Genomic DNA, 69,531 nt, shown 5'->3' on the forward strand with positions numbered 1-69,531 from the left:
GTAATATTACTAAGGACCGCGGGGCAAAGTTTTATAATTTTTAGAGCTTATTTGGGCAGTTTTTGCAAAAATGGTCAATAATAAGGACTAAATTGAAATTTTGCGTATTGTGATGGATGACTGATTTGATGGGCCCAGGAGGGGCTGTGTGATATGATTGAACTGTTGATATATGGATTGTGAATATAGAAGTGCGTTTTTAGCCCTTTTGCAGGTTGGGTAAGTCCTAGGTATAGGGGAGACTCTGCCGGATTTTCGGCACGACTTAGAACGTAATTGGTCTTTTTCTTTGTTTGTATTGAGTCAGATTGTATTAAATAAATGTAATATGATTGTCAGGTGAGCCGGGACAGCCTTCTTCCTCTGCCCAGCCGCCACAGTGATTGCCGTCAAGTCTGTGAGTAAAATATTAATTTTAATTGTAATTTCGATATTATTATATGTTCAGCATGCCCATGCATCACTTATATGCATATAATTATGTAGTTAAACTCTAGGCACGATTTATGTTGCATTGATAATCATAAAGTGCCATGAATGTTGTTACGGTAATTTGAGCAGCAGCGTGCGTTGGCATGCGTGTGATGTGGTGTGGACTATGGATAGGACGGGTAGTCACGCTTGAGTTCTTCGGGACCCGATCCTTCGAGGGGTAGTCACGCTTGAGTTCTTCGCTGACCCTCGATTTGGTTATTAAGTGGAAGTCCGAAATGAGTTCTTCACGGCACCAGTTGGATTTAAGAGAGTCAGATAGGGATTAGCTCCATATATTATGATTGATGTTACAGGGTGCGTGAGTGCTCCAAATTTACATTTTTGATGTTATGATGTGAAAATGTTGTGTATGTTGCATTTCACTCTACAGGTTGCATTAGTTTCAGATAGTTATAGAGATTATAGTTAAGATTGATATTTTACTCTCGAGTCGAACGTTCACTCTGCTCAAAAATTTTTACAGGCCACAGGAGGATATTTTATTCTGGGTTAACCTGCTTTTCTACTTCTCAGTTTGTTTATCAATATTTGTGTAATTTTATTTACTCCTAGAATTTCCGCATGTGTTAGAAGTTTTTATTGATTATGGTCTGTAATCTTATTATCATGTTGGACACAGAACGTATAATGATATGCATGTTTGATGGATTGGATGAGGAGCCGAGCTCCCATTTATTATTATGAGGATATGAGTATGTGGAGGGTGAGCCGAGCTCCCAATTGAGTATTTATTGTGTTTACAGTCGGGTGAGTCGAAAACTCCCGTTGGAAAGTCCATTTTATGGCGGACTCTGTCCGCTTGTTTTCTGATACCGGGCCCAAATGGGCCTTAGAGTTGGGTTAATGAACAGCTAGGCTTACTACGGGCCTCGGGGCTTTAGGTGGCCTGTGTCCTAGTGCCGGTCCGCCCATAGGTTGGGTCGTGACAAATGTGGTATCGAGCTTAGGCTCCGATTCATAGGGAAAAATTATCTAAGTGTTGGGAAGAGTCTACTAGGAGTCACATGCGAGTATAGGATTCTGCTTGCCTTTTCTGTAATTCTTTGTTTCTAGATTCTACGTTATACCTCGGGAAATATAAGATTACCTCGCTTAGTGTCTTGATTTTCGTGGAGTACACGAAATGTGAAATAGAGTTAGTAGACATGTGAGATCTATCATGAGGATACGTACTCCAAGAAATGTTATATTTTGTCAAGATGGGTTTAAATGGTGTGCCCATTTCGTAAGACACGAGTACATAAAAGTGAGTCTTAAAAGTACAGTTGACCTAGATAAGGATGAGGATACCACTACCGGGTCATCGTAGATGACCCAAATGTAATAAGTTTGTGATAATAGAAGATTCGGAGAGATAAGAAATTAGGAGACCTAGTCTGTCAGGACGTATAGTAGTAACTATACACAGATCTCGATGTCTGCTCTGTAAGCTGCAGATTACAGTACCGAAATGAGATTCTTGTGTAGAGATTCGAGAATCCCCGTGGTGCTCAATAATGAGGGTGTTTGAGATGGCTTCGCTTTGGTACAGCTTATGCCGTAACGCAGTTCTATAATTGCAGAGGAGTTTGGAAGTCCTGGTTAAGAGTCTAGAGTTAGAATATTGAAAGGTCACAGTAGGGTGATAACAAGAGTCATGACTGATTACCCAAAGATGAGCTAGAGTTACATCAAGAGTTGCCATCAGACCAGAGGTTTCGGACTAGTTGCAAAGTAAAGGTGACACTTATAGAGTGAGAATAGTATACCTTGTGTGTATCAGTATGGAATAAAGTACAACTCTACTACCTAGAGAAGGTCGAAACTATGAATTGATGATTTATAGAGCTATGATATGATAAAAGAGTCATTAACTTGACATGGTTCTGGCAAGGTGGTAGATGTAGTACCTTTGTTGCAGCAAGTTAGGATATAGTCCTATCTTTTCAGAATGGATCGAAGGTTATTACTGATAATGATGACTTATGGAATAGTGTCCCAGATGGGACTGTAGAGTGTGGTAGAGAGTAGTTGGCTCGGGTATCCTGGAGAGGATACAAGTTCCATTATAGGAATCATATATAATCAGATCACGATGGATGTAAATCCTTTGAATTGGATGACGGGTTTGGGTGCCCGAAATCTTAAGTTTTGGAATTGAGTAAACATGGAAAATAATAATAAAAATAATAATAAATAAAATTACTGCAGAATCAGTTCTCGAGGTAGTAAGGGTATTATGTAAGCTAAAGGATAAGAATAGAGATCATACAATAAAAGTATAACTGTAATTTGCTGAGTTCCTTTCTAATTTCAAATTATTCAAAACAATAGTATAATCTAATTATAATAGTGTTAAGAGTAATAAATTAGCGAAGATAAATCACAGAAGGCCAATGGATAAAGAAAGTGCAGAATGAAAGTTTGGGCAATTGATTGCATATGCAATATAATCTAAATGCTAGTGGAAGTACTAGCTAGAGTGGTCAAAGGACCAAATCTGAGTAGCACAGACATATGATAACGCGATAGAGACTCTGAAAGATATAGTTAGCAAGTACAGCTATTATGTTAGGAAGAAGAATGGAACCAGGGATAGAATAGTCAAGTTCTATTTTGGGTAAGACAAAGGAAATAAATGAAAGGACAACCTAAAGAGCGCATAATAAAAGGAACAAAGTTAAGATATAGGATAGGCTAAGTGTTATTCTTGGCAAGGAGAATGACAAGGATGGAAAACCCAAAATGGGACCACATTAGTGAGAGAAGTGATGGAGGTATGGAATACAATAATAATGAGTAAATGTTAGAAGGTGTGCGATGGTATTGCGGACTACCTAAATAGGTAGAGAAAGAGAAGTTAGTAAGCAGTAAGTTGAATAAAAGTCAGTTTAAGGGATCAAATAGGTATGATGAGAGGAAAAGAATGATAGATAATGATACATATGCTTAGTTTAGACTTTTGAGATAGTGAAAAGGTAGTTAGAGGTTCGTTATGAATGTCAGGCAAACATTGTTAGTGTGATCAACAGAATCACTTTGTAGTGAAGCAATAACGAGGACAACAAAGAGGGGTAGAACAAAAAAAAAAATGACAAGTTTGGGTGGTTATAAATCACTAGAAAGTTCAAGGATCAAATTAATGACCATAGATAAGGGTGGAATTAGTGTTGGAAGAATTTATTAGTGAAAGAAATCTTTCAGGAATCAACAAAAGTTAAGGGCACAATAAAAACGATGATAGATATGAATCATAGGTCGAGTATAAGTAAAGTTAATAAATTATAAAATATTATGTCAAGAAGGAAAATGGTACGGTAAAGGGTTCATGCAGATGATACCTTATAGGTAGAGCATAATTGTGCTAGGAGATGATGAAATTTGGAGAGAAAGACTAAGAAACTTAGATGAAACGTTATAATATGACAATCAGGTGTAGTTGAATATAAGAGGATATTTTCTTTCTTTTCAAGTTTAGCTTGTGCTTTTGGTTCTAGAAGGTTATATAAGGAACAGAAACTGAGTCAAGGAGACCTAGTTATTGAGAGTTTAGTAGGCATAAATTCATACATAATTTCCTGATATGAGAATGACAGTAAGTGCATACCTAGTATTAAGTATGAAAGGACGAACAGAGTAATGATAGGAGTTAAATTGAGTTAGCTACTAAGGCTTGCAACTGTTTTAAACTATGAGCTGGAGGAAGTACTGTTTATGGTTGAGATTCAATAGATGAAATTGTTGCTGATGGGTAATTTGAGGTTGAAGTTTAGAAAGCTATGGGCAGTATATATGATTATAGTAAGGAGAATGAACACGTGAAGTATCTTGTTTGGAATTAAGGCATGACACATATTTCCTACAGCCGTGTTAGTTCAGATGGAACTTATAGTTTATGGGGCTCATATTCATCCAGGATAAGCAATTTCCTACTAAGGCTGATAGGGAATGATAATGTTCTGATAGTTAAGTTGGAAAAAAGGGGATACAAGAAAAAAAAAATTTTTCTATGGGTAATTATAAGTGTTACATAAGGTGAAGAATGTGCTGGTAGGAGTAAATCATAGGGTTAGAATTCTTGAAGTAATGAAACTAGTATTCAAGATAAGACTAAGAAATAAAAAGAAAGTTAAAGTTGATGATGGGATAGACATCTTTGAAGGAAAAGGTGTAAGGATGAGATAGGACTAAAATTAAGGAATAAGTACAGCAGGTTGAAATGATACCAACAATACCAAAAATAGGAAAAGGGAAGTGGATAAGATGCAAAGGACAGGAAGAGAGCTCGATAGAGTCAGTTATAATGATGAGGATAAGGAGTGTCTAACCACTGCCCCTGTGTTAACACTACCTATGAGCGGTGAAGGATACACCGTGTACTGTGACGCCTCCAGAGTTGGCCTAGGGTGTGTTTTGATGCGGAATGGAAAAGTAGTGGCTTATGCTTCAAGGCAGCTGAAGAGGCATGAGCAGAACTATCCCACCCATGATTTGGAAATGGCTACGTAGTCTTCGCACTAAAAACTGGAGACACTACCTGTATGGTGAAGTGTGCGAGATATACACCGACCATAAGAGTTTGAAGTACATCTTCCAACAGAGGGATTTAAACTTGAGACAGAGGAGATGGATGGAGCTTCTGGAAGACTATGATTGTCCCATCCAGTACCACCCTGGGAAGGCCAATGTAGTAGCAGATGCTTTAAGCAGAAAATCTTCTGGCAGTTTGGCGCACATTTCAGCAGAGAAGAGACCGTTGATTCAGTAAGTACATGAGTTGATGGATCAAGGTTTAATCCTAGATCTTTCAGATGAGGGGGTATTGTTGGCTCACTTTTCAGTGAGGCCAGACTTGAGGGACAGAGTTAGAGTTTCCCAGCACAGAGACCAACAATTGATGAAGATTATAGAAAGAGTACAAAGAAGGTGAAGGTGGTGAGTTGGATTTGCCAATGATGGCGCCCTAGTGCAAGGTTCTAGGATATGTGTGCCCGATGTGGACAACCTCAGGAATGAAATCATGCGAGAGGCACACTACACACTGTACAGTGTCTACCCAGGTTCCACCAAGATGTACCATGATGTGAAAGATAGCTATTGGTGGAATGGCATGAAGAGAGACATAGCAGACTTTGTGTCCAAGTGCTTGACTTGTCAGAAGGTGAAGTTTGAACACTAGAGACCGTCAGGGAAGCTGCAAGAGCTCCCTATCTCAAAATGGAAGTGGGAAATGATCACTATGGATTTTGTGACTGGGTTGCCTCGTACCACGCGAGGATATGATTCGATATGGGTAATTGTAGACCGCCTAACCAAATCAGCTCACTTCTTACCTCAGAAGACTACATACTCGTGGCACAAGATGCCCGCTCTACATTCGAGAAATAGTCGATTGCATGGAGTTCCGCCCATAATATCCGACAGAGGGCCCCGATTCACTTCTCGTTTTGGAGAAAGTTGCAGGAGGCACTTGGCACACAGCTTGAACTTTAGTACGGCTTTCCACCCTCGGATAGACGGACAAATTGAAGGACAATCCAAACATCGAAGACATGCTTCGCATGAGTGTTTTGGATTTTGGAGGTCAATGGGATGATCACTAGCTTTGGTGGAGTTTGCCTACAACAACAGCTTATCACTCCAAAGATAGGAATGGCACCCTATGAGGCACTATATGGAAGAAAGTGTAGGTCTCTCTGTGTTGGACAGAAATGGGGAAGCGAAGGTGCATGATGTAAACCTAGTGCAAGACACTTGAGAGATAGTTCCTTTAATCGTGGAACGATCAAAATGACTTTCAAGAGGCGTAAGAGTTATGCAGACCCCAGACGGAGGGATGTGGAGTTTGCAGTGGGCGACTATGTATTCCTGAAGGTTTCTCCAATGAAGGGAGTCATGAGATTTGGAAAGAATGGCAAGTTGGCACCTCGGTATATTGGACCTTTTGAGGTTACTGATAGAGTTGGAGCAGTTGCCTACCGGTTGGAGCTACCACCCAACCTCTCTCACGTTCATCCCGTGTTTCACATCTCCATGCTAAGAAAATACATTCCAGATCCTTCTCATGTACTATAACCAGATGTAATAGAGCTAAAAGAGAACTTGACATTTGAGGAGCAACCTGTAGCCATAGTGGACTACCAAGTGAGACAACTAAGATCAAAACAGATCCCTATGGTGAAGGTTTTGTGGAGGAGTCAGTCAGTGGAAGAGTGCACCTGGGAGTTAGAACGGGACATGCGTAGCAAGTACCCTTATCTGTTCAATGTATAATCATGTGCTTTATTATGCCTTGTGTAAAATTCGAGGACGAATTTTCTGTAAGGGGGGAAGAATGTAACACCCCTGATTTTTTATATATTATTATTGGGCTTCGTGTAGGTATCCTCAATTCGCGGAAATTCGACAGTTGTCCGGATGCGTGAATTTCCCGGCATGCAGGACAGCTACGGAAAGTCTCCGAATTGGGCCGAGGTTTTGGCTAGCCCCCCATTGTCAGACGTCCCGAGCGCGTCTCCGAAGTCGGAATCGGCAAAGGTAAACCCGAACCTAGTTTTTACGTAATTTTCTAGTGCTTAAATAGGATTAAAAATCCATAAAATATTCGTGGTAGCTTAGAAAATTACGATTCTTTTTGCAATAGCTTAGTAATATTACTAAGGACCGCGGGGCAAAGTTTTATAATTTTTAGAGCTTATTTGGGCAGTTTTTGCAAAAATGGTCAATAATAAGGACTAAATTGAAATTTTGCGTATTGTGATGGATGACTGATTTGATGGGCCCAGGAGGGGCTGTGTGATATGATTGAACTGTTGATATATGGATTGTGAATATAGAAGTGCGTTTTTAGCCCTTTTGCAGGTTGGGTAAGTCCTAGGTATAGGGGAGACTCTGCCGGATTTTCGGCACGACTTAGAACGTAATTGGTCTTTTTCTTTGTTTGTATTGAGTCAGATTGTATTAAATAAATGTAATATGATTGTCAGGTGAGCCGGGACAGCCTTCTTCCTCTGCCCAGCCGCCACAGTGATTGCCGTCAAGTCTGTGAGTAAAATATTAATTTTAATTGTAATTTCGATATTATTATATGTTCAGCATGCCCATGCATCACTTATATGCATATAATTATGTAGTTAAACTCTAGGCACGATTTATGTTGCATTGATAACTGTTAAAGTGCCATGAATGTTGTTACGGTAATTTGGAGCAGTGTGCGTGCGTTGGCGTGCGTGTGATGTGGTGTGGACTATGGATAGGACGGGTAGTCACGGCTTGAGTTCTTCGCTGGGACCCGATCCTTCGAGGGGTAGTCACGGCTTGAGTTCTTCGCTGGGACCCTCGATTTGGTTATTAAGTGGAAGTCCGAGCTGAGTTCTTCGCTGGCACCAGGTTGGATTTAAGAGAGCTGTATAGGGGATCAGCTCCCATATATTATGATTGATGTTACAGGGTGCGTGAGTGCTCCAAATTTACCTTTTTGATGTTATGATGTGAAAATGTTGTGTATGTTGCATTTCACTCTACAGGTTGCATTAGTTTCAGATAGTTATAGAGATTATAGTTAAGATTGATATTTTACTCTCTGAGTCGAACGTTCACTCCTGTTCAAAAATTTTTACAGGCCACAGGAGGATATTTTATTCTGGGTTAACCTGCTTTTCTACTTCGCAGGTTGTTTATCAATATTTGTGTAATTTTATTTACTCCTAGAATTTCCGCATGTGTTAGAAGTATTTATTGATTATGGTCTGTAATATTATTATTATGTTGGACCTGTAAACGTATAATGATATGCATGTTTGATGGATTGGATGAGGGAGCTGAGCTCCCATTTATTATTATGAGGATATGAGTATGTGGAGGGTGAGCTGAGCTCCCCAATTGAGTATTTATTGTGTTTACAGGTCGGGTGAGTCGAAAACTCCCCGTTGGAAAGTCCATTTTATGGCCGGACTCTTTCCGCTTGTTTTCTTGATCCGGGCCCAAATGGGCCTTAGAGTTGGGTTAATGAACAGTTAGGCTTACTACGCCTCTGGGGCTTTAGGGTGGCCTGTGTCCTAGTCTTGGTCCGCCCATAGGTTGGGTCGTGACAACAGGTACCAATTCAAAACAGAAAACCAATTTGTACAAATCAATCAAAATCAATAAAAAATTTCAGATAGAAAATAATAACTGATAGTGCAATTCCAATAGTGTATTTCAATAGTTTCAGAGAGTCAATAAAATCAAATCAATCTCAAATCAATTCAATAAAATCAAATCAATCTCAAATCAATTCAATAAAATCAAATCAATCTCAAATCAATTCAATAAAATTAAATCAATCTCAAATCAATTCAGTAACACATCGATAAATTTTATAGTCAAATATCAATCAATATAAATACATTAAAGGCCTGTTCCCGGAATCCTAATGGGTCTAATGCAGAGATAGTTGGCAAAATCAATTATTTAATCAAAATCGAAATAAAATTTAATAATAAAATAAAACTATAGAAAATCACATATAAAATCATTGTTAAAATATTGATTTAAAATTTCATTTAATAACAAACTTAATGCTAAGAAATTTTAAAAGGGACAAAAACGGTGCCATGTACTATAATTACCACTCACCTGGAACCTCCAAAATAATAGCTAGATAAAAGAGAGATAATTTCAACTGACAGAATGAATATTTGAATCTCCTACATATTCAAAATATAAAAGAAAAATATTAAATAATAATAAAATAAAATAATTTTAATATATATATATATATATATATATATATTTTGCGGATTGGATTTGTGGTGGAGGACGGGATGAGGTGCATGTGGATGTACAGTGGATTTGTGGTGGAAGACGGGATGAGGTGCATGTGGATGTACAGTTTTATATATATATATATATATATATATATATATATATATATATATATAATCGTGAACGGGACAAGGTGAACGGGACGTGATGAGAGGCTATATATATATATATAATAATAATAATAATAATAATCAATTATTATCCAACAGCAATTATGATCAATCCAATTCAATACTAATGATCAAAGAAATAAATTTCTAGGGTAGTTGTAACAAATCAATGAAAGAAAATAAAATTAAATTCACCCATTATTGAATAAAGAATAAGAATTTTTACCTTAAAAACAGAATCGAACGTGATGCATAGAGAAGTAAAAATTTTAGAGATTCTCTGTTGAGAGTATTTGATAGAAAAAGGAGGTGACAAACAGGTTTTGAGAGTAAAGTTTAGCAGAAGAGATGATTAGGGTATATATATATTTCAAGAATTCTATTAGGTGTAGAATGGAATTAGAGTTATTATTGAACTGGGTTGTTCAGATTGCAGATATATATTTAATTTCAAAAATAATATATATATATATCTGAAAATAAATAAGCAGACCATCTAATAAAATATATATATATTTTTTATAAATATATTAAATTATTATTAATTAATTAAAATAAAATAATAATAAATAATAAATATATATGGGTTTTCACAGATGTAAACACTCATGGGTGGCCAAGGCAACAATTTCCAATCTAACATTCCGTGTCAAAATAAGTATCTTTGCAGGGAAAGCTCTTTGATGAGGGAAAATGGAGGGAAATAGCAGTTTGCCTTCGTGAGTTTTTCTGGGTATAGCGACAAATGACTAGTATTGTTTAAAAATATCTTCTCCTAAAAATTTTTATATATTTTATTTATATTAATATTTTTTAAATATTAATTTAAAATAATATTTTACAATTATCCTATAAAATATAGTGTTCACCGAGGGACCAGCTGAAGAAGATACAAAATGCAGAAAAGCCGCAAAAGAACGCAACAGTTCCAACTTAAATCAGGCGAATCTGAAACAAAATCAGCCAAAATCAGCATTTCCACAAAACAAGAGCCATACCCAACTCACCTTCGACCCACTCCCGAAGAATGCCTAGCTATCCGAGACTCTCTTTTGGCTTGTCACGGCTTTCCTCAAGAGTTCGCCAAGTATCGAGAGCAGAGACGGAATTTATCCTCCTCTGGAATCGACAGTGATGCCCACAATGGCGTGAAATCAGAGCCTGGGGAGGAAAGCGTTTTGGATGGTTTGGTAAAAACCCTGCTTTCCCAGAATACTACCGAGGTTAATTCTCAAAGGGCTTTTGCTAATCTGAAATCTGCTTTTCCTACATGGGAAGATGTAAGTTTTCTTTTTTTTTTTTTTTTGGGTTTTGGAAGTGTTGTTGGTTTTCAATAAGTTGTTGTTCCTGGATTTGAACTGTGATTGCGGAGTACAATGCCATAGAACTCGAATTTTGATGGTTTTCATTTTCGCCTGAATCATAAGTTATATTTGATTATGTTCTGGGCCTTCTGGCCTAACAAGAAAATAAAAAGGTGAACAATTTACATGCCTCTTATTGTTTTTGGACCTTCACTTTCATGGGTGGTGTTCTTAATGGCATGCGAGGGTCTCTTGATGGGCGTTTAAATCTATGGATATTTTGGTTATTTTTCGGTGATATTGAACTTTTTTTTTGTGAACTCGTAGGGATGATGGTTTGTCCTTTTCATTGTTTTAAGGTACTTGCTGCTGAATCGAAATGCATAGAGAATGCCATAAGATGTGGAGGTTTAGCTCCAACAAAAGCTTCTTGCATTAAGAACATATTGAGTTCCTTGCTTGAGAAAAATGGCAAACTATGCTTGGAGTACCTTCGAGATTTGTCAGTTGAAGAAATTAAAGCTGAGCTGTCTCATTTCAAGGGAATTGGGCCCAAAACGGTAACTTCTTTATCCAGGATTAGCTCATGCTAGCTGGTAGATAAAATTGCTGATCTTTTGATGATTAGAAAAGATAGTGTTGCTTAATATTGTGCTATTTTGATAGGGTGTATGAAGTTGTTCTCTTTAGCCGAACTTACTTTTCTTTATTTAGCAAGTTCACTTCTGTTACTGTCTTTTTGTGATGGTTTCATTGGGTCAGCAAGGCATATGCATTATGCATGTCCTATGAAAATTATCTGCAAGAAAAAAAATTAACCTCTGTATCAAGTCACACTTACTTTTGTGCAGTTGGAATGATTTAAACTGATCATATAATTTTGCACAAATGCGAACTGTCATATTACAGCAAACACTGCTCCAAAATGGCTGGACTATTAGTGCTTACTGAATGGTTACCCTTGTTAATTTTCTTATAAAGTGATCCAATACCACTTCTTATTTTCTTTGGTTCTGCTTCCAATCTTAGATTTGGACAGTGAGGACCACAGTGTACATGGAGAAATGAGTATGTATGGTTTCTGCATGGCTTTCTGTAAATCTCATGACAAATAAAATAAGATATTTCTGAAAATTCATTATTGTCCTAGAATAATTTTTGTTTTGTATAACAAATATATAGAGAGATACTTTGGAGTTGCTTTGAGATATTGTTGTCTTAGAATTTATTTTATCCAGCTAAGTATCTCCCTGGTTGCTTACCATTTACTAATAATAGGAGATGTTTCAACACTCTGAGATGAATACTTGATGAACTATAGCACTTCATTTCTTTTTTATATGAAGGTTGTCTTGCTTTCTTTATGAGTGCCCAAAGCGCATAAAAGAAAAAATTTCTGTTGTAGATAATTGCAAAGCTGCAAGTTGTTTACAAACTTGCAATGCTCAATTTGGCTAATGTCACTCCACAGAATCTCCTTTCCAAAACCATATTTTCTCATGGAATGTAAACTTAAACAATTTATATTGCCTTCTTTTTAAAGCATGCTTTTCAATTTTCATTGGGTTGTGGGTTTTCCTAATAGAACTTTATCAGTTTTCAGAAATATTTCATCTGTACCTTGGGAATCAATTTCTTCTTGGTTTTCTGTCTGAAACACACACACAATCTGTTTTTAATTTCATACACTTGTACATGTATGTTTAGATGGTTGGTGAGAAGTCACTTATAAGCTAATAATGCACACCTACATTTCTATCAGTCTATTTATGTATATACATCTGTAATTACTATATTGGTAGATTGTGTCCAGATGAAAAATATTATGCTAAATTCTATTTATGTTCAGAATTTGTGGATTTATATAAAAAGAATATTATGATAGTTTGGCACTCATGCTGATGAGAGCCACAAATTGAAAGTTTATGAGAGACATAAGAAGGTCAAGCAAGCTTAGGAAAGGGCTGCGCAAACTGCCACAAATTGGGAAGTCGGTTAGATTGCTACAGTAGTCAGAAATTTTTCTTATGCAATAACTTAGTCTAAATAAAACAATATTATGTATTCCTAGTCTAAATAGGAATGTAAAATAATTGTAATCTAAGTAGGAATATAGTTAGCAATTCCTTTTTCTTTTTCTAATTAGGAAGAATAAGACATTCCTTGTACTATTTAAGAAGTGGACCTATGAATAGAATAATGAAAATTATTTTTTATCAATACGCTTGAGTCCTTACAACTCAGAGATCTAGTGTTCTCTCTAACTAGCCTAACTTATTTCATTATAGGTTGAAAAAATAACAAAGTGAAAAAGCGAAAGCTCTCAATCCATTATTCAATCCACAAGTCCGGACTCATAACTTGATCTCAAACTCGGGACACATCACATGCTTTTATGTTAATTATTGAAAGATAATCTTTAGATTGTGTATTGCTGTCCAATTTGCATAGGAAATTAATGATTTTGAAAAATAATTTACAGGTGTCTTGTGTTTTGCTGTTCCAACTTCAACTAGACGATTTCCCTGTGGACACACATGTGAGTATTACGTTGTTCATATATGTGCAAAGTTTTCATGCCATGATAAATTTCAGATAAGTTCATACCTATTCACATGGAATAAAACATATGCCATAGGTGTTTGAAATTGCAAAGGCCATTGGCTGGGTACCTGGAGTGGCAGACAGGAATAAGGCATACCTTCATCTCAACCAACGGATTCCCAATGAGCTTAAATTTGATCTGAATTGTCTTCTATTCACACATGGTAAGCTTTGCCGTAAATGCACCAAGAAAGGAGGCAACCAGCAAAGAAAGGAATCCCGTGATAACTCCTGTCCGCTACTAAACTATAGCATAAACTTTAGCGTTAAGACAACTGGGGAAATAAATTAATGATATTCTATTTATCAGCCTTAAGTGGCCCTGGTCTTAGTTCAGTTTTTGGCTCAAAAGTTTCTGTTAACTGGTCATCCGTAAGATTTGGATCAGCGGACCAAATTGGGGGTTTGCTTGCAAAAAAGAGATCAGATTGAGGACTACTTAAACGTACAATTTTAGGTGGAGGTGGAGGTGATTTATAGGAACAATGCAGAATCCTGCCGTTTATTTTCATAGGTTATATACTTATATGTACATTTGATTCGTGCGGTTCAATATTTATGTTTATATTTTTTTTCCCGAAAGAAAGAAAGCAATCTGGGGTGAATTTTTAAGAGAGGAAAAAAAAAATAGGGGGAGCAATCAGTAATTAAAAGCATTTATTGGTAGAAGTAGTTATGGGATAACAACATAATCCCATAGATTCAACTTTCATCGTTTCCCAAAGGCTTTAAAGTGTGTTGTGCAACTATCAAGCACAATAACTTTTGTTAATACATAAAATAATGGTAGTTGAAGACTTGAAATAGCTGTAATTATATGCATATGGGTAATAAAATATGGTTTTTGTGTTGTGTGGAGATATGCCCAGATCTTTTTTAAGAAAAATACTCTAGTGTGCAGTTCCACTAGCATGAGACTCTGTAAGAATTGTTGTAGAAGGGCTTAATGAAGTACCAGCTGTTAAGATAATGTGAAATTAAGGAGAAAAAATTATTGTCTGCTGGTCTGTGTCTAGTGGAAATTAGTTTGGAAGTTAGTGCTGCATAGCTAACAATACCTCCACAACTTTTTGACTTTTTGAGTTAATTTTTTATTTTTTTAATCATTGTTATCCTTTGAATTAATGTTTATGTTCTTCAAAATGCTCAAGTGGTACCACAGCTGTATGTCAAGGTGCTAAACTCCTTATAGACTGTTTCTTTGTTACTATTATTTTGGTGCACCTATTCTGGATTGTTAAAAAAAGATCTTGCATCTCTTTAATGGGTAAGGTTGATCAGTGTCAGCTGTGGTATATGCCAAATATCTTTATCTGAGAAGCATGATGGCTCGTTCATCTTTTCTTCGAAAAAAATAATAATAATCCTTTTGAGGACTCCTTTGGCTACTTCAAGTTTGTTCAGGTTTGAAAGTTGTCCTGTTCTGCTCTAATATACATCATTCGACCCAATTCAGAATGCTATAAATAAAAATAGACTGAAATTTATAGGAATATGAGATATTCTGAGAATTCATTTTGGGGGAACTTAGGGAGATATTTCTTGTAAATCCACTTTCTTGCTTTTCGGCCTCCTTTTGCTTTTAAGGCCATTAGGCCGTTTACGCTATTGTGTCTGAGAATTCACATGGAGGTGAAACTAACGAGATTATTTGGTTTTGAGGTGATTTCTGACACCGTGGGTGAGAAAAGGCTCAAGGGTTTTGAAGATGGGGATCGCAGTGTAGAGTCATTTGGTGAAGAAAACGGAATTGGAAAGTCCTTGGATAAAGCTTCATATGAAATGGACAAAACTGCAAAAGAGAAAATTTCAAGGCATGAACTGGAGCATAAGAAGTATGAATGTCAGTTTTGCCCGAAGGAATTTAGGAACCCACAAGCATTTGGGGGCCACCAGAATGCCCGCAAGAAGGAGAGGCTAAAAAGGAGAAGAATGCAGCTTCAAGAAAAGAGCAATTCCTGTAACTTTTACCTTGATCCTTCCCAAGCTCAAAACAATCCTGTTTACCGTAATTCTCTTCCATGGTTTGATGCTTCCTCTTCTTATGTGCCGGACTTCATGCTTAATGGGGAGTCTTTTATTAGCTTCAACCTCTCACATCAGAGTCAAAGCCTTTGCTATCATACATCCTATGTGTCCAATCTATTGCATGTCCTTCAAATCTGCAAACAGGACACCTCTAACAGATCATTGTTGTCTGGCCTTCTCCTTCATATATTTCCAAGGACTGCCATTAGGGCTCCCAAAAACACTGATACCTGATCAGTATTTTCTCTAGAAATGAGTATAATTGAGTCAGAAGAATGTAAATGAGACTTTTTTTTCCCGTTGTCAAATTTGGTACTGCATCTGATCATATTTATTTTCAGAAGAGACAGAATCGAGATTTATTCGACTCCTGTGGGAAGTTTTGAGGAAGAATTTTCTTTTTATATGCTTTTTATTAGTAGGATAGGATACTTCTAACTCCTGTTATGTTGCTTCCCAGTGGTCTGGAACTCTGGATTCTGGAAAGCATATATTCATTTGTCGAGAGTGTTAGTATGAAGTCCTTGATTTTTTTTTTTTGGGAGATCGAGCAAGCTTTTTGCCATCCCCATTTTATCAGTTTACTTATCCTCACTTTAATTTACTTCTCACTGGGAGACGTTAGTCGTTGGACCATGCTTTTGTTGAATGTCCGGTGGTACTGGTTAGGGATTGTTGGCTAGGATAGATTCCGTCAATTCTAAATGAGTCTGCCAATGTTGAGTCTAATTTGCCCCGGGTCCTTGCTTGCATGGTTCTGTGGTCAATTTGGAAACACAGAAATGATGTATTATGGAATAGTTATCAGGTGTCAGTTCCCCAAGTGTTGAATGTTGCTTCATCATTCTTGCATAATTGGTTATCTGCCTGGTCTCTCGTGAGGATGCTATACTACTTAGTGTTCGGTTGGCAGAAAGCAGATGGGGGCTATGAGAGGCCTCCAACTGGTTTTGTCAAGTGCAATGCGGATGCTTCCTTATTGTCTAATGGGAGCCGGTTGGGTTGTGCGTAATGAAGAGGGAGCTGTGGTACATGCATGTCAGCACAGGTATGATGGTTCGAGGATCCGTAGGTGGCAGAGGCAATGACACTAAGGGCAGCTTTACATTGGGTAGGGGACCGTCTGTTGGTTTTTGAGCTTGACTCACTGCTGCTTGTTTAAGCCTTGAGAGCAAAGGTGAGGGATGCTTCATATTTCGGAGCCCTATTGGATGAATGTAAAGATTTGTCGAGAAACTTTACACATTTTTTTAAGCAGACTATTGCAAATATTGTCGCTCATTTACTTGTTTCATTGATAGGTTCTACATGCTTGCTTGATATCGTGTTTGGAGGGTCAAAACTGTTTTTTGAAAAAAAAAACTATTTTAAATGTTATTGAAAAAAATAATTTAAAAAAAATTTATTTTATTATTTTAATATTTTTATGATTAAAATTTATCAAATTTAATTTTAAATTAATTTTTAATACTTTCTAATTGAAATATTTAAAAAAATAATTTTTTCAGTAATAATTTCAATAATAATACTAATATATTCTCACTCTTGTAGGTCTAATTTCCCTAAATCATGAGCCATTTATATTTGCCATTTACAGTCAAATTGAACACATCACATTCACATATTTATGTTTGCCATTTATAGTCAAATTGAACACATCATATTCACATGTACATTAGTAAATATTAGTAATAACCAATTTGTTATTGGGCGAAAAGGAGACGCATCGTGGATCCTAATTTATCCTTACAAGCCATGTGAGTTTTTTTTTTTTTTTATTAATATTATATATGAAATATGTCATGGAACCATTTCCTACAAAATTCTAAATAATTAATGTAAATTTGCTAATTTTAATTAATATAAATAACATAAAATTCCTTCTTAAATTGAAAATGACAAAACGGCACACAAATTCCTAATTTCCCATAATCATAATCCTTGGGGCTGCAACAAGAACTCAAAGATCAATCAAACTACAAGAGAAAAAGGATAGAAATTAATAGAAATCCCATTTTCATTTCTCATGCTTCACATCAAAAAAGGGGAATATATATATATAAGTCTAAGCCTTAATCGAATTGAACTGATCGCACCTGTTCCTGACCTCCCCCTGACTCCCAGTCTTGATATCAAGAAGGCTAAGCTTCTCCATTGCATGAGAAAAGTCCGAGAAGAATGCCGATTGGTCCTGTGCGTAAATCTCTACAAAGGGCTTAGTCCTGGGGTCCTTAAATAGCAAACTATCGGTTATTAACAGCCCTAGCCCTCTAGGTAAGTTCTGGTAATACATGTTATCGAACTTGCCAGGTGTAAGCACATCGTTGAAGGCGGACATGGTTGAATCTTTGGTGTAATTAGCGCAGAAAGTCTTCAATGCAGCGGCATACTTTGGGTTGAAATCAGGGTCTGTTGGGGTGGTCTTGCTGAAATGGTAAAGCCTGTCAGCGAACTCCTTGCAGTGCGAGAATCCGATGGTGTGACCACCCATCAATGCAACAAATTCCCTGGCGGTGAATCCTCTCAACTTAAACAAATCCAGCATCTGATCCATGGTCATGTTGGTTCTAGGGAGACTTTCTTCTGCATGAGAGGCCTTAGAGATTAGCCCGTCCTTCCGCCCTAGATGAACAGTATAGAATGGTCCTCCAACCATGATGACGAGGTCGCGGGTGACCTGAGCGAGGATGTCAGCGCAGGAAACGATTTTAGGGCATGAGAGTTCGAGGGCTGTCTTGGCTCTGACTACCACGTCGAAGGCGTCCCCAGGAAGGGCATGGTTGATATCACCATCTCGCTCAGCCTTATTGAAAGCGTTAGATGAAATGAGAACGGATGCGTCACAGCCGTCAACCATGCAATCATGGAAGAAGAGACGTAAAGTGGCGGCAGCAGTGGTGGGGCTGCTGATTTGCTTGTTGGTGACGGTGTCGCGAATGATATTTTGGAAATTAGGACAGGAGGTCTTGTAGTAGTCGACAGAAAGCTCGGACTCGGAGAGAGTAAAGGAGGGAAAGAGGAGGAGGAGGAGAAGAAAAGGAAAAGGGAAAGCCATGCCCATGAATATGGGAATTCAATAAGAAAGAAAAAGTAGAGGGGAAGGTGTGGTGTAGGGAGGAAGGTATTGTTCCTTCCTTTGTCAAGATCTCCGATCGGCGGAAGAGGAAATTGAAAATGATAAAGAGATTAGGAAGAGTGATGTGGATGAGAGAAGTTTAAGGTTAATTGATGCTATTTTTGCATGGATTTTGTTTTGTAATTGGAGCCAAAGAAATCTCTCTTCTATTCTTAATGCTTCGTGACTATGTGCCATTAATCAACACAGCCATGTGAAGGATAATTTAATAAAATTAAGACGCAACAAGAACCATTAAAAAGGATTTAGTCGAATAATAAATTAATTTATGTGTTATTTTAAAATTAATTTGATTAAAAAGAAAAAAATATGTGTTTTTATTTTTATAAAAATATATTTATAATTATAATATAAAGAGTTTTCTTGTGTAAATTTAATGGCATTTAATTATATCAAAGTTAATAAAATTATTCATGTTTATACATAAATTAATTTTTATACAAATTAATTACTCCCTTTATCTCATTATAATAGATAATTTAAAAAAAATTAATTTAATTTATTTATTATTTTAAGAAATTAAGAAAATATTAATTATTTTTTAAAATTTTATTCTTATTTATTATTATTTTCAATGTATTTATCATAATTTTTATTATTTGATATGCTTTTCCATGTGTAGTATATTTTATCTTATTCTTTGCTCTCATATTAATACTATATTATTATTTTATCTTATCTTAATGAGATTATAAATTTGAGTCCAATAATTTGTACGAAGGGAAATCGAAACCAAACAGGTCATATCGTCGGTGCCATTTCAGCAAAATTTGATTGGTTAGTACTTTCTTCTCTGAACTGTGATTGGTCAGTTCCACGAGTCCCCAACGAGCCAAGTTACCAGCGGAACCTTCTTTTCTTTCTACTGCTCTCTTCGAATCCTCAGCTGGGCTCTATTTTTTTTTCTCTCGAATCATTCAAACTGTAAAAAGAAACCATGCTTGCTCGGAAATCTGCGACATGGATTTTGTTGCTGCTTGTGATCTTTTCCATCTTCTTTGACTCATCAGTGGCCCAACTTGATTCTTGCTGGGCTGCTAAGAAGAGAAAAATGCGGGAGAAAGTCAGAAAAATGTAAGCGCCTTTACCCTGTTTATAATCTATTCAATTTTGGGCAGAATTTTTCGATTTTGTGGTGTTTGGAGTAATGGGTGGCTCAATTTGTTGTTTGTTTCAATTTTGAGCGAAAATTTTGGATTGAATAGCTAGCTTTTGTGGATTTATTTATTTTACTTTCTAGTAATGATTTTTATTTACGAAGCCGGAGTTTGTTTGATATCTCAGATAGTGCAGGAAAGAAAGAAAGAAAAGTACTTTTTATTATTATTTTGCGAAATTGAGCTAGGTGCAACTATTTTACTTGGTTGAATTTGTTGAAGTGTTCTCTTAATTGATTAGTGGCCAAAGGATTGCATTGATGCAATTACACTGCTATTGGAACTTTTAAACTAATTTGTAATCAATCTGGGCTCCATATTTTTTTGTTAATACCAATGGAAAATTGAAGGAAAAAGATAAAGTAAAGAGCTTTCTTTAGGATAGCCAAAGTGTTTCTTGGCTGATTCCTTTGTTACTCACTGCAGGTTCTACCATGCGTATGAAAACTACATAACACATGCATTTCCGGTCAGTTCACGTTCTTCATTGACTCTGTCTCTTTGTCTTCTCTTGTAGATTAGCATTTCTTTTTTAGAATTTTGTGGTCTTGAATGTATTCTATTAAATTGCAGCATGATGAGCTAAAGCCTCTCACCAAGTCTTTCACTGACTCACTTAGTGAACTTGGAAATCTGAAGGTATTTTGTTGTATGTTATATAGGCATATGTAATATATGTTTATAAAGGGAAATTGACAATCTGCGATCTTGTTTACAGCTTGAACACTTGCCACAAGACTATAATGGATCTGCACTTACGCTCATTGAATCATTGTCTAGGTAAATTACTTTGAGTGAGAACTTCTCGACCAAGCTGAAAATATAAATCTATAATATATATCTTTGTGTATCAGTTTCTTTTGATTTTTCAGTTCTGTTTCATTCTTAAAAGTATTCAAGGGTTTTGAATAATTATTCTGATAAAAGTTTTTCCCCATGTCTTCTTTCACAGCCTTGTTATTTTAGGCAATTACACAGAATTTGGAAGGGCAGTTCTTTGGCTTTCTGAAAATCTAAAATTTGATGTTGATGCAAGGGTAAACCTATTTGAGGTACTAATCATTAATCTTCCTGGAAAACTTGGATTCTGTTGATTGCATTCATTCAAAGTTGTATTTATTTGTGTTTGATTCGGTAGCTCTACTTTTTTCAATTTTCAGCCAAGTGATGTTTATCGTGAATAAATTGTCTTCTGACATCACTAACAGTGCCCTTTTTACGCTCATGTTATTGTGTAGTGCAATATAAGAGTTCTTGGAGGACTTATTTCTGCTCATCTTCTTGCAACTGACTCTACAAATAGATTGCTTCAAGGATCTTACAAGAATCAGTTGCTTTGGCTGGCTGAAGATTTAGGGCAACGCTTCCTACCTGCATTTGATACACCCAGTGGATTGCCATATGCGTGGATTAACTTAAAGGTACTGACAGAAACATGATTAATTTTAGTGATTATCCCAATACTCAAATAAATTTTAAATTTACAATTAGTTCTAGATTTATTTTTTTCACAAAGAAAAGATTATGCAAACTTACACATCTTTCTGTAAATTTACAACTAGAAGTCACTATATCTGTAACAAGAAGAAAAGAAGTTGTACCTTTACAGAATTCAAGTCATCATGCCCTCAAAAAATAAAATATATGTGTATGGTAAAGTGATATTAATGCTATATATTGGTTAGTAGGTTTCACAACTTATATTCTTCAAGACTAAAATATCATATTTTTGCAAATGGGTAACTTTGCCAGGGGTCAGTAGCAGAATATTTGGACTGGTTATTTTAGTTAAACAACTAAGATTCCAAGAAGGTGGAAAGAATTCGACTAGTCCAAATGTTGCCTGTACACAAAGAATTACTGAATTCCTTATACATATTGATCTTAAGGCATAATCGGGAATAGTTTGAATGTTAATGTCAATCAACATTTACCTTTCTAGTTTTAGGAAGCATGAATCTATTGTGCTTGTTTTGTTTGTTAGAGGGATATATGACTCTGCAGCACTGCAAAATTCTGTGGACAGTATGGAGTCATGGAGAATGAGACAACTGAAACAAGCACCTCAGGGTGTGGTGAGAATCTTACCATTACAGTTCAAGATGATGCCATCACAAAATGTGCTTTCCTGAAATTGGTTAACTTTGCATCTGAATTCAGGTTCTCTGATCCTTGAAATGGGAGCATTATCGCAATTAACTGGTGATCCTAGATATGAGTCTGCAGCTTTACGTGCTCTTCGGAAGTTATGGAGTATGCGCAGTTCATTAAACTTGTTAGGAACAACGTTGGATGTTGCAACTGGTGAATGGATTGAGCATTCATCTGGAATTGGAGCTGGTATGTGTTTCTGGGTTTTTATATCATTTAGGTGCTATGTTCTGTATCATGGAGTTTGTTAAGTTTCTCATATATAAAATATTTAATTATTTATTTTAAATAGGAATAAATTATTTGTTATATGTGAAATGCATGGTTGCTTCAAATTGTGTTGTGTGGGTTTTCAACTTTGTCTTTGTGATGCAATCTTGGGGTTTATGATTCTTGATTCTGTGGTTTTGTTTCAGGGGTTGATTCATTCTATGAGTATCTTTACAAGGCTCACATTCTTTTCGGAAAGGAGGATTTCTGGAGAATGTTTCATTCTGCTTATCTTGCTGTGCAGAAATATTTCAGACATGGCCCATGGTACTGATTTGAGAATATTTGTAACACTGGATTAGGGTTTGGGTTCTCTCAAATACTTTTGGATCTATTTGGCATTATTATTGGAGTTGCTGTTAAAAAAAGCACCTTAAAATTTTATTTGGTTTAAAGTTAAATTTGACGTGTTTTAGTCATAAGAATTCCAATACAACTAAATAACTTTTTTCACTAGCATATAAAATGGTGTTTTTCCAAAAAAGCACTTTTTTGGCCTCCCAACCTTAACCATAAATGGGGTCTTTGTACATCTTGATTCTCTCTCTCTGTTTTGTTTTCATTTTTTTGTCCATTTTCTCTATCCTTTTTTTTTTTTTTTTTTGAGAGAGAGACAACGGACAGACAGATAGAAGGGGAAAGGGGGGAGATTGTTGGGGGGTGGGGGGTAAGGGAAGTTGGGATTTGGCTTTACTTCTCACCTATTCTGAGTTTCATGTCATTGGCCGGAAAAAACAATGATAGAATATTTTGAAGGACATTGGAAGTGGATGAGTTATTTAAAGAATATTACTCTAACTTAGGTACCATGAAGCTGACATGAGGACTGGAAAAGCAACTTATTGGCAACTGACAAGCCTTCAAGCCTTTTGGCCTGGTCTACAGGCAAGTAACTGAAGTTGTTTTCATGGTGGTAAATGATAATTTGTTTCTTTCCAAAGAGAGTATGATCTTAATATTTGGTGTTGGAATTAGGTTCTTGTTGGGGATATTGCAGCTGCCAATTCATCGCATCGGGAATTTTTTTATTTGTGGAAGAAGTTTGGGGTGCTACCTGAAAGGTAACGTGCACTCATAGTTTTATGATATTGAGTCTTGAGACTGTTATCACCGATAGCATTTTCATCATACCACTGCAGCTTGCAGATATACTTTCAGTTTGGTCTTATTTAATGGAGAAATTAACATATGAAAACCTTTTTCAGGTATTTGCTGGATCATCTAACAGTACATCCTACAGAGAAGTATTATCCATTGCGCCCTGAATTGGCAGAGTCCACATTCTACTTATATCAAGCAACAAAAGGTCTGGTTATCATCTTGGTCAGTTTTTTAGTTTAAAGGTTTTTCCCTTAAAAATTGTTTAGTTTGGTAGTTTTAGCCATATCCTAGATGCACAATTTGCCAACCCAAAGAAGAGGAGGATTTGGTGGGAGAGTGGAATTCTTTTTCCCATCACCTCTTTTCAGGGTGATGTACATTAATTATTTTTTAAGTGAGTAACTTCAGTATTAGTTTATGCCTTAACAAAATAGATAAATTTGCTGAAATAAAATTATGTTTATTTGCTAATTTATAAAACCCTCAATTTGATTGCCTTCGATTGAGCATGAATGGAGATTAAGAAAGGCATGCACCTCTGAGCTTCTGCAGGCATGCATCTTGGCATGTTTAAGTAAAGCACTACCATTACAGGCATGCATCTAGGCATCTTAAGTAAAGCACTACCATTTTACCAATTAGATCATGGTCACTGCTATGAAGCTGAACTGAAATAAAAATCTTGACTTTACCTATTCTGAACTTGTGAACATTGTTTTTGCATGTTCTAGATCCATGGTATATACACGTGGGTGAATCAATTGTTAATTCCCTTAATTTATACGCCAAAGTGGAAGGAGGTTTTGCCAGCATTAGAGACGTGACAACTATGCAAAGGGAAGATCATCAGCATAGTTTCTTTCTTGCTGAAACGTAAGAGTTTTCTTCCTTTTATGCAAAAATTCAACCTTCTTTTCAAGTACACTATCTTTGAGATCTGAATTTATATCTTATGTATAGCCTTCCACTCTTTTGTAGGTGCAAGTACTTGTATCTTCTTTTTGATGATTCATTTTTGGTCAATCGAAATTATATATTCACAACTGAGGGCCATCCTTTACCCGTGCTAAGTGCTTGGCATGATAGGCTTCCAGAGACGTACATCCCTTCGAACTGGACTTACATCAAGGTCTTCCTTATTCCTTTCGCCATGTACAATGTTTCATTGTTGAGGGAATTTATCCTCCTCAATCCGAATTACAGTTCCTGATTCCATCAAGAACTTCTACATTTCATAAATTATTAATTCAAACTGTACTATTTGATTTGAATTTTCTTTCAGAATTGCAATTATGTAGTACTGTGCAACCCATTTGCTCCTGAATTAAAGATGGAGACCCATTTTTAAATTAAAATATTTACTTGTGCAGAATGAAAAGCAAGTAAAACAAGCAAGTGCAATGTCTCAGCAAGTCTGTCCAGCGATGAGTTCAAGTTCAGGAGATGATGACCAAGGGGTTGAGAGTGCTTGCCATGTGCCTGATGCTCGTAGTGACCACAGGTGTTTCAGTGACGAGGAATGTGGGGTTGACGCGATCAGCTGCAGAAGAAGATCATGCAGCATTGCTGGCTACTGTGGACTATGGCTGTTCATATGACACTGATATAAACAGGCATTATTTCATGACAAACAGCAAAATTCATCTTAAAAAGGAAAAGGAAAAAAGAATCCCGTGGAGTGTGCAATGAAAGTCATTTCTGTCAGGAATGTGATCTAACGCCAGTTCAGTTAGATTAAATAGAAGGAAGAAATAAGTAGAGTACATAAATTCTTGACGATAATGCAGTAATATCATTTGTAAGCGTTTCAATGGAATTGGGTTATTATTTTTCCTGCTATTCTTTAGGTGTATGGTAGACTTTGCAATGAGATTGATGGGGCACTAGTGGCACAGTTGGAGAGTCAAAAGATATTAATTTGTACCACCAAAGAGTATTAATGATTTTTTTTTCTAATTATTATAATTATTATTCTAAGCACAACAATTTTAACCCTCATGAATTATTATTATCGTTATTACATCTATTATGATAATTTCTACATTTATCACCATAATTATTAATATAATGATTTATTACCTGAAATGAATAAGAAGGAAGCGATTAAACGTTAGTACGAGCAAATCAATATGAAGAAAAATTGAATTGTTGATAAGTTGATGTGATGGTGGATGAATGATCAAAACCTACATGATTCAGGCTTCCTAATTTCTTACTCAACTATATGTAGCTGCGTAACCCAAGTCAAGATGACTTGAAAGATCATGTCTATTCAATTTCTAGTTTTAGTTGTGCCTCACTAAAAATTAAATTCATACATAAAAGGGTAATAGTGCATAAATTTTAGTATTGTCACTCATTATTTTATTTTATGCTTTGTTAATTTTAAATAATTATGAATTAAACATTTTTAATTAAGAATTATTAAGTATAATTATCAAATTTAATTTGATTTAATAGCTAAATGCATATGACTCATTTGATATATTCATATTCAAGTTTTTATTTTTTTTATTTTATAATTTTATTTAAAATTATTGGAAAACAAAAAATATATTTTTTTTTATTAAAACTTAATTTGGTAGTATTGAATAGGAGATGAGTTTGGTCAAAAGTTTAGGCCCCAGTTGATGGACAACACACGAGTGGCTACAATTACAAACCATCCATGACCTTCAATTCCACGTGGGTGGACCACAAGTGGCCGATGCTCCTCCTTTTCTAACCACACACGTGACGTGAAGCAAAATTATCTTGCGGTCTCAACTTAGATTTTTATCTTTTTCTAACTACGCATGCGACATGAAGGACTAATTAGACGTGATATTAAATTTATGAGTATATTTTCTTTTATAAAATCTGTTAAAAAAGATTTTTCTTTAGATGTTTTGGGCTCTCTAATTTTTAACACCTTCGTTTGTTCTCTTCAATTTTTCTTTATTTTTCTTGAGATTCAAATAAAGGGTTAGAGAATATTATGTACATGATGAAACAAAATTACAATATATAAATTCACATGTAAAATAAAAATGCTTAATAAATCAATTCTAGATAAACTTTTCTTCTTTGTCCAATGCATAACCTCGACCACAAGTTGCAACAGCATCATTTTCGCGGCTTTGGTTGGATGAGTAAACTTCAAGGGTACGAACATAATCAATCATTGTACGATACAACACTGCAACTTATTCTGTGTTTGAATGCTGAGTGACAAAGTTTTAAGTCCGAGAACGTTCCTGGAAAGTAGTTTGCCAAGGTAAAATGTTGTTATTGTTTCTTGATTTGACGTAGAAAAGTCGACGTATCAGACGCCATTGAGATCTTTCCGATTTCCACTATTACAAGCTCTTTTCTTTCCATGGCCGATACTCCTTTTATTTTCAACGCGAAAAACACTATCTTCCATATTGCCAAATTTGTCCTCTTAAGATTTTCATCATTATTGTTTATGGACATCACTGTGCTACATTTATATTCATATGACAATGGATAATTTTGGAATTTGGAGGGGTTTTGTACTTGTTCTCTTGATAATGTTGGGCTTTGAGAGGGAAGAAGATTAAGGAATACTTGGAATAAAGACAAAGGAAGATTCCTGGAAGTGAGGATGGTTGATAGGTATTTGATTTGGGCAATTTTTTTTTTCAACTTGTAGATATGTTGATAAGAGTGAAGATTGCTTTTGAAATGTATGGCATCCTTTGGTTGTTGTTATTCAATTTGCTGGGTAAAGTATCTCATGAAAAAGTTATTTCTCATCATTTTTAAAGGTTAAGAGAAAATATCATTATTTTTATATTTAATTAATTTAATAATTATTTTTAATGAATATTTCTACTTTAAATCATTGTATTAGTTAATCACTAATAGCTGGTAAAACCTTTAACTAGGATAGCTAATATTACTAAATAAAAACCTAAATAAATTAAAAAAAAAATCATTATGATTAAAGCAGCCACAATGAAAGGAGACAGAGTTTTAAGGAGCTTGTCATTTGAACCTAACCTTATCATTCCGGTAAGAATTAGCTTTCATGTGATTTATGTAATATATGGATTCACTAGACCTTTAACTAGGATAGCTAATATTGTTCAATAAAAACCTAAATAAATAAAAAAATTATTGTGATTAAAGCAGCCACAAAGAAAGGAGACAGAGATTTAAGGAGCTTGTCATTTGAACCTAACCTTATCATTCCGGTAAGAATTAGCTTTCATGTGATTTATGTAATATATGGATTCACTAGAATTCTTATTCAATTATTGATTTTATAGAAAAATTTTTTTTTAAAATTTTCCATCATAGTATATATATATATATATATATATATATATATATATATATATATATATATATATAATTGTTATCACTTCAAATAGTAAATTTAGTGATTGAGATTTGTTTATATTGCAGAGATGAATTATTGCATGTGAAGGGTGGGATTTCTATAAATTTTATTTTATATAAAAATAAATTTAATAATTTTTTTATTAAATAATTAAATAATGTTATTAAAAATTATATCTTATATGAGAATGAGTTTAATAACTATCAAGTCGAAATATTTGTAGTTAAATTTATGTAATTATTATGCACAGTTTGATTTAATTGATTATTCACAAATCTTAATATATATAATTAATTTAATCATATTATTAAATTTATTATCGCTGTAAAAAAAACCTTAATATGCATAAAATCAATTTTAAATGTATTGAAGATAATGGTTTAATTATGTGTATATTTTAATTAATTAGGCATAAATTCTATAATAATTTTTTATAAGAAAATTAAGAGAGTGAAGATTTGAATTTGATACTCTTCAAACAAATAATACGTTTAGTCTCTTAATCAATCAGGTTAAGCATATAAATATTTAATTTATATGAAAGTTTTTCCAATGAGTGGTATTAATTTGAACTCATTAAAAAATTATTAAATAAATTTTTAATTTAATGAAGGTTTATAAATCAAGTTATATTATTTTTTATAGATTCAAACTCAAAATTTTCTATTTTCAATATTTTAAAAATAGAGAAAAACTAAACAGATTATCCTTCGATTCTCACTAATATATAAATTTAAATTTATATTAAATACACTTAAAAAATAAATTAACGTCTCTTAGAATATTAATTAACATTTATTAATTGACCTAAACCAAATATCGTTGGGTTTACTTTCTCTGGTGCCTGTGTTTCATGAGCCATATATATAAATACAACGAATTGTTTATCATTTTCTTAATGATTATTTATAAGTTATTCCTAATCTTTGGCATTTTGCATGCGTTTGAATTCAAATTAAAAACGAATACGTCAAGTTTTGCAGCATTAATTATTCAAATAAGTTCAATTTTTTTTTTCAAATCCTTAATACTGCCGTAAATTAAAAAAAAAAAAATCAACTTGAGTTATAATTAATACTCCCACGTCATTATACATGTAAGTATTTGATTTGAATTGTCAAACTGACTGATTAAACTTTGTATTTTAGATAAATAATAAACATACTATAAAAAAGAAAATTATATTTTTTATATTATAAATTCACGAAAGATTTGGATAAGGTTTTTTTTTTTTTTTTAAAAAAAAGGAAATTACTTAGGTTTTGTTGTAAAGGAGAAATTAATATTATAAAATGAATGAATAAGACGACACGTCGCCTAATTTATATTGATACTTATTGGTTGGGCTGTCCACCTAAACAAAAGATTGGTCGGAATCGAATAGGTTCTTATCTCAGTCAGACATTTTTGTACCTACACTTGTGCCAATAATATAATTAATAAATAATTAAAAATGCGGCGCCGTTTAGCCACCTCATGACTCAAGCAGTGATGTCTTGGATTAAATGCATTGATCTGCCACCTTTTTTTTTTTTTTTTTTGTTTCAAACGTGGCAAGTTTGATCTACAAAGATTATACCAACATTTCCTAATTTTAAAAAATAATTTTTAATTCAAATATTATGCATGTTCTTTAAAAAAAAAAAAAAAACGTCTCTATCATACCAATCAATATGACTTTTACGTGAAATATTTATAAAATATTAATTATAATCTAATAAATTTTTTAATATATATATATATATATATATATTCTTTATATTTTAGCTATTTAAATGAAAATTATGTAAATTTGACTTAAAAAATTTATTCTCTAACTTTGTTATCTTAATTGAAAATTATTGATTAATTGTATCAATATTAGTGATTTGATCTTTGTATTTATGAAAATATAAAATAAATTTTAATCACTCATATTTAATTTTGTAAATTATTTAATTTCTCTCTTCTTTTTATCAATTTAACTATTAATTAAAATATTAAAACGTGATTAATATGAGAAATAAGTATAAATAACAGTAAAAATTTGGGACAAAAATATTTATAATGATAAAAATTTACTTACGGAAATTGTTTATTATTAATGATAAAAATTAAAAAATAAATAAAAAAAATGAAATGTACATAATCAAAATTTAAGAAATAATTAAATGTGTTGGTTTAAATAAGAATTCAAATAATTAATTTTATTGTAATATAGAAATTAAATATTATTTTTCCTAAATTATATTATAATAAGTTAATATTGATTCTTTTCCATATTATTTTTTATTTATATTATTATTTTATCTTTTATTCACGTTATTTATATTTTATTACCTTTATTATTAAATAAATTAATATAACTTCATTTAATAATGACCTATAAATAAGATTTATTTCACTAAAAATAAAATAATTATAAATTAAAAAAAAATATTTTCAAGTTGAGTATTGCTTCAAATTGATCATCTATTACTAATATTATACATTTCAAAAAAAAATATTATAAAAAGAAATATAAACATAATTAAAAAAAAAATCACTTGAAACCGTGTTGGATCATAAGGACCCCACTAATCCCCAAGTCTATAACGCGCTTTGAGTGGACCCCACACTTTCTGTCTTCTCTCTCTATCTCTCGTCTCGTCTCACAGAAACGGTAGTTCACTGTATGCGATTTCACTGCCAAAAAGACGAGCCTGGAAGATGAGCGAAGAGGCAAACCAGATGCGGCCAAACCCAGATGATGGATGGTAACACATACACCACACTCTACAAACATACATATATATGTGCATGTACGACACACCCACATCCACACGAAAGCTGAGGCACCACATCAGATTTCTTTTTTTTTTTTTTTTGGTGTTCAAATCATTCATGAACAATTATTGCTTTGATATAAATATCTGTTTTCCTCTTCCTGCACATAGATAATATTATTCCCTTCCTCTCTTAATTCTTCGTGCTGTGTGCCGCATGTTGGTCTCTTTGTCTGTTTCTGTTGTTGGTTTCTTTGATGATCGCTGCTTCTTGTTATTGCCTATACCAGCAACAGATAGTGTTCTTGTTGCTCCTTTTTTTGGGGCTGGGATTTGGTTTTCTTTTGGGTTGTCATAATGTCGCAGAAGAGGCACCCTGAGGAGCCCAAGTCTCATTCGGAAGGGCATAGTCCGGAAGAGAAGAGGAGGAGGTTTAATTTGAAGAAGTAAGTTTTCTTTTTTTTTCTTTTTTAATTTCTTGGAATGTGATTTTATTGAATGAGTGAAATGGGTTTTGTTCAATTATTGAACTTGATTGAGATTGTCTAAGTTTGTGATTCTGTAAGGAAAGTTGAAACAAAAGTGAAAACTTTGCATACTTTGCCTTCTTAGTTGAAATTGATTTTGTGTGCTCTGCCCATGATGAGAATGATTGAAATTTTATAAGGCAAAACTGGAAAAGATGAAATTGTTAATGAACGGTGTTACTGAATTTCTTTCAAATTGTTATGTGGAGGATTAATTTTGGTGGTTCTGTTAAATGAGACATTAGGATTTCTGAATGGTAGGGGAAATGCTGGTTGTGAGTGCAGTTGATGAATTGGTATGTTGGGTGTATCCACTGCATGAAATTTGTTTTGGTCTGTGCATTCTTTAGTGGAACTGGAACATGAGTGCCTTTACGTTGACAGTTGTTGTTAATGGACACCGACCTTTTTCCCCCCAAAAGGATTATCCTCGTCAACACCTTTCCTTTTGGATCTTAATGTTTGTAAATCTTGTGCTTGTTATGGTTTTCTCGACTTGCTCATTCAGCAACTAATGCGCTTGTTTATAATGTCTAGTGTGGTTCAGGAGGTGATTAAGATGCAATCTGTCCAGCATTTTTTGGAACCTATTCTGGAGCCATTGATTCGTAGGGTGGTATGTGTTTTTCCATGATCTGTTTATTAATCCATTAATTCCTTTGTAAATTTGTGATTGAGGATATTTCTTTTTGCATGATGGTGTGAGGATGGCTTATCATGATACTGTTGTCTTTTTCACTGAGTTAGTTTTTAAGCCATCAGAAATCCTAGATTACTTATCATGGACTTGGAATCGAAAATAAGCTGAAATTTGGAGCGCATGTTTCAAGCCATTTAGTGAGTGCCAAGCTTGAGAAAATTGAACTGGAGGTCCTATTCAGAAGGAATATGACAATATCTGTTGTACTGGCCAGACTGTTTTATGGTCTAAACCTTTTCTTCTACCATTATATGTGAATCATCAATTTCAGGAAATTCATATTTAATTAAGATTTAGTCAATCTTACACTCAACATGCTTTAGCAACTGTAAATGAAAGGAATGCTTGCCAAAATGCTCTATTTCATTTAACTGTTGACATCCCATTTACTGTTGCTGTTTATGAACAAAGCATATAACTCATTTGATCATATATTGATAATCAATTATCCATATTTTGCTTTTACAGGTCAAAGAAGAAGTTGAATTAGCTCTTAAAAAACATTTGGCTAGCATTAAAAGGTAAGAATCAATTTCCAAAGTTTTTGAGAACTTTATCCATCCTGAATTAATGCCTGGCACTAGAATTGTGTAATCTTGTGCTTCTTTCTTGCATTTTTGTGCAGAAATAGTGGGAAAGAAAAAGATTCTCCTGAATCCAGAAGCTTAAAACTGCAGTTCTCAAACAAACTCTCTCTTCCAGTGTTCACTGGAGCTCGAATTGAAGGAGAAGAATGTTCTTCTATACAAGTAGCTTTGATTGATATTCTTACTGGGAAAATAGTTAACTCTGGGCCTCAAGCTTCTGCCAAGGTGGAAATTATTGTTCTTGAAGGTGATTTTGATGGTGATGAGGGTGACAGTTGGACACATGATGAGTTTAAGAGTAACATTGTCAGAGAGAGAGAAGGAAAGAAACCCCTTCTTACAGGAGATGTGTTTCTGAATCTAAGTGAAGGCATTGGTATAGCGGGTGAACTTTCATTTACAGATAATTCAAGCTGGACTAGAAGCCGTAGGTTCAGGCTTGGGGCAAGAGTTGTGGATAATTTTGATGGAACTAATATAAGGGAGGCAAAGACAGAATCTTTCATTGTCAGGGATCACCGTGGAGAATGTGAGTACTTATTCATGCATTCATATTTGATGAGTAAGGATATTATTATCACAGAATTTAAAATACTTTTTAACTTGCAAAAGGAGAGAGTGAAAATTGAAACTCTGGAAAATTGAGAAAAAACATAATAAATATCTGTGCTGTAGAATTGTTGGTTGGAAGCATTCTGTGACAAGATATCTTAGCAATTGACTATTATGAAAATATTGAAAATTATTGGATTAGCGTTCTTATGACTACAAATGTGCCTTGAATAAAAACAAACTGCCTGAGCCAGGGAGTGGGGGCATTTTATTTAGACTTTCTGAATAGATAACTTTATAATACTGATGTTGGCATTCTGGTAAATTGTATGAAATGAACACATTCTGGGAATTCCAAATAAGTTATGAGGAGAAAGAGGTTTTAGATTAGCGATCATGAGAATTAGACGCAAGAGAACTTTGTTTTCACCATTGGTTTCTTGTTATAGTGTACAAGAAGCACCATCCTCCATCTCTTTTTGATGAAGTATGGAGATTAGAAAAGATTGGAAAAGATGGGGCTTTCCACAAGCGATTGAGTAGGGAAAATATCAACAATGTGAAGGATTTCCTGACTCAGCTCTTCATGGACCCTCAAAGGCTTCGTCATGTAAGAATTTGCTGCTTTTATTGCATACATTATAGTTTATACCTTTACAGTACTTATTATATTTCACTTAGCAAAATGTTCTCTAGTTTTTCTTTTTTTCTTAGCAAAATGTTCTCTAGTTTTTCTTTTTTTCCTTTTTAAATTTTTTAGGGTGCTGCATCTATAAACTGATAATATTTTTTTTTGAAATTAGAAAATAATCAATTGTTTTATCAAAGTTAGAAATTGGTGAAAAGAAAATGCCTGTCCATAACTGGAACACCTAGTCACCTTAAAAAACTTAGAAATCAGTGCCTAAGTTGAAAGCAATTTCTTGATTGATGTTGACACCTTTTGTTTGTGTGACTGATCAATATAAACCCCATAAACATGTATCTGACTGATCATGCTTCAAGTTTCATTGTGATTTAGCCCATGTGAGGTGAAAATCTTTGTTCATTGCCCTAGGCTGCTAAATGCTTCTCCAAGGTTGCCACATTCATAAAAATGGAGAACCAGAAACTTAACCTTAGTGTTCAAATTTCTGTGTCTATGCCTTATAAAAGTTTTATGACTTTCATGAATAAGTTCAGCTGCTATGATTACCTAAAATGAGGATTCTAGTGTCCTTGGATTTGTATCAACGTTTATCTGGATTGTATGCAGGTTCTTGGCGCAGGAATGTCTGCTAAGATGTGGGAAGTAACTGTAGAACATGCACGGACTTGTGTCCTTGATAAGAGAATGTACTTGTATTACTCTTCTGGTTCTCAACAGAAAAGTGGTGTGGTCTTCAATGTTGTGGGACAAGTTATGGGACTAATTTCAGATTGCCAGTATGTTCCTGTAGATAAGCTGTCTGAAACTGAGAAGGCATGCCAACTTTGTTTTAACCCCATATTTTGTTTTACTTGGATTTTTTGGTACTTGTTTGTCTGTCATTTATGGCTTCTTGTGGTCAACTTTGCCTTCAGGTTGATGCTCAAAATTTGGTAATTGCTGCATTTGAACACCCAGAGGAGGTTATCTCCTTTGATGATGAAGCGTCTCTTGTGGATGGCTCTTCACACTTGTTCAACATTCCTTACCCCTCAAGTTCACCCAGGACAGAGAATTCTAATGGAAGCAAGCTTTTGGCTTCTTCACACAAGATGAGCGGATTTGATTATGCACAACCAAATGCTTCTTCTCCTGATACCATTTCATCTATCTATTCTGTGGGGGGTGTGAGCAGCTTGGATGATTATGCCTTGTGCAGTATTGAAAATATGGGTCTTAGATATGATCAGACATTGAGTTTCCCAGGCCAAGTCTCCAACCCTCTCATATGTGAGACTGATGCCGTGACTCAAGCTTTCTGTAATGAGGATCATCTGCGGTTTTTTGATACAGATCTTCAGTCTCAGAACCTTAGTTTTGAAGCATCAGCTGACTTGCAAAGTGCTCTGGATGGCTTCTTGTTGACGCGTTCGACAGCTGTTGCAGTGGATAAGGCTCAGAGGAGATGGACAAAGATCTCTAGTGTGTTGAAATGGTTCTCTATTAGGAAACATGTGGCTTTAAAAAAGACTTGTGTTCGAGAAATTCATAGATATTAGTGGAATATGCACAAATTATAATGACAGTGGCGAATATAGTATTAGAAAGTGCTGCCCGAGTAAAATTTTGTGCAGTTTTGGATACAGTTCGGGGTCAAAAGTTGTAGATACATCTGATCTATATATATTTTGGTTCAGCCGTGGAGATTAGGAAATCTTTTCTTTTGACATTAAACTGTATATATGTAGATGCAATGCATTGCTTAAGTTGAAGCCTGAATACAAGAGTTAACAGCCGCGAAAAAAACACTTGTGCTTGAAATTCTGTACCTTTCATGTTGTATTATTGTATTTGTGCATTTGTTCAATAAAAGAAATTGAATCTTTTATAAACACTGTGTGAAATTGAATCTTGCTATTTGCTACGTTGCTCGCGGGCACCATTCAATATCTTCTGGGATGAAAAAAGCATCTTGAAAATTTTCATTTTTAAGTAACATCACAATTCTGATCAGTGACTGTTTTTGTCCATATATACATCTGTTTAGCAGGTGGGGACAGGTTTTAGTAGCCAAAATTCTTAAATTGCTGTAGCTTGTGTGACCCGTAACTGCTGTTGCTGAACAGCTATCATCATTTTCACCGTTGCTATTGTCAGCGTGCGATCACAAACACTACTGTACAATATATATATATATATATATATATATATATATATATATATATATAACCTTCATCACTGTTTTAAAAAAGTTTCATAATAATTTATCAAATATACGAAGCTGTTCATATGCAAAATTCTATGCTGACTTTTCTAATCCAGCACTTTTGTAGAAAAACAGAGGATAAAGATTTGTATGATAGAATGAGTTTACCTAATAAAATGACTTATAGGTAGAGGGTAGATAAAATGAAGAAAAATGATTATAATCAAAAGGGATAAGAAATAGATTATGATGGTCATTGTCAAATGAAGATGGTTTCTTTTTGCCTAAGTCAGTTTCTATTTGAGCAATGAGAGACTTTAACTTTTTAATTTTTGACTCTTTTTGTTTAAATTCATAATCAAATTTTTTTTGTTAAAGCAAGACTCTGAGATTTTTATCAAATTGATTGATCCTGAACTTTGGGTTTAACTTTATCTTCCTCCATAGATTCTGAAGATGAAATACTTTTAGAGGGTTGAGCAGTAGATGAGGAAGGCTAAGCTTTTGATTTAAAGGAAAAATTATTTACTAATTTATGAACTTACTTTAGAAATCTTGAGAAAAGAAAAGGAGAAAGAAAAAAGGGTTTCTATTCCACCACCTCCGATACTTCCTCTTGTATAGCCCTATATGATGTTCTCACAGGAAGATGTGTATGAATCAGATTTTCTGTGATTTTAACTTTGAATCGTCAGTTTCAATCTGAATCAAACCGGCAGTTGGGTCTATTTTCTGTGGCCATGTTTGCGCATTAATTCCACAAGCATGCCCAAGACCTATAAATAGATATCCAAATCAAAGAGTGAACCCAAAATAAAATAATTACAAACAAAGCTGATGGCCGATCCAAGATGCCATGTCATTGTTATCCCTTATCCTGCTCAAGGCCACATTAACCCCCTCCTTCAGTTTGCTAAGCGCTTGGCCTCCAAAGGAGTCAAGGCCACTTTCGCCACCACCCCTTACACAGTAAACTCGATCCATGCCCCCAACGTAGGCGTTGAGCCCATATCTGATGGCTTTGATGAAGGCGGCTTCAAGCAATCCTCAGGTGTAGAGGCCTACCTAGAATCATTCAAGACAGTTGGTTCAAGAACTCTTACTGAGCTCATCTTGAAGTTCAATGCCTCAGGCTTCCCTGTTACATGTATTGTGTATGATTCATTGCTGACTTGGGCTGTTGATGTAGCAAAACAACTTGGGATATATGCTGCTGTATTTTTGACCAATTCAGCTTCTGTCTGCTCCATGTATTGGCAAATTGATCAGGGTCTCCTCACTCTTCCTGTGAAGCAAGAAACTGTGCCTGTGTCTTTGCCTGGCCTTCCTTCACTAGACTTCTATGAATTGCCAAGTTTTCTGGCATCCCCAACAACTCACTCTGCTTATTTAGAAACAATCTTGCAGAAATTTCACAGTTTAGATAAAAATGATTGGGTGTTCTGCAACTCCTTCGAAGAGCTAGAGATTGAGGTAACTGAAGTTTGGGATAATTTTTATTGAATGCAATTCTTTTATTATTATTTTTTTAATTTGGATTATTTTAGGATTGATGATAATTATATTCAATGGTCATTAGTTGAAGTTAATAATTATATTTTCAGAGGATAATATGTAATTTTAATGGATAATTACATTGCTAACTTGTTCACTGCTTTGACTGATGAAAAATGAAAAGCTAGTAAGAGCCATGAGGGGACTGTGGCCAGTGGTGATGGTTGGTCCAACCCTGCCATCTGCCTACCTAGACCAACAAATTGATGGAGATACAGCTTATGGGGCCAGTCTCTGGGAACAAACAACTGACCAGTGCCTGAGATGGCTTGACACAAAGCCACCAGACTCGGTAATATATGTGTCATTTGGAAGCATGGCAGACATTTCAGCTAAACAGGTTGAAGAAATTGCATGGGGTTTAGAAGTAAGCAACTGGCCTTTCCTATGGGTTATCAAGGATTCAGAAAACAAGCTACCAGTTGATTTTATAAGCTCAGTAGGCGAGACAGGGATAGTCGTGGCATGGTGCAACCAACTAGAGGTCCTAGCTCACCAAGCTGTGGGCTGCTTTGTTACACACTGTGGATGGAATTCTACATTGGAGGGGCTGAGCCTAGGAGTGCCAATGGTAGGGGTGACACAGTGGAGCGACCAGCCAACCAATGCCAAGTTTATAGAGGAATTGTGGAAGGTGGGAGTAAGAGCTAAGAAAGATGAAGAAGGGATTGTAAGGAGACAGGAACTTGAGAAATGTATCAGGGAGGTTATGGTTGGAGAGAGGAGTGAAGAAATGAAGAATAAAGCCTCTAAATGGAGAGATCTTGCAAAGGCTGCTGTCGGACTGGGTGGGAGCTCAGATACCAAGATTAATCAATTTGTATTAAAGTTGCTAGATGAGAAGAAAGCATAATTCTTTTATTAGTTATGCTTTCATATGAAAATGAAGAATATCATATCTGTGATTATGGATATTCTCCATTATCAGCATAACATAAACTCATGTGTTGATCAACATCAAATACCTTTCATATCTGAATATCTAAACTTTTCCACTAGACAAAATCATGTCATTGCCATTAAACAACTGAAGTGTTAGAAAAACAGAGCAGAGTTGTAGTAGCCATGAGTCACTTTAAGAAGCAAATGCCCGCATTTACCTGTAATTAAGTTGAAGATGATATTTAGCCCAAACACTGTATAAAGTATCAGCTACCGTTGCAAACCTAAAATTAGCATGATGCTGTCATTAATAAAACATTAATGAGAAGACAAAAACATAGTTTTGCAAAGGAAATTAATATACAATTATGTGGACTTACGGGTTCACATTTAACAATGGCATAAACCTATCCAAAACCAACTTGTTCATATAACCTTATGAACGCCTGAAGAAGTCGAGTTTTTTCAGGAAATAGCTCGACTAATATGGCCTTTAACATCTATAGATTAGCTTGAGCAAAATCCTGTTGATATGATAATGTCACTAAAATCTTTAACTGACAATTTCTTTTATAGTGCATCATAAATGAATGATATAATATAAATATATGGGATTCATCATTTAATTATTAAAATTTAATTATGATAATCAGTTTAAATTGTCCTGGATATCACAAGATTTTAATGATGTTAGATATTCAATTTTAAAAATTTTATAATATAAATTAAAATAGAGAGATAGTACTGATTTAATCACTTAGAAACTATTAGTAAAATTAACCCAACTGCTTCCGTTGACTAAACTATAGGCGGCAGGCACGGCTTCACCAAAATCAACATTTTGTATGAAAAAGAAAAGAAAAAGAGAGTTAGAGGAAAAACGATGATTAACACGGAAAATGGGTACAAATAGCAAATAATGTGAAAGTTCACGGAGGGCACCACTGCAAAATCCATTATTTCAATTTTCAGGAGAGATTCCCTGGTGGGTCAGTCACGGGCTCATCGAGCAGCAGCCACTCAGATCTCGCTCTCCATCATTTCTCACGCGAAGAAGGAAAAAGAAATGGCATTCCTGCTCAATAATTCCACAATTTCTTCGCATTTTCGAGCTCATTCTCAAGTAATTTGTTTATGTGATTATATCTAAACGATTTTTTTTTTATTTATTTGAATGTGATTTAGCTATTTCTCTTACTATTTCTTCTTTTGTGAAACTGGCAGAAGAATCAGGACGCGCTTTCTCTTTCTCGCCGTGGATTCCACGTCGAACCTGGGCCTCGCGAGAAAGCTGTGAGTTTCTCCTCTCTCTATCTCAGTTACTGCTCTCTATGTTGCTAGTTGCTTAGGGTTTTAAAGCTCTTTTTTTTTTTTTTCTCCTTTGGGTGGAAAGATGTTTTATCCTTTATGTTGTTTATTTTATGACGTTCTGAGAATCTTCAGCACGGTCAGGGTGAAAAGGGTCTATCCGCTGTTATGGTCTTATAGATATCGAGATTTTGCCTTTAAGTGAATCTCTTGCAACATTTCAATGGAGTTTTTCGTTTTTAGATGAGGAATTATTGCTCATGTTAATAAAGTTCTGGAATTTCGATTGCACTGGCTTTATTGTTGATCCAACATCTAAATCCCCAAATTGGTCCAGTGGCATCCTTTGGGTATCATTTGGTTCACATGCTTGTTCAAGGACCTTGTGTTTGGGAGGAGATAGAATAAAGTAAGGTTTCATAAAGTAAAGTTTTTCAAAGCAAGGTTTTTCATGGGTTTCAAACCTTCATAATTTTTTTTTAGTGTTTGGGAGGAAGGGAATGTTTTTTAAAGTAATTGGAGGTTTTCAAACCTTGTTAACCCACCAATTTGGTGGGTTGGAAAATGAAGTTTTTGGAGTTTTTCATGCGTTGATGAAATACTATGGCATCATTTTGTTTTCATTTTGAGACATGTTTTCCATTTTTCCGTCTAAGAAGTCATCTACTTGGGGATTTTTTGTGCATGAATGCAAGCCGAATTAAGCGGTCCCTGTCTGAAGACTCGGAGCAATATGCTTCTCTGTTAATATCCTAAACTTTTTTCTAGAAACTTTCACATTTTATGTTGAGCAAATTAGTGGATAACTGAACTTGATATTTTACTTCACAGGTGGTGTTGTAAATTTTTGAGCCTTGTTGTTCTAAGTTATTTACATTGCAGCTCTTGGCAGCAGACCCAGCTCTTAAGCGATTCAAGTCACATAAGAAGAGTGTGCAGAGACTCAAAAGAGTTGGAGATGTTCTCACAATTGTGGTTGTAGCAGGTATACTGGTGTCTCTGCTTTAAGTTGAAGAAATTTTGTTATTAGTATTCTCACATCTTCTTACTGTATCAGGATCTTGTTTTCTCATTAGCCGAACCTCAGAAATTAGTTATTTGGGTTCTCATATGCACAGCAAGAAAATGATCCCCTTAGGAAATAAATTCAGTGGTTTGGAGAATAGGAAATTGGAGTTGTAGGCATCCAACAGCACTACACGTAAATCTCCCTGTTGAATGGATTGTCAATTCTGCAAGGAAAATGTTTAATCCAAATTAGTTGTCGTAAATTAATGTGAGCTTTCAAGGTATTCCTAGGCTATAGAGAAGCAGAAAGTTGCTAATGCTAATTTCTTCCAAGCAGAAAACTTGGCTTCCTTTCCAACAAATTTAAAATGTCAAAAACCATTAAGGATGCATTTTGAAATCATTTTGATAAAATTTGGTTCATGATATTTGAGTGGAAGGTTGGATTTGGTGCGTTCACGTGTGCTTTTGATGCCTAATGAAATGCATGTCCTTTTCCTTATCCACTGTTATGCTTGCACCTGGGCTTTAGGACCCCTCTGCGCTTTAATGTGTTTTTTACCTTTAGTATGACCTGTAGTGATCACTGATCAGTTTCAAGCAAAAAGATTGGCCTGCCCGCTGAAGTAGGAATCACAAGGGGAAGTTATGCATTTTCTCATCTTTAGGTGTTTGCATATACTTTGACTCATTGCATACATTTGCTCCATATGCTTCATTTAAGGATAACATTTTTTTCACATTGGAAGCTGATTTATTCACATTTGCTCAATATGAAAACCTTTCCTGCTTGTGAAATTGATTAGAACAACAACAGGAACAGCTATTAGCAACATCGCAAGCTTTTCTTTTCTCAAATATTTTGCATACAATTGATGGCCAATATGCTAAATTAACGGCTTGTGTGACTTGTAACATTGTCTCTATTACTTTTGACCTGTTCTTGAGGTTTATAAAAATTTGAAGCATGATATTACTTAACAGAGCATGTGATTGATGTGATTACTTAAATAGGAATAGAGAATGTCTGTGTACTATAGATTTTCACCAGATATTGCTGTCATCTTTTTTTTTTTCATTATTATGCCAGTACTCTTATATTGTGTCTCTTTCTCAGGCTGTTGCTATGAAATTTATGTCAAAGCAGTAATGCGGGAGGAGGCTCGAAAAAAAGCGGGGGAAAGTGCATGAATATTCAATCCGGTGTTCCATTTTATTGCTGATGACAACATTAGACCCTCAATAAATTTTATCTCCGTGTTAAATAAGCAGAACAGCCAGTTTTGTTTTAATCAAATGCTTGCTCGCATAAGTTGCTGCTTTCATGTTTTCTAATAGAATTTAATCTTGACTAAAATTTATGTTTGATAAATATTATGACATAATGTATGCATATATACAGAAGATTACAGCAGGTACATATTAATTTTTGTGCTTTTGGGCCTCTACTAAAGAAATGGGGATGGAAATCCATTGATCTGTAAATTTTTCCCCTTATGATCCTTAAAGATTTGGTCGTTTTGGACACATCATTCGCATCTGGTATCATCCCAAATGCATGCACACCGATTGAAGAACTCCAGTTGGGGCCTTCTCAATGAAGATGTGTTTCCAGATGGTGCATGTGATATTGTTTTGGTTGGTGGACGTATTCAACACTCATAAGGTAAACCGGAGAATTAGTTCATACGATGTTAATTTGACTTTTAATGCTTTGTTCTTTCCATTGTACAACCACCCAAGGAGATGGGTTTATATGTATATAATACATAAAATAGTTTGATGAAGCATGGTGACCCAGTCTTCGAGATAGCAATTCAACCTTGGCCCCATTGCCAGTCCTATTGTCTAGTCTTGTGGTCTCCTTAAATTAAAGAAGCTGGAGGCTTCAAAAATGCATGTTGAGAAATCTTGAAAATCAAATAAGATGTCTGAACGTTTTCAAAGGTTTGGTTGTCATATGTGAGAGTGAGACCAGCTGCTGTAATTAGCATCCAGCTCATCCTATTTTGTGAATGAATTTCAAGTTTGTCTATTAACAAAAAAAAAAGAAAAGGGATTCCAATTATAAATGAATTGACATCAAATTTCTTTGCTTTGGATTATTTTATCCACATGAAATAATAAGGAAAAAAGTAGCAATTAAGAACACATTTCATTTATTTATTTTTTTTCAAAAATAACACATTTCATTAGTTGCTCTTTTCAAAAATGACTTTAATAGTTTAATGTAGCTTAGTTTAGACAGTTGAAACCAAAATTGAATTGAGTGTGTTATTATTATTTTTTTTTTCATTTATAAGTTAATTTAAATAAGTAATTGAGTTTTTGGTAAAATTATTTAAGAGTTCTTTAACAAATGCTTAAAAGTAATTTAATTTAATAACATGACTGAAAAAAAGTAATATTTTTAAGTAGTTAGGAGTTTGCTAAAATAATTATATTATTGATATTTTTAAAAATAATAAAATAATAGTCTTTTATTTAATTAAACAATAATTTTATACTAAATGGATAACTAAAAATGAGTGATAATTTATTTATAATTTTTAATTTCTTTTAAATAATTTTTAATTTATAAGTTAAACTAAAATTATTTTACTTATAAATAAATTTACTTGACGTATAAATTATACTAAACACAATTTCTTGTAACACCCTATTTTTTTTTTATTTTAAGTGACTAATAATAGGATGACACATGGAAAAAGAAAAGAAAATGAAAGGACAAAGAAATTAAAAAAAAAAAAGGAAAAAGAGAAAAAAGAAAGTTAGAATATTAAAATGGAGAATCATAATTGGATTGAGTTGTTCACATATCTGTCTGTGAGTGTGAAAATATAATGCCAAAATATTATTCAATATGTCAATTATGATCAGATTCAGACCCTACAACTACTGCTACACATACTCTCTCAGTTCTAAACCTCTGTGATTTTTACTGTCCACTTTAGGACCATCAGAGGACATTTTTACAGAAAATTTTTTGTTAATTTTAGCTAATTATAAATGTGGATTTTTTTTAACAGTTTATATAATGATTAATTTAAATAAAAACATTAAATTATTAATAAAAATAAATAATAATTTTTTTAGAATATAAAATTAAATAATTAATTATAGATTTTATTTTGAATTTTACATTTTTTAAAGTTCTGTGTTTATCTGCGACCTGTGAATCTCAGAATTTTGAAGTCTTCTCTTTATCTCCTGATTCAGCTGATAACTATTTGGGTGTTGGAGAGAGAGAAAGAGAAAGTGAAGGAGATTGATCAAATATGGCAACATTTGCAGGGACAACCCAGAAGTGTAAGGCATGTGAGAAGACGGTGTACTTGGTGGATCAGCTTACTGCTGACAACAAAGTCTATCACAAGGCTTGTTTCAGGTGCCACCACTGTAAGGGTACCCTTAAGGTCAGAGAACACTTCTTCTTTCTTTTCAATATCCTTTCCGTTGTCTAGTTCCTGCACACATGCATATATAGATAAGCTCATGTGAAGAGAGAATCAAAGATGGAGACTTTCTCTTGAATTTCATCATTTTAACATGTTATTTTGATGTCTTTCCTATTTATAATGCTCAATTATAAGTATACCTTCCCTTTAGTTAGTCATTTTTGTCATTTTGGATGATGATCATGATGTGTTTGGATTGGAACGATTAGATTTAAGCATGCCAAAGGGATAGTGACACTGATTTCTTCTTGTATAATGGGTCAGATGCGTTTATGAGCCTATTCATAGATGATACTAGTTAATGAGTGATCTATATGCGAAACCCTCTAAAATACAATTGATCATCTATTGCCTCAATACAAAAAGAAGTTTTTTTTTTTTTTTCAATTTATTTATCCTCTTCCTGGGGTCCAATATAGCTGTTTACAAGGGTTTGGTTCTTTTTTGTCACCTGACCAGTTTAATTGGATGATCGTTTGGATATTCAATGCCTCTTTTATTGGTTGTTTGATAACTCCATTTTCCTGAGCTATAAATTTCTTTTGTGTATTCCCATTTTGAGTGGTGCAGAGGTGCGCCCCACAGGCAGTCACTCAAATTTAGACTTTGAATGGTTAAGAAGCAATGCTTGTTTGCTTTTATTTTTGTTGGCCTGGTGGGTAGTTAGGAAGAGGCAAAAATAAAAGCATAGAAGAAAGAGATTTTGTTCTATTTGGAACCAAAACTATCTTAGATATATCAGAATTTAAAAATAACAGGGAAATTAGTTTGGAAATGTATGTGTAGTTCAATGTTAGTAATCTTTAAAACTCTGTTAGAATATCAAGGGAACACATCTGCAATCCAAAGAACATGTATAGTGTTGAACAGATGCAAGTTGCTGGTCTCTTTTAGAGTTTGTCCCATCAAGTTTTTACCTGGATGAAGCAATTTGTTTAAGTTGACATCTGCTTTGTGTGAATGCTGATAAGTATGGTCACCTGCAGGCTGCAGCATCACACAGAAAACAGTACTGGCAATTCCCCCCACCCTCTTCCCTTGTAGCCAACACCAACTGCCGTGAATTAATTTGGAGAAAGGAATTCATATTTGATGTCTTCAAGTTAGTTGCATCATTATGCCTTAATAAGTAGAGTAACTAATAAAATTCATGTTAATTTTAGCCCATGCTAATTTCTCTGATAGTATCATCAATCTTAAAATCATCAATTCACCATTATCTGGTAGTGGTAGTGGTTGGTATCCTGTAAGTCTTACCACTTGAATTACTCTTGGCATTATTTATAATTCCAACTTTAGTGCCTTGTTTTAAAATCATTCCATAATCTATCAAGTATCAACTCATTCACCCTAAATTTCCTATTTTTCTGCATAAAATAACTTAAATGTTATTGATGACTATATGATGATTGATTGCACATAGAAGGCCAGTCAATAATTTATGAATCTTAAACTGGTAAAGCCTAGGATTGCAGATACCTAATATAATGTTGAAAGGAACTGAAGCAGGACATCCTGGGAAATCCTCAATCTCTGCTAGGCATTATACTGATTAAGTTGCAGCAAAAGCTTGGTGTCCTTATCTGTACTCAACTACTTGGACAACAGCACTATGATCTGTGTTCCATACGGGATTTTGACTTTTTCTTCTACCCCTTTCGCAGCTGAGTAATTACTCATCCTTTGAAGGTGTTTTGTATTGCAAGCCTCACTTTGATCAACTATTTAAGATGACTGGAAGCTTGGATAAAAGCTTTGAAGGTGATTGCTGTTATTAAGATGCTCTAAAGGATAAGATGTGCTAATTCTTCTTTTTCATCTTATTTATGTACTAATTTTCCCCTTTCTATTACTAGGCACTCCTAAAACTGTTAACAGATCTGCCGATCAGGTATTATATGTTAAGTTTCTGGATTATATTAATCATCTAATATAGAAATATTTCGTACTTGATTAGTTAAGATCAAAAGTGATATTCAAGATGTTAAATATTGTGAATGAAATTGTGCTTGCAGGTCCATAGCAACACCAAAGTTTCAAGCATGTTTGCTGGAACTCAGGATAAATGTGTTGCTTGCAAGAAAACAGTTTATCCCCTTGAAAAGGTAATTGTGGCAAGTTGATGTGGTCGTATTATGTGCTGCTATACAGTGCAAAATCGTATTGTTTGAGCAATTTGTGAGCCTAAAATTAATGAAAGAGTGTTTTTATTTTTCAATGATTTTATGATTCTGGCAACATGACAAGTCATTATGTTGTTTCATGAAAACAGTGACTGAATCTGGTCCACATACATTTTTTTGTTTTTCAAAAATAGAATGTTGTTCTAAAAATGCTAAAAAACTACCTTAACTTCCACCATTTTCAATCCAAATTTCTTGTTTATTTGCATGGGACTATCAGCTTTAAATCTGTAGTAGTTAGGACTATAGAAATAATTTGTATTAGGAAACTAGACCTCAATTTACCACAGCTAATTTTACCTCTTTTAGGGCTTAGTGGAAAGATAATAGACAATCAACCTGTTAAATTCAGTAATAATCTGCTCAAATGCTCTGGATTGTTTACTAGTTCTCTGAGCATAACTAATGTAAATGGAGTTGAATATTGGAAAAACAATCTAGGAACTCAATGTTAAAGTTTGATTAAAGCTTGAAGAAAAGAGCAACAACTGTGGGTTGGCCTACAAGCTATACACTTGTGGGTCAATAAATTTGAGTCATATGCTTCTGTACTGTACACAATGAAACTAACATGCAGATACTGATGCTGAAGTTCAAAAAATTCCAGTCTTAGCAAACTTTCCCTTTGTTTTCTTGATTTTCTAAGGCGAATGGACATAATTCTGAAGTCATGGAAAAATAGTAGGACATTGTTGTTATGCATGGTTGCTTTAATCCAACTTTCTGCTTCTTTCAGGTGGCAGTCGACGGGACATCATATCACAAGGCATGTTTCAGGTGCGCTCATGGAGGCTGTGTAATCAGCCCATCAAACTATGTAGCCCATGAGCATCGTCTCTATTGTAGGCACCATCACAACCAACTCTTTAAGGAGAAGGGAAATTTTAGCCAACTTGACAAGCAAGACCAGGTTAAACCGGTGGCTGAGACTCTGGCAGCAGAGTGAGAATATAAATTTTCCTCAAATCTTGAAATGAGTGATACCTCAAGGAGTTCGACGCAATTGCAAAATGTGCTACAGTTACTGCTATAATATGTAATATGATGAAAATGATAATTCAGTTTGTTGCTTGTTGCTTTCTTTCTTTCTTTCTTTCCTTCCTTTTTTTTTTTTTTTCGTGTGTGAGCTTTGAAATGAATGTTTAATTAGTTTTTCGTTTTACAGTCCTATAAACAATGAACTTAAAGCACAAAAGTTTTGTATTAGTTTTCAAGTTCAAATTTTGACATGCTTCAATTCTCTATGGTTGTAGTGTCTTATAAATGGCAGTATGTGTTAGTCATCTTTGTGCTTTTCCAGAATATATTGATTCGTTCATTCCCTCCTCTTCATCAAAAAACTTTCTCTAGCACGCCGAAGCAAATTCCTCTATCAGAATAACCAGTTCATGCCTCGGTGATGAAATATAGGCTTTAAATCCAATTTGTTTGTGGGTTATTCTCTGATTAAGGTGGGTGGCTGCTTGCTTTCTTTTTGTAAAATTGAAGCTATGTCCATATTTGATCAAACTACAGAATAAAACATGTTTTACTGGGCTCATCCTTTATTTGGGTATGCAAAATATGGGGAAACGGCGAGCTTTGTAAGAAACTGCAGGAGACATACATGTGTCATGGCTGTGGGATGCTGTGAAGCTAACCCAGAGCCTACCTCCTGAAAGGTTATTGAAAATATATGAAGTTTTACCAGCAGATTAAGAGGTCTCATAATGCATCTTATCACTAATCTGGATCATTATTACGAGCAAGAAAAAGAAATATGAGGTGGATGCGGTATTCACAGTATGTCCTTTCCAACAAACAATAGCAGCCACACCATAAAATAAGATAGGATAAGAGAGGGAGAAAATAACCATTTGGGCATTTACTATAGTCTATCTGTCTATTTGTAAGGATGGTCTACATTTCTAAAATTCCATCTTTACCCTTGTGGATAATGTACCTATCTTCACAATTACAACTAAATTCTTGGTCATCATCACATCAGCTATGGTCTGCAATGCGTGAGCATGAGGCAAGATTTGGATTCTAGCCTTCTAAGGCGAAACTAAGGGATTCAGCTAAAAGACAAAGATCTCATTCACAAGTTGTAGTATATAAACAAGAGTTGGGGATGGTCTCATTTTCATGCTTCTTGAATAAGGAACCTGTCCTTGAAAATAATTATTACTAATTATGAACGGCATGGCTCTACCTTTGCTTTCAATCACCAGAGTCAGCCTACTATCTCCGAAAGAGAAATTTGTTTTTGAGAGGAGAATAGTAGTGAGCATAAAAGTCTTCTTCTGTGAGCAAGAAGTGGCACATAACTGTTTGGACTATGAAACTTGAGCTGCCCATGACTACCAGTAAGAGCCAATTATGGTATCTGTTTAGAGAGTTGTTATTCTCAAATATTAATTTGTGTGGGGAAGATATTATGACCCAGCAAGCTCAATCAAGAATGGCATGGCCTACATTCCATATTCATTGCTCCACAACTCATTAATCTGATTCTATATTCAATGATTGTTGTAAGTAGAGACAAAATATATATATATAGTGCTATAAATTTTGTAAATAGTGGCAAACGGTTGATGGCCCGCAAGCTGAAGCATTCTAAGCACCTTCATGTACCCGTACCACTTATACACACACATGTATATATACAATAGAAAATATATTCTACTTTCTTTATGCTTAGAGAATGTTCTAATGGTGAGTTGGCTGCAGTTGTCCTACTTAAAGAGTAACATACATATATTAAAATGAAAGAAAAAGGGAAAATCTTTTACTTTTCTAGCTGTGGTCTGGTCTGTATTGCATCTTGAAGATTGGAAGAGAAGGGAGAAATGAAACCAATGATATAATTTGCAGTATTAAGAAAGAGTCCCACTGCTTTTAATGCACTGAAAATTATCAATATGATGATTGTTTCGAAGTCAAAAATGTACAAAGATCTAATCATCACTGGTATTTTTTTGTGAACTTTTCTAGTTGAACCTTTTGTTTGGTCAAATAGTGATTTAATTGCGGTACTCTCTTCTCTATACCATTGTTTTTTTTTTATCTGATTCTCTATACCATTGTTGGTAATATATTCATCTCTTTTCTTCATCTAAGAAGAAGAATTAACCATATAATGAAATAGCTGAAATACCCTATTGGCCAATCCTTTTAGAAGTAAAATGACATCTGCAAATAGATTGATGCAAGAAGGCCTCTTTACTTGCTTTCAGGGCAAGGGGATGGCAAATTAAATAATATAAGATGTGATATATATCTAAAATTCTGGAGCTGATGTTTAATCCATATAAGCCAGGTCTTGAAGTTGATGCATCAACCAATCCTGCTAGTACTATTCTGTAAAGTGAACTGTTGCTTCTACTTTCTGAATGGTGAATAGCTCTGTGCCTCTCTGGTGGGAGATGATCCATGACCGCTTTGGGGAAATTGATGATACTTATTGATCTAATTAATTCCTAACTAACAGGGACAATATCATCTCATATCTCAAATTTCTATCTTAATCACTTGGTTATATATTGTTGTCGCTTCAACCTCAACCTTCAAAAAGAAATGTTCTAAAATAATTGAAATGTCAAATCCATTTTTTATTAGCTTTTTAGCACACCAGATGTGAATCCGAACCACCTGGACATTAAATATTGCTTCTTTATTTAACATCTTCCATACCATTCTTGCTTCTTGGCAACTAGCTGGCCTGGCAAATGTATGAAGTATAAAATCATGGCCAGATTTGGGTTTTCTTTCTTTCTTTTTTTTTTTTTTTTGAGAAATGTTGATGAGATCAGTTAGCTACTAAGATTCTAATTTTGATCTGTGAAATCTGACAAATTTCTTTGTTTTTACTTTGATTCTTATCTAGAAAAGATAACCTTTTGTTTCTGGGTTGGATGGTTGGCCACAAATTATCAAGAACACAGCTGTACAGGAGTCACCCCCAGCTTGAGCAGAAGTCTAATTTCATTTCAAAAGAACATTTACTAAAAACTATGTTTGAGAGAGAACCCTTTTGCTATACAACTTTGAATTACCGAAATCCACAAATAAAGGACCAGATTGAGTTCCCTCTGCCATAAAGGTAGTGACATGGAAGATCTGTGCATATTAAATTTGGCAGGTTCAAAATAAAGGTCTGGATTTGTGTGCAGGTGAGCTGATCCGTTCCTCATGTAAGCATGGCGGGAAGATGGAAACATGATTAGCTGCCAGCCTCTGAGATGCTTTGAAGCGAGGGTTGCCATGTTCTTGATCTGGCTGCGGCACTGGCAGAGTTGGTAGCCGTTGCTGTTCTTGGTCTGTTTCTTTCATTTTTGGTCACCTGAACAAGTTTTGTATCATTGCAACGTTCAGTTAATTTTCATGCATTATAATTAACATCATTTGTACATGTGCCTTAATTAGCTTAATAAATATATCATTTAATGTTTTCTTTTATATTTTTTTCAAAAAAAAATCATATTTAACAGTTTCAATCTAACATTTAAATTAACCTGAAATTCCAAACAGATGAAATCTGAATAATTTTCCACTTTTTTTTCAAATTAAAGTAAACAAAAATTGATGAAAAATCATATTTCAAAATATGATACATGTAAAATGAATTCACCTGATGGTCCTCCATTTCAGATCTTTTTACTTCAATATCCAGCCCTGAATAGTGCATCTCCCTCATCCTCTCTGGTTTTCCTGCTGATTCTGACTGGGTTTTCTTCAGCTTTGCTTGTTTCTTTGCCAACAACCCATTCATAACCTCTGAAGGGAATCAAAAGAAATACCCACAAAGCAAATTGGACTCAAGATCAATTCAACTCTATAGATAAAGCAAAAAAGAAGTCGGAAAAGACTACAACAATTAACTAACCTTGTGCAGTGATAAGTCTATAAACATGGCCAAGAACAAGGGTATCCGTAGGCTTGAGAAGCTTAATTCTCGTTATCCGAAGAGAGTTGTTGTTGTTGTTGGTGGTGGTGGTGGTGGTAGTGGTGATGGTGGTGGTGGTGGGGCATTCACCATTTTTATGAGTCGGATACAAGGTAGTGGAGAGGAGAAGAGCCACATAGTGACCAGGGTTCATCTTCATAACCTCAGCAGCAATCATAGGCCAATACAACTTGTCCACTTTCCCACTTGGGTACTGTATGACTAGTGTTGCAGCATCTACAGCTTGACAATTCCCCATTTCTCTTTCTTTCTTCCAAACAACTGCAGGAAGCACAGAGAGAGAGAGAGAGAGAGAGAGAGAGAGAGAGGGATGGTTGAGCAGCAGTGTCTATATAGCCCCCACCCACCATTCTTTCCAAGTGGTAATTTAAAAGCCAGCAGTATTAGAGAGAGAATATTGTATGGTCCAAAAAGGGTGCAGTAGTCAAGCAAATCACAATATGTTACATCAATGGTAATTAAGGGCAGTTTAGTAGTTTCCGAGTATTAGGAGGAAAAAGGCAGAGATATTGTTCTCACATGCAATGATGTGGTGAGCCGGGATTGGTTAGAAGTTGATGAGACAAAGAAAGTTGGGCCACATGTGATTTTCAACCTTAAAAAGACAACGTAGATGCGTTAGCGTTACACTACTTGGGTCCACCACTGTATAGTAATCCACGGTTACATTAGATTCTCCTTTCAAAAGAGCCAAAATTGGAAGGCTTCACCGGTGCCTGCAATGCTTTTACTCATATTTCCATGTATAGGTTAATGGTATTAATTATTTTTTTAATTACTTTAATTTATAATTTCAAAAAATTATTTTATTAGCTTGGTTAAATTTATTTTTTAATTTATTAGAGTATACTTAATATTTATTTTATAATTTATAAAAAATTAATTTTTTTTAGACTTTGTGATTGCTTATCTTAATAATATTTTATCTAAGTATAGAACATAAGTTTTCTACTTTGTGAGGATAATTTAAATTTTAAACTCGAATCTGATTAATATTCTTAAAACTTAAATTCATTTTAAATTTACTTAAAATTTATTCTCAAATACCTAAAATCGTCCTAAAACCAATTATCATTACTCAAAAAAATCTAAACTCATTTAATTTTATAGATTTTAATTAATAATTTATATAAAAAATTATTTTAACTAATAATTTATATTTTAAAAATCTAACAATTCCATAAAATATTTAAATTCTATTTTATATAAAATAAAATATAAAAAATTTATAAATATTATTATAAAAATATATATTTTATATTTAATTAAGTATTTATATAAACGAGTTCAAGTAACAGATATCTAATATGTAAAACTCAAATTCGGGCTCAAACTTGTCAAGGATATTATTTTCAAAACCAAACTTATCCCAAACCCGATTATACACTACTTAAATCCATCCTATTATAATTCAGTCAGATCCAAAACTCACAAAAATTTAACCCGTTGCTATTCCTAACTGTATCCAATATTTATTGATGAATTAAATTTCTTTAACTATATTTTAGCTATAAGTAATTAAAATTTTTTTTCTTAATTTTTTAGTCAAATTTTCTTAATCATTTTTATAATTATAATTAATGAAAATTTCTTAAATACTTTGGTTGAATTACCTTAATTGTATTGTACGTTATAATTAATAGAACAATTACTTTAAATATCGAATTTCCATTTATATATTTTTATGCAATTATGTCAATTATATATTTAGAAATATTTCATTTTCATTTATTTTTATGCAATTTTGGGAATAAAATGAATATATAGTATGATCTAGACTACTAGTCTTATCCGATTCTCCATAGATAAGAGTAGTAGTATGATGAATATATATAGTATAGGGGCCAATTAGAAGTTGCCAGCTATATTCTAGTCAATTCTATTGTATTCCTTTTTTTTTTCTACAGAAAGAAACATTTTCATCTTTAAGTTATATAAAAAAATAACGAGTATATCTTTTAAGTTTTAAAAATTAATAATTTAGTTTTTATATTTCAACTTCTTTTATATTTAAAAAGAGTTTTTTTTTTTAATTTGACAAAATTAAAATATAGGAAATAAACTACTAATTGATACTATTCGTCTTAATGACGCTCATTAGATGTTCGGACATATAGTTAGACGATAGGAGATCTCTCTCTATATATATATAATTTCGAGATACTAGCTTGATAGTTAGAGTTCTAATTTGAAAATGATTCTTGACCAATAATGACTCTATAAATAGAATAATTCAAAATATTCAGAATTAATCCTCTTAACACTCTTAATTCTAATATATATACACACAGAGAATTGATAGATATGCAAGATCTAACCTAATTCTCTTTCATTTCCTAATATTGATTTATGCGGTATCGGAGTAGTAGTTAATTAACCCTCTTGATACTTTCTTGTTTTATAAATCCATCATCACTAATTTTTAAAAAACTGGAGAATATATATCACGACCCAACCTATGGGCCGGATCGGCACTAGGACCTGGGCCAGCCTAAAGCCCCCGAGGCCCGTAGTAAGCCTTAACTGTTCATTTACCCAATTCTAAGGCCCATTTGGGCCCAATTTCAAGAAAACAAACGGACAGAGTCCGGCCATAAAAATGGACTTTCCAACGGGGAGTTTTTGACTCACCCGACCTGTAAACACAATATATAGTCATTTGGGGAGCTCAGCTCACCCTCCACATACTCATCAACATAAAAATAAATGGGAGCTCAGCTCCCTCATCCAATCCATCAAACATGCATAGCATATTAAGTTTACAGGTCCCAAAAATAATAATTTAGTTTACAGACCCAAATCAAATAAACATTTCTAACACATGCGGAAATTCTAAGATTTAACAAGTTTATACAAACAGTAATAATTGACCTGCGAGGGAGAAAAGCAGGTTAACCAAAATAAAATCCTCCTCAGAGTTTGAAAAAATATTGAACAGGAGTGAGCGTTCGACTCAGAGAGTAAAATATCAATTTTAACCATAATCTCTATAACTATCTAGAACTAATGCACCCTGTAGAGTGAAATGCAACATCAACAACATTTTCACATCATAACATCAAAAAGGTAATTTGGAGCACTCACGCACCCCGTAACATCAATCATAATATATGGGAGCTGATCCCCTATACAGCTCTCTTAAATCCAACCTGGTGCCAGCGAAGAACTCAGCTCGGACTTCCACTTAAATACCAAATCGGGGTCCCAACGAAGAACTCAAGCCGTGTCTACCCCGAAGGACCGGGTCCCAGCGAAGAACTCAAGCCGTGTCTACCCGTCCTATCCATAGTCCACACCACATCACACGCACGCCAACGCACGCACACTGCTCCAAATTACCACAACAATATACATGGCACTTTAACATTTATCAATGCATCATAAATCGTGCCTAGAGTTTAACTATATAAATATATGCATATAAGTGATGCATGGGCATGCTGAACATATAATAATATCGAAATTACAATTAAAATTAATATTTTACTCACAGACTTGACGATGGTCACTGAGGAGGCTGGGCAGAGGAAGAAGGCTGTCCCGGCTCACCTGACAATTATATTACAATTATTTAATACAATCTGACTCAATACAAACAAAGAAAAAGACCAATTACGTCATAAGTCGTGCCGAAAATCCGGCAGAGTCTCCCCTATACCTAGGACCTACCTAACCTGCAAAAGGGTTCAAAACACACTTCTATACTCACAATCCATATATCCGTAGTTCAATCATATCACACAGCCCCTTCTGGGCCCATCAAATCAGTCATCCATCACAATACGCAAAATTTCAATTTAGTCCTTATTATTGATCATTTTTGCAAAAACTGCCCAAACAAGCTCTAAAAATTATAAAACTTTGCCCCGCGGTCCTTAGCAATATTACTAAGCTATTGCAAAAAGAATCGTAATTTTCTAAGCTACCACGAATATTTTATGGATTTTTAATCCTATTTAAGCACTGAAAAATTACGAAAAAGCAAGGTTAGGGTTTACCTTTGCCGATTCCGACTTGAACGCGCCGGACGCGTCGACAATGGGGCTAGCCAAAACCTCGTCCAATTGAGACTTTTCCCAGAACAGTCCTGTCGCCCGAAATTTACTGCATCTGGCCAATCGCCGAATTTCCGCGAATCGAGGATACCTACACGAAGCCCATAACACGGGGGTTAGTACATAAATTTTTCAGAATTTTCTAAGCTCATTAAATGCTCGGAAAAATACTGCGAAGTTCCGTGGGACCCACCGAAAAACGATGTCGGAAAAATTCGAAATTTATGTCGTTGCGAAGCTCTCGACGAATGGAGCGTGCTGGTGGCCTCGGTTTTCTCGTGGGATTCACGATTTTCGAGAAATCTAGCCCAAAAGTCGAAATGGGCTAAAATCTTCCCGAGCAAAAATCGGACAATCCGCTCGATGGATTTCAGCGTTCTTGGTGTCTATGGAAAGCTCTCGCCGAGTAGATGATTTTGGACACAAGACCCGGTCCAATTGGTGGCCGGATCGGCCGGATTTGGCCGGGGAAGCTGAATCGACGCGCGCGCGCAGGGGGGCATTTCGCCCGCGTTTTTCCGGCCGTTTGGGCGGCGGCGCCGGTCGGTTGGGGGGCTGGGTGTTAGTAGTATGCCCTAGAGCATATCATTTAGTATGTATCTTGTACATATTTTTAATAATAAAAGGCATTTCCACTTTTCCGTTTACATAATATATTTATGTGTAATAGAAAAGGTCCATTGATATTTTGTTAGAAATATTATTCTTAAGTTGTTAAGAATATGAGTGACAATATTTCTAGCACAAATTATCATAAATAGGTTCACAATCGAGGATACTTCATAATAAGGACATGACTTATCCAGAAAGATTGTATTCATGTTTGTTCCCAAGTTATTTATATGAGATATAAATAAGATGGAATGGTGAGTCTCATGCCATATAACAAACATGATAGGCACTTATAAATGATAAGTAGGCCGAACCAGTGACACTTATGACAAGCACATGGAGTTTACTCTTGTCAATGTTTTGTCATAAATCATATCAGTGCATATAATCTTTAGACACGAGATAGCATGATTATCTTGTATATAGGTAGTTTGAGTTTGATAATCGCTTTCATACTTGTACTATGTATGGGTATATGGGCATGTGTTGGCTCTCGCTAGTTATATATGGAGGTAGGTGTTGATCAAAAAAGAATCTGTTCCTCTAATTAAATAGAGTTAAAAACCTATTTTCATATAATTCTTCTTGATGTTTAAAGTTCTGCCAGACAGATAGATTTATTCGTAAAAGAGTTTCGATGAGAAAATCTTTTAATCAAGAACTGGAATTAAAAGAGAACATAATATTCATAGCAAATGGAGTTTGACATAAACCATGACTTCAGCTTGAGTTGGGATTTTGTAACAGAGAGATTCTAGTGCATGGTAACATATGATTATAGGTTCATTTAAGGTAAATCTTATTACTAATTGGGTGGCCATGGCATGCTATGCTAGGTGTTAACCATGGTCTATGAGGTTCATAAAATGATTTAGAGAAATCATTTATGATAAGAAAGAGTTCTGATGATATTAAGAGTTGATATCATGTCTCATTGCCAATTAGTGATGAGCCTAGTAAGTCACACACATACACAAGTTATCACCTATTTAAATATGATTTAATTAATTAATTAAAGAGTTTAATTGATTAATTAAATAGATTTGGTTTGCAATAAAATTGCAAAGTCCCTAGCATGACTTGAAACCAAATCTAGATTATTGGATGTGTAGTATAAATTAAATTTATATTTAAAGTGTTTAAATATGAATTTAATTGATGAGAAATTAATTAATAGAGATTAATTAATTAATTTATATTTGATATAAATTAATTAGAAGAAGAAAATAATTATTTTGGGTTAAGAACTCAAAATTAAGACACAGGGCATTTTGGTCATTTTGCGGTGTGACACGTGGCACCATGAGATGGTGACACATGGCATAAAACATAAGCTTGCAATATATTTTTAATCATGTAAGATGATTAAAATCAAGATTAAATATAGGTTTGACACTTGGCACAATGTGATTGGGTCACTTAAACCTAGAGCTAATCAAAAGGTGACATGTGGCTAGGGTTTAATGTGTTAACCTAGCTATTTAAGTGGGGTTATGAAAAGAAAACATAACCAGCAGCCTCTCCTCTCATATGTCACACCACTTTGAGCCTCTCCAGCTATTTCTCTTCATCTCTCATCAATTCAAAGAGATTAGCCATCAATCTCTTGAATTAAGAACACTAGAAATTGTTTCTAGTGTCCTGTTTGCATCTCTAATCTCTTAAAAGGCAGAACTTGAATTTCTAATTAATAGAAAAGGCTTTAGAAGCTGTTCAAGGGCTGCCATAGGTGTTCTTGGTGTGGACAAGCTAGAGGGACAACATTTGGTGTCCTGAAGACGAATCTCAAAGGCGCACACGCTGCAAAGACATCAAGAGGTTAGTGTAATCGTTCTTGATTTAATCTAGGGTTCTAAAATTAATCTGATTAATTTTAAAATCTTAAATGGCAAATACAGATCCAAAAACATATTAAAAGAGTTTTAATATGTTTATCATTGAAATCAAATAGATAAAAATAAATCTTGCATGGTGCATGTGACCCTAGGCGAAAATTTTTGAATTCAATGGTATAATCTTGTGTTTTTCACGCCTGTTCCTTCAATTGGTATCAGAGCCACTATATTTGCCATTTAGATTGTTGATTATATAATTTAATTGTGTGTTTGATCATGAGATCAAGAGATTCATTGCTAGTTGGATCATGAGATGTGGCGTCACACATGGAGAAGCCACCATTGGTGGCGGCAACAATGGTTCCATGGGTGATTCAAGGTTTGGCTTTTAATTCTGCAATTGTTGTATGATCTAAGGCCTATTCTTTGACTAATTAAAGTGTTTAATTAGTTGTTTTAATCACACAATTAAATTATGATTCAAATCAGAATTTTAAAAAATGTTTGAATGTGATTCAAATCTGAATTTTAAAAGTTGTTTGAATGAGATTCAAATCTGAATTTTTAAAGTTGTTTGAATCATATTTAAATCTGATTTTTAAAATTGATTCAATAAAATTCAGATCTGATTTTTTAAAAATATTTGAATGTGATTCAAATCTGATTTTTAAAAATGTTTGAATGTGATTCAAATCTGAATTTTTGAAGTTGTTTGAATGTGATTTAAATCTGAATTTTTAAATTTGTTTGAATGAGATTCAAATCTGAGTTTTTAAATTTATTTGAATCATATTCAAATCTGATTTTTAAGTTGAATATGAGATATTCAATTTAATTTAAGTATGTATGTTTTATTTAATTGTTAAATAGTGATATGCATGATGGATGATCATGGACTATAAAAGACCAATGTGATTGGATTTATTTCTTTTATGTTTCTTTGGGATTGTAAATTAATTTATTTATTTTAATTTATTTTGGGCATGTATTATTAAGTTTGTAATATTTTTGGGTTGTAATTTCATTTATTTAAGTTCTTGTAAATTCGCCTTGGTATGCCAAGGATTACTATGTAATATTGGATTGCAAGAAGTTCAAGGAGGTCAAGAGCATTGGTGGGACCAGGTGGGAGGAATTCAATATCAAGTGTTGATTATGTACTCCTTCAGCAACTCTTGTAAAATGAATGAATGAAATGCACCTAGGAATGCCCCGATTCAATTCTTGGTGGCTCGAATTGAATCCCTTAGAAAGTCCATGATCATACCATATTTACTGCTTATCCATGAATGCATGAGATGTATGGAATGTATGCAATTATATGATATATGCATGCTAAATGGATAATGTGCAAAGTGAGACCTTAATAGTAATTAGGATGGCTATAAAATCTTCCAAACAAATGATTAAGTTGGAAATGCTATAATTAAAGTAATTATAACATAAGCCCTCCATTGGGGCAATTATTTTAAGAAATTTTAAATAGTTGCATGAGATGCAATTAATTTAAGAGATTTTCTTAAGAATAATTGTTAAGCATGAGATGTTATAAATATGTAAATGGTTTGGTGGCCAATATTGGATGTACCTGAGGACATTAAAATTATTTGCATAATTACTGGCTCAATGGGATCAACTTAACTAATGCAAGATAAGTCAATATTGGATGTACCTGAGATTTTGAGCATTAGGGGCTAGTAAAAGGATTGAACCTCACATGAGATGTGATGGGCAAGGAGTTGCTCACTTATAGTTTATTGTAATTCCAATAATGGATGTACATGAGGATGATCAATAGAATTATAAGAATTCAATCACCCACTAGAAATCCATCCAACTAGGATTTCCGTTTTCTACTTTGGAAGTGTAGGATTCGCTAAGTTAGTGGGAGGACCAATTTGATTAAAAGACCATAATCATATTTGGTTAATTACATGATACATTTGCTAATTAATCTGGTTATTTCTGCAATTAATTTTCTGATAATAATGAGCACAAAACAACCACCACCATCCAATATCCTTGCAAGCATACTTGATCACAACAGGTTGACAGGACCTAATCTGTCTGATTGGCTAAGAAATTTGAAACTTGTCCTGAACCTTGAACATATAGGATATGTTCTATATTCAAATGTTCCTGGTCCCTTACCTCCAGAGGCCACACAAGAGGAACATGATACTTTGGACAAGTGGAAGGAGCATGATATGAGAGCTAAGTGTTACATGCTTGCTTCCATGAGTAATGAGTTACAGAAGCAACATGAGAACATGCAGAGTGCTAGTGAGATCCTCCTTCACCTACAAGAGTTGTATGGTGAGCACAGTAGGAATGCTAGGTATGAGATATCTAGGCAGCTGTTCCGCATGAAGATCTCTGAGGGACAGAATGTTGGGGATCATGTCCACAAGATGATTGGTGATTGAGCGGTTGGAACATCTTGACTTCAACATGGATTTCCAACTACAAACGGATTTGATCCTTGATCCCTTCACGAGTCTTTTGGGAATTTTGTGACAAATTTCCATATGACTAAACAGGAATGCACCTTAGCTGAATTACTCAACATGCTGGTTATTGCCCAAAAGAATATGCCAGGCAATAAAGGAAAAGAGGTAGCTTTGGTTGCATTTTCATCTGCTGGAAAGTCCAACAAGAAGAAGGGCAATAAGAAAAAGAAACCTCAGATTCCTGGTCCTTCTAAGAAAATAGCTAAACAGAAAAGGAAGACTAAAGCTGATGAAGGCAAAGGAAAGTGTTTCCATTGCCAACAGGAAAGTGTTTCCACTGCCAACAGGAAAGTGTTTCCATTGCCAATAGGAAAGTGTTTCCATTGCCAGTAAGAAAGTGTTTCCACTGGCCAGAGTATAGCAATCTAAAAGAATACAATGCCATGGTGAAAACCAACTCAAGTTCAAAATATATTTGGCACTTAAGGTTATGTCATGTTGCAGAAGATAGGATTGCAAAATTGGAGAAAATGGGGATTCTATCCTCATTGGGCTCTGAGCCTACTCCAACTTGTGAATCTTGCCTTCAGGGCAAAATGACTAGATCACCCTTTGTTGGACAAGGGCTAAGAGCTGAAAATATTTTGGAGCTAATACATAGTGATGTATGTGGTCCATTTAAAGAAATGGCTAGAGGGGGCTTTCATTATTTTATTACCTTTACTGATGATAAATCAAGGTTTGGGTATTTGTATTTGCTGAAATACAAACATGAATCCTTTGAAAAGTTCAAAGAATTTAAATCTGAAGTAGAAAATCAAACAGGAAAAATATTAAAGCTCTTCGATCAGATCGTGGAGGTGAATATTTGAGTACTGAATTTGATGAATACTTGAGAGAGCATGGCATTGTTTCTCAGCTGACTCCTCCAGGAACGCCACAGCTGAATGGTGTATCTGAAAGGAGAAATCGTACCCTATTGGATATGGTACGTAGTATGATGAGCTATACTGATATGCCAATCTCCTTTTGGGGATTTGCATTAGAATCAGCTTTGTATATTCTGAATAGGATTCCATCAAAATCAGTTTCTTCCACACCTTATGAGATATGGCATGGAAGAAAACCAAGTCTTAAGCATGTTAAGATTTGGGGTTGTCCAGCTTATATCAAAAAGCTGAACACTGATAAATTGGAGACCAGATCAGAAAAAGGTCGATTTGTTGGATATCCAAAAGATAGTTTTAGATATTATTTTTATTTGCCTACTTCACAAAGGTTGTGATAAGTAGAGATGCCACATTTCTTGAACAAATGTTTGTTCAAGAAGGAGGCAAAGGAAGGCAAATAGAGTTAGAATTGGAGAATTCGACCAACCAACAGATCGATGGATATAGATCCATCTAGTCAACCTATACCCATTGATGAAACATCTACAATTTGTTCCTCGTAGAACAACAGGTATCTCACCCAGGTGAGATATGGTTTTCTTCATAAAGAAGAACAAGAGTTGTCTACTCATGAAGAAGTAGATCATGGAGATGATCCACTTACCTATGAAGAAGCTATATCGGATATAGACTCTTCAAAATGGATTGATGCTATGAAATCGAGATTGATTCCATGTATAAGAGTCAAGTTTGGGATATTGTTGACCCAACTAAAGGTATTGTACATATAGTGAACAAATGGGTATTCAAGAAAAAAATTGGTTCTGATGGAAAGGTAGAGACCTATAAGTCAAGGCTAGTAGCGAAAAGGTTTCGCAAAAGGCAAGGAATAGACTATGAGGAGACTTTCTGCTTTGTTGCCATGCTTAAATCAATTAGGATTTTATTAGCAATAGCTGCATACTATGATTATGAGATTTGGCGGATGGATGTCAAAATGACTTTTCTCAATGGATACACTGAAGAAAACATTTTCATGGAACAACCTAACGGATTTGAATCCCAAGATGGTTCCAAGGTATGCAAGCTAAAGCGATCCATTTATGGGTTGAAACAAGCTTCGAGGAGTTGGAACATCCGTTTTGATGAAGCCATTAAATCTTTTGGTTTTATCAAAAATGAGGATGAGCCATGTGTATATAAGAAGGTTAGTGACAGTGCTATCACTTTCCTTGTCTTATATGTGGATGACATATTGTTGATGGGTAATGATACAGGTATGTTGACGACTATAAAGGTATGGTTGTCAAATACATTCTCCATGAAAGACTTAGGGGAGGCAACCTATATTCTTGGGATTCGCATCTATAGAGATAGAGCGAAAAGAATAATTGGTTTATCCCAAAGTCTATACTTGGAAAAGGTGTTAAAGAGGTTTAACATGCTTGATTCCAAGAGAGGATTGTTACAGTGAGACATGGTATCCACCTTTCTAAAGAGATGTCTCCAAAGACACCAAGAAAGAGATAAGATGGCAGGATTCCATATGCTTGGCTATTGGAAGTTTAATGTATGCAATGTTGTGTACTAGGCGGATATCGCATATCTGTTAGTTTGACTAGCAAGTATCAATCCAATCCAGTTTGGAACATCGATAGTCACAAGAATATCCTTAAGTACTTGAGAAGAACTAAGGATTTATTCTTGATTTATGGAGGTGGAGACTTGCAATTGGATGGTTATACCGATTCGATTTCCAATCGATATCGATGATAGAAAGTCTACCTCTGGATATGTGTTCATTTGTAATGGAGGTGCGATCGGTTGGAAGAGTTCCAAGCGAGCACATTGCAGATTCCACTCATCGAGGTGAGTATATTCTTGCATCGAGATCTTTGCAAAGGAAGCTGTTTGGATAAAGAAGTTCGTGACAGAACTTACAGTAGTTCCTTCCATTGAGTCAGCAGTTCCATTACACTGCGACAACAATGGAGCAGTCATACAGGCTAAGGAACCAAGGTCTCACCAGAAATCCAAACACATAGAAAGGCGCTACCACATTATCAGAGATATAGTTGGGCAAGGCGATATAGCCATGCAGAAAAATAACATCAGCTAAAAAATTCAGCTGATCCATTCACTAAGCTTTTGTCACAAGTTCAGTTAGACCGACATCTTGAGAAGATAGGTCTAAGGTATTGTAATGAATGGCTCTAGTGCTAGTGGGAGATTGTTAGTAGTATGCCCTAGAGCATATCATTTAGTATGTATCTTGTACATATTTTTAATAATAAAAGGCATTTCCACTTTTCCGTTTACATAATATATTTATGTGTAATAGAAAAGGTCCATTGATATTTTGTTAGAAATATTATTCTTAAGTTGTTAAGAATATGAGTGACAATATTTCTAGCACAAAGTATCATAAATAGATTCACAATCGAGGATACTTCATAATAAGGACATGACTTATCCAGAAAGATTGTATTCATATTTGTTCCCAAGTTATTTATATGAGATATAAATAAGATGGAATGGTGAGTCTCATGCCATATAACAAACATGATAGGCACTTATAAATGATAAGTAGGCCGAACCAGTGACACTTATGACAAGCACATGGAGTTTACTCTTGTCAATGTTTTGTCATAAATCATATCAATGCATATAATCTTTAGACACGAGATAGCACGATTATCTTGTATATAGGTAGTTTGAGTTTGATCGCTTTCATACTTGTACTATGTATGGGTATATGGGCATGTGTTGGCTCACTAGTTATATATGGAGGTAGGTGTTGATCAAGAAGGAATCTGTTCCTCTAAGTAAATAGAGTTAAAATCCTATGTTCATTTAATTGTTCTTGATGTTTCAAGTTCTGGCAGACAGATAGATTTATTCTAAAAGAGTTTACGATGAGAAAAATCTTTTAATCAAGAACTGGAATTAAAAGAGAACATAATATTCATAGCAAATGGAGTTTGACATAAACCATGACTCAACTTGAGTTGGGATTTTGTAACAGAGAGATTCTAGTGCATGGTAACATATGATTATAGGTTCATTTAAGGTAAATCTTATTACTAATTGGGTGGCCATGGCATGCTATGCTAGGTGTTAACCATGGTCTATGAGGTTCATAAAATGATTTAGAGAAATCATTTATGGTAAGAAAGAGTTCGATGATATTAAGAGTTGATATCATGTCTCATTGCCAATTAGTGATGAGCCTAGTAAGTCACACACATACACAAGTTATCACCTATTTAAATATGATTTAATTAATTAATTAAAGAGTTTAATTGATTAATTAAATAGATTTGGTTTGCAATAAAATTGCAAAGTCCCTAGCATGACTTGAAACCAAATCTAGATTATTGGATGTGTAGTATAAATTAAATTTATATTTAAAGTGTTTAAATATGAATTTAATTGATGAGAAATTAATTAATAGAGATTAATTAATTAATTTATATTTGATATAAATTAATTAGAAGAAGAAAATAATTATTTTGGGTTAAGAACTCAAAATTAAGACACGAGGGCATTTTGGTCATTTTGCGGTGTGACACGTGGCACCATGAGATGGTGACACATGGCATAACACATAAGCTTGCCAAATATTTTTAATCATGTAAGATGATTAAAATCAAGATTAAATATAGGTTTGACACTTGGCACAATGTGATTGGGTCACTTAAACCTAGAGCTAATCAAAAGGTGACATGTGGCTAGGGTTTAATGTGTTAACCTAGCTATTTAAGTGGGGTTATGAAAAGAAAACATAACCAGCAGCCTCTCCTATCATATGTCACGCCACTTTGAGCCTCTCCGGCTATTTCTCTTCATCTCTCATCAATTCACAGAGATTAGCCATCAATGTCGTGAAGTAAGAACACGAGAGATTGTGTCTAGTGTCTGTTTGCATCTCTAATCTCTTAAAAGCGTAACTTGAATTTCTAATTAATAGAAAAGGCTTTAGAAGCTGTTCAAGGGCTGCCATAGGTGTTCTTGGTGTGGACAAGCTAGAGGGACAACATTTGGTGTCCTGAAGACGAATCTCAAAGGCGCAGACACGCTGCAGCACATCAAGAGGTTAGTGTAATCGTTCTTGATTTAATCTAGAGTTCTAAAATTAATCTGATTAATTTTAAAATCTTAAATGGCAAATACATATCCAAAAACATATTAAAAGAGTTTTAATATGTTGTTTATCATTGAAATCAAATAGATAAAAATAAATCTTGCATGGTGCATGTGACCCTAGGCGAAAATTTTTGAATTCAATGGTATAATCTTGTGTTTTTCACGCTTCCGTTCCTTCACTGGGCAGGTGGCTGGCCGGCGGCTGGGGGTGGGGAGGAGAGAGAAAAGAGAGAGAAAAGGGAGAGGGACGACGCGCGCGGGGAAGAAAAAGGGAAGAAGAAAAAGGCCGGTCCGATTCGACCGGTCTGATCCGGTCTGGTTCGATTCGGCCGGTTCGATTCAGAATACAAAATTTTGAATTTTTACTCTGCCTTGGGACCGAAAATGAGGTCCAAAAATTCCGAAAAAAATTTCAGAAAACTCAGAAAAATACGTAGACTCCAAATATATTTTTAGTTTTGCCACGTGATCTTTAAATTAATTTTTAAAAATCATCAAAGTTTATATTTTCGGAAAATCGTACCCGATTTTTAAAATCCGAAAAATCTCAAAAAAATTCCAAAAATTTAATAAAATTAAAATACTAAAAATGCTCATAAAATTAAAAATTTTGGGGTGTTACAATATATAAATGTATATATTAATTTTGTCATAATTCAAGGATAAAAATAATTTATTTTTAAGAGGATTTTGATATTTCTTAAATAATTGATGAAAATAATTGAACATAAAGACGAAATTTAAAAATAAAAACTAAATCATTGATTTTTTTAAAAATGAGAGAAGATATTAGTTTTAACAAAATGCAAGAATGAAAAAATAATTACTCTAAAAAGTAAAATAAAAACAAAAATAGCATTAATAAATTAGCTAAGCTATTTTTGTTGCAGAGGAAGAGATTATCAACTAGGAAACCTAAGAAAGGGAAAGATTATCTATGTTTTTTGGAGTGTTATGAATTGGATTGTTTTATGAGCATGACGCCCAACCACAAGGAACCTTTTTTTGCCATGTGAAAATTGGAATGCTACCCCAAAAAAAAAAACAGAGCAATCGTCACTGGATTACCCATGCTTCTCTTACCAAAGACAGGATTACCTAAACTCTTCTTTGGTAGTTACTTGCATAAATAGAATGCTGCTTTCCCAAAATATAACCACTTCTACGTATATCTTATTGTCATGTGATCATGCACGCACTAATATATATATATATATTTTTTTAGAGTATGTTGGAGTTAGCTTTTAAGTTGAACTGAAATTTCGAGTAACATAGCTAATATTATTTATTTTGAATTTATATTTATTTTTTTAATATTTTCAAATAAAATATTTGATCGAAATCTAAATTTATAAATTCAAATCTATCAATCATGTTAATTCATTTATAACTTTTAATTATGGATTATATATTCAGGTTTTAAAAAAAAAATATGCTAGAGAAATAAACCTACAAGAAGTGTTAGTGCATGACATGACGCACCAATTGACAGCGTGAAGTCGGGAAGGACCGGCAAAAGGACGGATGATTGACATTGGCCAGCCCGAGAAACCAAAGGCGTGAAAGTTGGTGAAAAAGGAAGGATAATAAGCTTCTTCATCTTTGCTTTGCATCCGTGCGTGTTTGATGGGGGTCCCGCTGGCGACTCCTATCGCCTCGTGGGTGGTGGTGGTGGTGGTGGGCCGGGGGGGGGGCGAGGGGGCAGTCATTTATTCCATTTCCACCTCAAAGGCCCCAACAACACGCAATGAGTGGGTGTCGCGTGTGAGAAGAGATCCCAACTTTTTGCAGATGCCCAAAGCTATAGAATTTCTAAAGAGGCAAAAAAAAAAAAAAAAAATCCTTTCCTTCATTCTCTCTTTCTTTCCATTGCTTTCTTTCATTTTGGTATCCTATGACTAATGCTTTCCACCAAAACAACAAAGCATTTCATTTAAATTTTAAGAGTGGGAAGAAAAAAAAAATCTTCTAGGACTTCATTTCATACCTCACCATCCATTGAACAATTATTAAGCACAATTTAGTACTTGTTTGAAAAAAAAAAACATTTATTTAACCTATTTTTTATCCATGTAATTATATAAATATTGGAAAAATATTTTTTTAGTAGGCATAAGAAGATAGAGACTGAACCTAACCCTAAACCAATTCATGTTAAGTATCTATATAAGTATAATAAATCCAGTCTCAAAATGAACTTTATCAAAACATAATAAGTAGTGTCTATTTTACCCCTATTCCCCGAATAACTTTACACCATCAATAGATGATATATATTAACATATAAATACTAATTAGACCTATAATGCATTTAATATAAAAAATTATAACAATGTTTAAAATTTAATTAATACTAAAAAAAAATTAAAAGTCATAATTATAAATTATATAAATTAAATAATCTTTTATTTTTTGTTGTAATTATAAAATCATGTAATTAATTCTTTATAATAAAAAAAATTTATGATGATAGTTATAATTTGATTAATACTAGAAAAATTAAAAGTCATAGTTATAAATTATATAAATTAATATTATACGTAAAAAATGAAAGTTACCTTACAATGTAAATAGAAGATACAATGTTTAATCAAGATTTTTTCTCAAACCCACCTAATAATATTTTAGTAACTAAGACATTAAAAGAAGATGATAAATAATTTGCCTAAATATCATTAAGATAATTTTCATCTTATAAGAATTTCTTTGTATATATTTTATTGGTATTTTATTATTTATATTATTATTTATTTTTATTTATTCTTTACATTTTTATAATTTTTTTAAAAGCTATTCTTAAAATACATTAAAATAAATTAAGTATAAATATATATATATATATATAATTATATCTTTATTTAATTAAATAATATGTTCATATTGATTATAACCACGTAGGATAAAAATTATTACACATAGGATAAAAATTCTGCCATCCTTTTTATAAAATGTGTAAGATGTGAAGGTGCTGAGTTTCATATGATTTATAAGAAATAATTTCACAATATAAAATCCCAAGATTTATTTGACTACCCTGATCAAGATTTGGAGCTTATTATAATGCATGATTTGACCTACACATGCAACAGAGCCACTTGTTAAAATTCTATCCACACAATGATTTCTCATTTCCTCTATTGCTTCAACATCATCATTGTAATTCTTGGGAGAACATGATATGGTTCCATGCCTGGTTTCAGAAAATGGAAGCAAAACATTAGATCAATAGAGATATAAGTGGTGGGCACACTAGTCAGTGAGATTTTGTCCTCAAATCTCATGCTTGACAACTCTTTTGGTCACTATTTTTTTCTCTTCTCATTACATCAAGATCTTAGTTAATTATGTTAAACAAATCAATAAATCTTGTTTAATTAGCTTACCACTTTTCACCCTTTTTTTCTTGACCTTTTCATAATTCTTATTCCAGTTATTGGATTTTTTTTTTTAATTATTAGAGTCAGTGAGTTTACACCCTTCAACCTAGACCAATGCAATTAGTTCATAGGTGGACAAGAAATTATCATCTCTTTTCCTTCTTAGATCCTGTGGGACAATAATTTTTAAAATACTATTTTGATCAGATAAAAATATTAACTGTCTTATTTATACATAATATAGTATATATATTAGTATTTAGAGATTAAGGGACTGTTTATAAAAAGTTATCCCTCATAATAATTAGAGGTTGAAGGAGCATATTAACTAAGATCAGCAAGATAATACTACTTTGAAAAAAAATAATATTACTATTTTTACATTTAACAGTTAATCTAATAATTATTTTTACCATACACTTTTACTTTAAATTACTGTATAAATAACTAATGACTAACAGTTAGTAAAATGATAGTTATTAAAATAATTAACTACAACTAGAACAGTTAATATTACCGAACATGATTTTAATATATCATATTGTCCATTAATATATATATTAATGGCAATTTTGTATATATATATATATATCAAACAAAATTTAAAATGGTTGGGCAATGAACCCTAATAGAACTTGTGGATTCAGGGTATAACACCAGAAATAATGCATGCTTACAATCCACTAATACAACCTTAACTGATTGACCCAAATCTTAAAGATCAATTCTTAATGAGCAAGTAGCCATGTGAAAGAGTTAGGTAATAAGGCTGCTGCTCACCATAAATGATACACTTTTTCTAGCTCAGAATTTGGCTGAAGGAGGAGAGTATACAAGCATTTACATATTACAGCAAAGATCTCAACTAAGTGTACAGATCTCTGCAACCATACATATAACAATATAGGAAGTACACCTATAGTATTTTTATTTTAATCCATTATTTTAGCGTAGAACTTGTGGGTATGATTGGGCTTGTTCTCCTTTTCAAGAATTGAAATGTGACCAAGAAATAAGGACAACATCTGTAGGACCCTATTGTGACTCACTACCTTGGCATTTATGATTCAACAATTTCAATTAAACCTTACTAGACCACCCTCACCAAACAGCGTATACAGTGTTTTTACTTTTTAGGGTTCTTAAGTAGATGGGCATTGTTTGTTTTCACCTTGTGTACCTGTAACAAATAACACAAACCAAGAAATGAGCTAACGTGTCCTTTGTATTTTTGTGGTCAGAGTTATTAAGAAAATGAACAAATATTTTGTTTCTTCCTAATAGCAATCAATTGGGTCCATGAAGGTATAAAAAATTAAGGGAATGTTCTATCAGTTAAGTAAGTTTATAACAAGAGTCAAACTTGAGCTCCAGTTTCATAGAGTTTGGACGA

General features: G+C 34.2%; 9 protein-coding genes across 10 annotated transcripts; 7 read left to right on the top strand and 2 right to left on the bottom strand.

Annotated features, from left to right (window-relative positions):
• The first annotated feature begins 10,214 nt into the window (after positions 1–10,214).
• Positions 10,215–16,606, top strand: LOC110648920 (putative DNA glycosylase At3g47830). Its single transcript, XM_021803297.2, has 4 exons — positions 10,215–10,669; positions 11,053–11,253; positions 13,176–13,232; positions 13,332–16,606. Exons 1-4 carry the CDS (start codon positions 10,286–10,288, stop codon positions 13,587–13,589), a joined length of 900 nt encoding a protein of 299 aa, XP_021658989.2. The 5' UTR covers positions 10,215–10,285; the 3' UTR covers positions 13,590–16,606.
• LOC110648923 (zinc finger protein 8-like) lies at positions 14,924–15,559 on the top strand. The gene has a single exon (XM_021803300.2). It carries the CDS (start codon positions 14,924–14,926, stop codon positions 15,557–15,559), a length of 636 nt encoding a protein of 211 aa, XP_021658992.2.
• A 516-nt stretch (positions 16,607–17,122) lies between the features above and the next one.
• Positions 17,123–18,686, bottom strand: LOC110648919 (peroxidase 41-like). Its single transcript, XM_021803296.2, has one exon. The coding sequence runs from the start codon at positions 18,384–18,386 to the stop codon at positions 17,391–17,393; it is 996 nt and encodes a 331-aa protein (XP_021658988.2). The 5' UTR covers positions 18,387–18,686; the 3' UTR covers positions 17,123–17,390.
• Positions 18,687–19,316: 630 nt separating this feature from the next.
• On the top strand, positions 19,317–24,979 carry LOC110648917 (alpha-mannosidase I MNS5). The gene is made up of 15 exons (XM_021803295.2): positions 19,317–19,535; positions 20,045–20,087; positions 20,192–20,257; positions 20,337–20,398; positions 20,571–20,670; positions 20,857–21,039; positions 21,645–21,693; positions 21,779–21,958; positions 22,186–22,306; positions 22,843–22,924; positions 23,015–23,100; positions 23,245–23,345; positions 23,872–24,013; positions 24,119–24,269; positions 24,511–24,979. The coding sequence occupies exons 1-15, from the start codon at positions 19,399–19,401 to the stop codon at positions 24,736–24,738; spliced, it is 1,731 nt and encodes a 576-aa protein (XP_021658987.2). The 5' UTR covers positions 19,317–19,398; the 3' UTR covers positions 24,739–24,979.
• Positions 24,980–30,066: 5,087 nt separating this feature from the next.
• On the top strand, positions 30,067–35,118 carry LOC110648924 (calmodulin-binding protein 60 A). 2 transcript variants are annotated; one of them, XM_058132496.1, is made up of 8 exons: positions 30,067–30,223; positions 30,523–30,678; positions 31,297–31,375; positions 31,928–31,980; positions 32,085–32,575; positions 33,048–33,208; positions 33,854–34,060; positions 34,162–35,118. In XM_058132496.1, exons 2-8 carry the CDS (start codon positions 30,590–30,592, stop codon positions 34,783–34,785), a joined length of 1,704 nt encoding a protein of 567 aa, XP_057988479.1. In that variant the 5' UTR covers positions 30,067–30,223; positions 30,523–30,589; the 3' UTR covers positions 34,786–35,118. The 2 variants fall into 2 exon arrangements, with proteins under 2 accessions (XP_057988479.1, XP_057988480.1); XM_058132497.1 differs by lacking the exon at positions 30,067–30,223 and having other exon boundaries at positions 30,247–30,678; positions 31,307–31,375.
• A 783-nt stretch (positions 35,119–35,901) lies between these two features.
• LOC110648928 (UDP-glycosyltransferase 74B1) lies at positions 35,902–37,991 on the top strand. Its single transcript, XM_021803305.2, has 2 exons — positions 35,902–36,905; positions 37,111–37,991. The coding sequence occupies exons 1-2, from the start codon at positions 36,270–36,272 to the stop codon at positions 37,837–37,839; spliced, it is 1,365 nt and encodes a 454-aa protein (XP_021658997.1). The 5' UTR covers positions 35,902–36,269; the 3' UTR covers positions 37,840–37,991.
• Positions 37,992–38,468: 477 nt separating this feature from the next.
• LOC110648927 (succinate dehydrogenase subunit 7B, mitochondrial) lies at positions 38,469–41,602 on the top strand. Its single transcript, XM_021803304.2, has 4 exons — positions 38,469–38,991; positions 39,093–39,161; positions 40,059–40,161; positions 41,302–41,602. The coding sequence occupies exons 1-4, from the start codon at positions 38,935–38,937 to the stop codon at positions 41,373–41,375; spliced, it is 303 nt and encodes a 100-aa protein (XP_021658996.2). The 5' UTR covers positions 38,469–38,934; the 3' UTR covers positions 41,376–41,602.
• Positions 41,603–43,320: 1,718 nt separating this feature from the next.
• Positions 43,321–47,069, top strand: LOC110648926 (LIM domain-containing protein WLIM1). Its single transcript, XM_021803303.2, has 5 exons — positions 43,321–43,600; positions 45,307–45,403; positions 45,499–45,533; positions 45,658–45,747; positions 46,562–47,069. Exons 1-5 carry the CDS (start codon positions 43,463–43,465, stop codon positions 46,769–46,771), a joined length of 570 nt encoding a protein of 189 aa, XP_021658995.1. The 5' UTR covers positions 43,321–43,462; the 3' UTR covers positions 46,772–47,069.
• A 2,704-nt stretch (positions 47,070–49,773) lies between these two features.
• On the bottom strand, positions 49,774–51,127 carry LOC110648925 (uncharacterized). The gene is made up of 3 exons (XM_021803302.2): positions 50,693–51,127; positions 50,438–50,583; positions 49,774–50,149 (listed from the first exon to the last, which is right to left on the bottom strand). The coding sequence occupies exons 1-3, from the start codon at positions 51,009–51,011 to the stop codon at positions 50,030–50,032; spliced, it is 585 nt and encodes a 194-aa protein (XP_021658994.1). The 5' UTR covers positions 51,012–51,127; the 3' UTR covers positions 49,774–50,029.
• Between the last annotated feature and the right edge of the window lie 18,404 nt (positions 51,128–69,531).

This window comes from Hevea brasiliensis, chromosome 13 (assembly GCF_030052815.1).
Source record: "Hevea brasiliensis isolate MT/VB/25A 57/8 chromosome 13, ASM3005281v1, whole genome shotgun sequence".
Taxonomy (NCBI): Eukaryota; Viridiplantae; Streptophyta; class Magnoliopsida; order Malpighiales; family Euphorbiaceae; genus Hevea; species Hevea brasiliensis.

What these genes read in the sequence shown, in the direction of transcription:
- LOC110648927 (XM_021803304.2), top strand. Translation starts at nt 38,935, where the DNA reads ATGGCATTCCTGCTCAATAATTCCACAATTTCTTCGCATTTTCGAGCT. An exon ending in ATTTTCGAGCTCATTCTCAA is followed by an intron (nt 38,992 to 39,092) that starts GTAATTTGTTTA and finishes TGAAACTGGCAG; the next exon opens with AAGAATCAGGACGCGCTTTC. An exon ending in CTGGGCCTCGCGAGAAAGCT is followed by an intron (nt 39,162 to 40,058) that starts GTGAGTTTCTCC and finishes TTTACATTGCAG; the next exon opens with CTCTTGGCAGCAGACCCAGC.
- LOC110648919 (XM_021803296.2), bottom strand. Translation starts at nt 18,386, where the DNA reads ATGGGCATGGCTTTCCCTTTTCCTTTTCTTCTCCTCCTCCTCCTCTTT.
- LOC110648928 (XM_021803305.2), top strand. Translation starts at nt 36,270, where the DNA reads ATGGCCGATCCAAGATGCCATGTCATTGTTATCCCTTATCCTGCTCAA. An exon ending in TCGAAGAGCTAGAGATTGAG is followed by an intron (nt 36,906 to 37,110) that starts GTAACTGAAGTT and finishes AAAAATGAAAAG; the next exon opens with CTAGTAAGAGCCATGAGGGG.
- LOC110648923 (XM_021803300.2), top strand. Translation starts at nt 14,924, where the DNA reads ATGGAGGTGAAACTAACGAGATTATTTGGTTTTGAGGTGATTTCTGAC.
- LOC110648926 (XM_021803303.2), top strand. Translation starts at nt 43,463, where the DNA reads ATGGCAACATTTGCAGGGACAACCCAGAAGTGTAAGGCATGTGAGAAG. An exon ending in ACTGTAAGGGTACCCTTAAG is followed by an intron (nt 43,601 to 45,306) that starts GTCAGAGAACAC and finishes CCCCTTTCGCAG; the next exon opens with CTGAGTAATTACTCATCCTT. An exon ending in CAGTTTATCCCCTTGAAAAG is followed by an intron (nt 45,748 to 46,561) that starts GTAATTGTGGCA and finishes TGCTTCTTTCAG; the next exon opens with GTGGCAGTCGACGGGACATC.
- LOC110648925 (XM_021803302.2), bottom strand. Translation starts at nt 51,011, where the DNA reads ATGGGGAATTGTCAAGCTGTAGATGCTGCAACACTAGTCATACAGTAC. An exon ending in TAGACTTATCACTGCACAAG is followed by an intron (nt 50,584 to 50,692) that starts GTTAGTTAATTG and finishes GATTCCCTTCAG; the next exon opens with AGGTTATGAATGGGTTGTTG. An exon ending in CTGAAATGGAGGACCATCAG is followed by an intron (nt 50,150 to 50,437) that starts GTGAATTCATTT and finishes AAACTTGTTCAG; the next exon opens with GTGACCAAAAATGAAAGAAA.
- LOC110648920 (XM_021803297.2), top strand. Translation starts at nt 10,286, where the DNA reads ATGCAGAAAAGCCGCAAAAGAACGCAACAGTTCCAACTTAAATCAGGC. An exon ending in CTTTTCCTACATGGGAAGAT is followed by an intron (nt 10,670 to 11,052) that starts GTAAGTTTTCTT and finishes CATTGTTTTAAG; the next exon opens with GTACTTGCTGCTGAATCGAA. An exon ending in AGGGAATTGGGCCCAAAACG is followed by an intron (nt 11,254 to 13,175) that starts GTAACTTCTTTA and finishes AATAATTTACAG; the next exon opens with GTGTCTTGTGTTTTGCTGTT.
- LOC110648917 (XM_021803295.2), top strand. Translation starts at nt 19,399, where the DNA reads ATGCTTGCTCGGAAATCTGCGACATGGATTTTGTTGCTGCTTGTGATC. An exon ending in CTCATTGAATCATTGTCTAG is followed by an intron (nt 20,399 to 20,570) that starts GTAAATTACTTT and finishes CTTCTTTCACAG; the next exon opens with CCTTGTTATTTTAGGCAATT. An exon ending in TTCATCTGGAATTGGAGCTG is followed by an intron (nt 21,959 to 22,185) that starts GTATGTGTTTCT and finishes GTTTTGTTTCAG; the next exon opens with GGGTTGATTCATTCTATGAG.
- LOC110648924 (XM_058132496.1), top strand. Translation starts at nt 30,590, where the DNA reads ATGTCGCAGAAGAGGCACCCTGAGGAGCCCAAGTCTCATTCGGAAGGG. An exon ending in AGCCATTGATTCGTAGGGTG is followed by an intron (nt 31,376 to 31,927) that starts GTATGTGTTTTT and finishes TTGCTTTTACAG; the next exon opens with GTCAAAGAAGAAGTTGAATT. An exon ending in CATTTGGCTAGCATTAAAAG is followed by an intron (nt 31,981 to 32,084) that starts GTAAGAATCAAT and finishes ATTTTTGTGCAG; the next exon opens with AAATAGTGGGAAAGAAAAAG.